The sequence below is a fragment of the Triticum aestivum genome, chromosome 4A (genome assembly GCF_018294505.1).
Source record: "Triticum aestivum cultivar Chinese Spring chromosome 4A, IWGSC CS RefSeq v2.1, whole genome shotgun sequence".
In the NCBI taxonomy this organism is placed as follows: domain Eukaryota; kingdom Viridiplantae; phylum Streptophyta; class Magnoliopsida; order Poales; family Poaceae; genus Triticum; species Triticum aestivum.
The window spans coordinates 668,657,437-668,729,525 of NC_057803.1; the positions used below are offsets into that span (position 1 = coordinate 668,657,437).

The window sequence follows — 72,089 nt, forward strand, 5'->3', positions numbered from 1 at the left end:
TTATGGGGTATGTAAAGTGTATATATTAATGCATTATTATTATTATGTTTGTTCTGATTTCTTAAGCACTGTTAGTGGCTCATGTCTCCACTTGATCAGTGACGAAGGTTGACGATTACTAAACGACCGAATCAGTTCACTGGCAGAATTAAAGATAGCTGAAGAACTATGCTGGGGATAGAAGAACTTGTTGTGCCAATTCTTTAGGACCTTCATCAACAACGATAGTCACTACTGCATGCTCACACTACAGTACGTAGTCAGTCATCACTACCTTATAATAGTTTAGATATACTTAACTGAAATGTTATGTGAACCATCGTTGGTTGTATATCTCTTCTATTCATCATTATTTCCAGCTTGGTTGTTATTTCTTGCAGTAATGGTAGAGATCAGATTGCCATGGCCTATTATATAAGTTATAGTTTTGATTGATTTCCTTTACCAATTCTAAATATAATAAAAATTGCATTTGTTTAATGCAGGATCTGTTATCAAAATCAAGAGTGAGTGGTTCTAGTTTATTAAATCATGTTAAGTGCGGTGTAACTTTGAAAGTGTCTACACCTTGAACATTTCATTTATTCTTGTTTTCTCTACCATTAATAGGTATTATTTATAATCTGCTTCCTCAATTCCGAAATAATTGAATTTGACCAAGTTTGTAAGAAGCTATATCAACATCTACACCATAGAATTAGTTTTATTAGATTCATTGTAAAATACATTTTTGTAAAAAAAAGGCCACTTGGCTGTTCTTGATACCATAGTATACCTATTAGGTCTATTCTCACACGTAGATAGGTGTATATGTTTACATAAGAAAAATGACACCAAGTTAGTTCATGATCATGGCTTAGAAAAAAAAGGTGTGCACTATGGTAAAAAGAAGTACAGTTTTGTTGCAAGTAGTTTTCCAGAAACAATAACTTACCTTGTTTCCCAATCCCTTTATTATTTGTCAACACCCGTCTGATCTTTGACATGATAAAAAAATTTCAAAGGTACCTACAGTTGCAAAACAAGGTGGAGCTCCTCGGCCCTTTGGCTTGGGTAAGATCCTATGCCCTCCAAAATAAATTGAACTATTTGGCACTAGGTTACTCTTGATTAGTCTTCGATGTTGTGTTGCTACAATGAAACAGTATTGTTGATTAATGAAATACAAGCAATCCTGGCTTAACTCTTAAGTATATAGGTCTCACGAGTGAGGTTCAAATCATGTGAAATAAACATGATGGTTCAGATGATAATAACTACTATTGTTGTTGTTGTAATCAACTTTCCATTTGTAACAGAAGCATATTGTTTGTTACAGGTTTACTTGGTGGTCAGAGCCACAAAGGAAGTTTGAGGCATAGAGCTGAAATTGATGATTAAGGGGGGCTGTACAATCTTGTATATTTGTTAATGTAATCTGGTGTAATTATTATTCATGTCATCTAAACTGATGTTGGATGTATTATTGGCCATGTTTTAAAAGGGATTTACTCGGTGAAATAATTGAATAAATATTGTGAAATGCTTCAAATCAAGGGCCTGTCAATGGAAATTAATTGTGTTGTGAAAGCTTTTTTGATTATGTGTAATGAGTCGCGCTGTAATAGGTTGGATGGAAATCATGGATGGACTAAAATAAATAGTCTAAACTACCACAATAAAAAATGTGGATGCCATGTCACATCCACGCTTGTGCCACGTAGATGCCACACCAGCCACATTTTTGTACAACGTCATCTCAATCCATGACGGAGTAGTTTGTCATAGAGGACCGGGCCTGGGCGGGCCTAGGGATTGATCGGTGACGGATAGGATCTGTCATGGTGGTGCAGTTGTCAAATTATGACGCGATATACATGACGGATTCTAAGTCCGTCACAGACTACCATCCTTGACGGTTTTGCACTATTCCATGACAGATTGTATCCATCATGGATTAACAAGATTCTTGTAGAAGAGCAAACTGAGAATTCAAACCATAAAATTCCTTAGACATATCATCAAGCTCTTTATTCATGTATTCCATAAAGCATTTTTGTTCCTTAAGCTCGTTTTTAAAGAAATTATTATGCTCAAATTATAAAGCCATAAAGCTTCTAATATTGATTTTGATTTCTTCCAACCTTCTAAGGTGAATATCGGCATTTTTAGGCAAGGACATAAGGGCAAATAGGCGCACAAGAGGCAAACAAAAAAGAGGGGAACGGAGAAGAGAGGGAGAATAAAACGGCAAGGGTGAAGTGGGGGAGACGAAAACGAGAGGCAAATGCCGAATAATGTAATGCAAGGGAGATAAGTTTTTGTGATGCCCGGATAATTACGCTACAGTAATCACGTGTTAATGATGAAACGTCACCTCGGTTACTGTTGTTGATCTCGCGATGGTTCAAAAACGATTCAAAGTCAAATTCAAAATATGTCAAATAACACCAGTTTTCAAACATTAAAACAAAAATGTTCGGAGTGGGCCAAATAATGTATAATTAGTAATGGTGGAGAAACCACATTGTTACAAAAGGTTCAAATGCAATTAGGTAATTAAAACAGTAGTTAAAACAATTAAATAAATACATATTGGATTTTATTATATATTAAACTATTTTGTTTTGGGTAAATAACTGTTGTGGCAGTAGTATGATTATAAATGCAGGTTTAGGTACTAGCGGTAATTTTTTTAAAACAGAAACTTAGAGGAAACTAAAAATAAAACAAAAAGGAAAATGAATAAAAAAGAAAAAAAATGAAAGGAAAACAAAACAAAAGTTAAACAACAGAACCCCCCCCCCCCCCCCCGCTCGCTGGGCCAAGTGGCCCAGCTGGCCTCCGCTGCGCGAACGGGCCGACCCAACCGCCCCACACCCCACTCCCTTAACCCCTGGACATGAAACCCTAACCTACCCTGCACCCCACTTCCCCCCACATCGCTCTCTCCTTCCCCCTCGATCCAGATCTGGATCGGGAAGGGGAATGACCCGCCCCGATCGCTCGACCTCGTCGCCACCACCATGACACCGTTCCCGGAGCTGCCCTGCCCCATCACCGGACCTCCTTCATGCCCATCCTATCCCTCACACGACGCCCGCCGAAAGCCGCGGCCTCGCCCCTGTCGCCGACCCCCTTGCCGCGATGGAGCTCCACCTCGCCGGCGTGCCCGCTGCCTGAGGTCTCCGCTGACGCCGCCATCGCCCTGCGTGCCTCGGCCTCCTCCTCGCCCCGTGCCGAGGCCGTCGTTCCTACGCTGCGTCCTCGACCCCGTCGCCCCGCCGCACTCATCGCCGGCAACCCGGACGCCGCCCCTTCCTCGTCCTCCTCCTCGAGCACGCCTCACACAATTACAGGGCTATGTGAGCCCCCATCCCTTCCCCTCTTCCTCCCTGGCAGACCCGCCGCCGTGCCCGTCCGAGCCTCGCTCTCATCGTGCTCACTGCACGCGCTGCACGCCCGCCGCCGCCGAACCTCGTCACCGGCCGTGTTTCTGGCCACCCCAGCACCGGCCACACACGCCTCTCAATGCGACGCTCTCCCAGCTGCTCGTAGCACCCGTCTACACGACAAACGGTCACCGGAGACGAGCGCACGGCCATCACTGGCGCGCTCTGCCATCGCCACCATATAGTGTCGACTTGGAAATCATTAGCCTCGTGCTAATTGGCCTCTATGCCACTGACATGTGGGGCCCACATTGCTAAATAACCTGTTCAATTAAAATGAGCTCTCTGAACTAATGACCCACTGACAGATTGGCCCCACTTACTAATTAACTTAATTAAAATCAATTTAATTTGCTGTTAACTCTAAGTCACTGACTGATGGGCCCTCGGGTCAGTTTGACCAGTCAACTGGTCCACAGCTGACTGCTGACACAGCAGTCAACCAGGTCCCACTGTCAGCCACTCCAACACTTGGCAGGGTACACTTTTGGGTGTATCTAGCAATTAACCTTATTATTTTCAGATTTAATTAAATCTCTTAAATTTAGAAAATGATTTAAACTTTAAAAAAATTAATATAAAATAAACTGTAACTCGGGTGAAAATGTTTTCTACATGAAAGTTGCTCAGAACGACGAGACGAATCCGGATATGCAGCCCGTTCATCCACCACACATCTCTAGCATAGCAAACTTGCAACTTTCCCCCTCCTGTCCATCTGTTCGAAAACATGAAACACCGGGGATACTTTCCCGGATGTTTCTTCCCTTCACCGTATCACCTACTACCGCGTTAGGGCACACCGAACACTGCGTATTGTCTTGTTACGCTTTGTGATGCTTTGATTCCTCTGTTATTTATTGTGTTCCCTCTCCGTTACTTCTTTCTGATAGACCCTGAGACTGCCGGCGACCCCAGTTCAACTACGGTGTTGGTGAGTCGTCCTTCTTGCCAGAGCAACCAGGCAAGCCCCCCCCCCCCTTGATCACCAAATATCGCCTATTCTTCTCTATACTGCTTACATTAGAGTAGTGTAGCATGTTACTGCTTTCCGTTAATCCTTTTCTGATGCATAGCCTGACATTGTTGCTACATCTGTTGATACCTTACCTGCAATCCTAAATACTTAGTATAGGATGCTAGTTTATCATCATTGGCCCTACATTCTTGTCAGTCTTGTTGGGGAACGTAGCAGAAATTCAAAATATTCCTACGTGTCACCAAGATCTATCTATGGAGAAACCAGCAACGAGGGGAAGGAGAGTGCATCTACATACCCTTGTAGATCACTAAGCGGAAGCGTTCAAGTGAACGGGGTTGATGGAGTCGTACTCGTCGTGATTCAAATCACCGATGATCCTAGTGCCGAACGGACGGCACCTCCGCGTTCAACACACGTACAGTCCGGTGACGTCTCCCACGCCTTGATCCAGCAAGGAGAGAGGGAGAGGTTGAGGAAGACTCCATCCAACAGCAGCACAACGGCGTGGTGGTGGTGGAGGAGCGTGGCAATCCAGCAGGGCTTCGCCAAGCACCATGGGAGAGGAGGAGTAGGGAGAGAGGTAGGGCTGCGCCAGAACTTCGTCTTCCGCTCCCATGCGTCTCCCCACTATATATAGGGGTGGAGGGGCTGGTTTCTTGCCCTCCAAGTCCATTGGGGCGTTGGCCAAGGTGGGAGGAAAGAAATCCCATCATTTCCTTCCCCACCGATTGTTATCCCCCCTTTTTAGGGATCTTGATCTTATCCCTTCGGGATATGATCTTATTCCTTCTAAAGGGGGATCTTGGTGCGCCTTGACCAGGGGTGTGGGGCCTTGCCCCCACTACCCACGTTCATGTGGGTCCCCCATGCAGGTGGGCCCCACTCCGGAACCTTCTAGAACCTTCCTGGTACAATACCGAAAAATCCCGAACATTTTCCGGTGGCCAAAATAGGACTTCCCATATATAAATCTTTACCTCCTGACCATTCCGGAACTCCTCGTGACGTCCGGGATCTCATCCGGGACTCCGAACAACATTCGGTAACCACATACAAACTTCCTTTATAACCCTAGCGTCATCGAACCTTAAGTGTGTAGACCCTACGGGTTCGGGAGACATGTAGACATGACCGAGACGTTCTCTGGTCAATAACCAACAGCGGGATCTGGATACCCATGATGGCTCCCACATGCTCCACGATGATCTCATCGGATGAACCACGATGTCAAGGACTTAATCAATCCCGTATTCAATTCCCTTTGTCTATCGGTATGTTACTTGCCCGAGATTCGATCGTCGGTATCCAATACCTTGTTCAATCTCGTTACCGGCAAGTCACTTTACTCGTTCCGTAACACATCATCCCGTGATCAACTCCTTGGTCACATTGCGCATATGATGATGTCCTACCGAGTGGGCCCAGAGATACCTCTCCGTTTACACGGAGTGACAAATCCCAGTCTCGATCCGCATAAAACAATAGATACTTTCGGAGATACCTGTAGTGCACCTTTATAGTCACCCAGTTACGTTGTGACGTTTGATACACCCAAAGCACTCCTACGGTATCCAGGAGTTACACGCTCTCATGGTCGAAGGAAGAGATACTTGACATTGGCAAAGCTCTAGCAAATGAACTACACGATCTTTTGTGCTAGTCTTAGGATTGGGTCTTGTCCATCACATCATTCTCCTAATGATGTGATCCCGTTATCAACGACATCCAATGTCCATAGCCAGGAAACCATGACTATCTGTTGATCACAACGAGCTAGTCAACTAGAGGCTCACTAGGGACATATTGTGGTCTATGTATTCACACGTGTATTACGATTTCCGGATAATACAGTTATAGCATGAATAAAAGACAATTATCATGAACAAGGAAATATAATAATAATACTTTTATTATTGCCTCTAGGGCATATTTCCAACAGTCTCCCACTTGCACTAGAGTCAATAATCTAGTTCACATCGCCATGTGATTAACACTCACAGGTCACATCGCCATGTGACTAACACCGAAGAGTTTACTAGAATCAGTAGTCTAGTTCACATAACTATGTGATTAATACTCAATGAGTTTTAGGTTTGATCATGTTGCTTGTGAGAGAGGTTTTAGTCAACGGGTCCGAACCTTTCAGATCCGTGTGTGTTTTACAAATCTCTATGTCATCTCCTAGATGTAGCTACCACGCTCTATTTGGAGCTAATCCAAATAACTGTTCTACTTGGAGCTATTCTAAATTGTTGCCCCATTGTACGTATCCGGTATCTCTACTTAGAGCTATCCGGATAGGTGTTAAGCTTGCATCGACGTAACCTTTACGACGAACTCTTTTACCACCTCCATAATCGAGAAAATTCCTTAGTCCACTAGTTACTAAGAATAACTTTGACCATTGTCCTATGATCCATTCATGGATCACTCTTGTACCCCTTGACTAACTCATGGCAAGGCACACTTTCGGTGCGGTACACAGTATAGCATACTGTAGAGCCTACGTCTAAAGCATAGGGGACGACCTTCGTCCTTTCTCTCTTTTCTGCCGTGGTCGAGCTTTAAGTCTTAACTTCGTCCCTTACAACTCATGCAAGAACTCCTTCTTTGACTGGTCCATCTTGAACACCTTCAAGATCATGTCAAGGTATGTGCTCATTTGAAAGTATTATTAAGCATTTTGATCTATCCTTATAGATCTTGATGCTCAATGCTCAAGTAGCTTAATCCAGGCTTTCCATTGAAAAACACTTTCAAAATAACCCTATATGCTTTCCAGAAATTCTACGTCATTTCTGATCAACAATATGTCAACAACATATACTCATCAGAAATTCTATAGTGCTCCCACTCACTTCTTTGGAAATACAAGTTTCTCATAAACTTTGTACAAACCCAAAATCTTTGATCATCATCAAAGCATACATTCCAACTCCGAGATGCTCACTCCAGTCCTTAGAAGGATTGCTGGAGCTTTGCATACTTATTAGCATCTTTTGGGATTGACAAAACCTTCCGGTTGTATCACATACAACCTTTCCTCAAGTATAACGTCGAGGAAACAATGTTTTGACATCCTATCTGCAAGATTTCATAAATAATGCAGTAATCTCTAATATAATTCCAACAGACTCTTAGCATCGCTACGAGTGAGAAAATCTCATCGTAGTCAACTCCTTGAACTTGTCGGAAAACATCTTAACGACAAGTCGAGCTTTCTTAATGGTAATTCTTACCATCATTGTCTGTCTTCCTTTTAAAATCCATCCGTACTCATTTGCCTTACGACCATCGAGCCGTTCTGCCAAAGTCTTCACTTTGTTTTCATACATGGATCCTCTCTCGAATTTTATGGCCTCAAGCCATTTATCGGAATCCGGGCCCACCATCGCTTCTCCATAGCTCGTAGGCTCATTGTTGTCTAGCAACATGACTTCCAAGACAGGATCACCTTACCACTCCGAAGTAGTACGTGTCCTTGTCGTCCTACGAGGTTCGGTAGTGACTTGATCTGAAGCTTCATGATCACTATCATAAGCTTCCACTTCAATTGGTGTAGGTGCCACAGGAACAACTTCCTGTGCCCTGCTACACACTTGTTGAAGTGACGGTTCAATAACCTCATCAAGTCTCCACCATCTTCCCACTCAATTCTTTCGAGAGAAACCTTTCCTCGAGAAAGGACCCGATTCAAGAAGCAATCCATATTGCTTTCGGATCTGAATTAGGAGGTATACCCAACTGTTTTTGGGTGTCCTATGAAGATGCATTTTATCCGCTTTGGGTTCGAGCTTGTCAACCTGAAACTTTTTCACATAAGCGTCGCAGCCCCAAACTTTCAAGAAACGACAACTTAGGTTTCTCTAAACCATAATTCATACGGTGTCATCTCAACGGAATTACGTGGTGCCCTATTTAAAGTGAATGTGGTTGTCTCTAATGCCTAACCCATGAACAATAGTGGTAATTCGATAAGAGACATCATGGTATGCATCATATCCAATAGGGTGCAGTTATAATGTTCGGACACACCATCACACTATGGTGTTCCAGGCGGTATTAATTGCGAAACAATTTCCACAATGTCTTAATTGTGTGCCAAAACTCGTAACTCAGATACTCATCTCTATGATCTTATCATAGACATTTTATCCTCTTGTCACGATGATCTTCAACTTTACTCTGAAATTACTTGAACCATTCAATAATTCAGACTTGTGTTTCATCAAGTAAATATATTCAACATCTACTCGAATCATCTGTGAAGTAAGAACATAATGATATTTACTGCATGCCTCAGCACTCATTGGACTACACACATCAAAATGTGTTACTTCCAACAAGTTGCTATCTTGTTCCATCTTACTGAAACCGAGGCTTTTCAGTCATCTTGCCCATGTGGTATGATTTGCATATCTCAAGTGATTCAAAATCAAGTGAGTTCAAACGGTCCATTTGCATGGAGTTTCTTCATGCATATATACCAATAGACATGGTTCGCATGTCTCAAACTTGTCAAAAATGAGTGAGTCCAAAGATCCATCAACATGGAGCTTCTTCATGCATTTTATACCGATATGACTTACGTGGCAGTGCCACAAATAGGTGGTACTATCATTACTATCTTTTGGCATGAACATGTGTATCACTACGATCGAGATTTCAATGAACCATTCATTTTAGGTGCAAGACCATTGAAGGTATTATTCAAATAAATAGAGTAACCATTATTCTCTTTAAATGAATAACCGTATTGCGATAGACATAATCCAATCATGTCTATGCTCAACGCAAACACCAAATCTCGATGGTAGAGGGAGCGTGCGATGCTTGATCATATCAACATTGGAAACACTTCCAACACATATCGTCAGCTCACCTTTAGCTAGTCTCCGTTTATGCCGTAGCTTTTATTTCGAGTTACTAACACTTAGCAACCGAACCGGTATCTTATACCCTGGTGCTACTAGGAGTACTAGTAAAGTACACATTAACATAATGTATATCCAATATACTTCTATCGACCTTGCCAGCCTTCTCATCTACCAAGTATCTAGGGTAATTCTGCTCTAGTGACTGTTCCCCTTATTACAGAAGCACTTAGTCTCGGGTTTGGGTTCAACCTTGGGTTTCTTCACTGGAGCAGCAGCTGCATTGCCATTTCATGAAGTATCCCTTTGTTCCCTTGCCCTTCTTGAAACTAGTGGTTTCACCAACCATCAACAATTGATGCTCCTTCTTGATTTCTACTTTTGCGATGTCAAACAACGCGAATACCTCAAGGATCATCATCTCTATCCTTGATATGTTATAGTTCATCATGAAGCTCTAGCAGCTTGGTGGCAATGACTTTGGAGAAACATCACTATCTCATCTGGAAGATCAACTCCCACTCGATTCAAGTGATTGTTGCACTCAGACAATCTGAGCACAAGCTCAACGATTGAGCTTTTCTCCCTTAGTTTGTAGGTTAAGAAAATCGTCGGAGGTCTTATACCTCTTGACGTGGGCACGAGCCTGAAATCCCAATTTCAGCCCTCGAAACATCTCATATGTTCCGCGATGTTTCGAAAACGTCTTTGGTGCCTCAACTCTAAACCGTTTAACTGAACTATCACGTACTTATCAAAATGTGTATGTCCAATGTTCGCAACATCCACAAACGACGTTTGGGGTTCAGCACACTAAGCGGTGCATTAAGGACATAAGCTATCTACTGTCTGCATAATCGCTACTTTCAACTTTCAACTATATTTTCTCTAGGAACATATCTAAAACAGTAAAACCAAAGCGCGAGCTACGACATAATTTGCAAAAACCTTTTGACTATGTTCAGGATAATTAAGTTCATCTTATGAACTCCCACTTAGATAGACATCCCTCTGGTCATCTAAGTGATCACATGATCCGAGTCAACTAGGCCGTGTCCGATCATCACGTGAGACGGACTAGTCATCATCGGTGAACATCTTCATGTTGATCGTATCTACTATACGACTCATGCTCGACCTTTCGGTCTCCGTGTTCCGAGGCCATGTCTGTACATGCTAGGCTCGTCAAGTTAACCCTAAGTGTTTTCGCTGTGTAAAACTGTCTTACACTCGTTGTATGTGAACGTAAGAATCCATCACACCCGATCATCACGTGGTGCTTAGAAGCGACGAACTGTAGCAACGGTGCACAGTTAGGGGAGAACACTTCTTGAAATTTTGTAAGGGATCATCTTATTTACTACCGTCGTCCTAAGTAAACAAGATGCATAATCATAATAAACATCACATGCAATTATATAGTTGTGACATGATATGGCCAATATCATATAGCTCCATTGATCTCCATCTTCGGGGCTCCATGATCATCTTGTCACCGGCTTGACACCATGATCTCCATCATCGTGTCTTCATGAAGTTGTCACGCCAACGACTACTTCTACTTCTATGGCTAACGCGTTTAGCAATAAAGTAAAGTAAGTTACATGGCGTTCTTCAATGACACGCAGGTCATACAATAAATAAAGACAACTCCTATGGCTCTTGCCGGTTGTCATACTCATCGACATGCAAGTCGTGATTCCTATTACAAGAACATGATCAATCTCATACATCACATATCATTCATCACATTCTTCTGGCCATATCACATCACATAGCATACCCTGCAAAAACAAGTTAGACGTCCTCTAATTGTTGTTTGCATGTTTTACGTGGCTGCTATGGGTTCTAGCAAGAACGTTTCTTACCTACGCAAGACCACAACGTGATATGCCAATTGCTATTTACCCTTGATAAGGACCCTTTTCATCGAATCCGTTCCGATTAAAGTGGGAGAGACTGGCACCCGCTAGCCACCTTATGCACCAAGTGCATGTCAATCGATGGAACCTGTCTCACGTAAGAGTACGTGTAAGGTCGGTCCGGGCCGCTTCATCCCACAATACCGTCGAAACAGGATTGGACTAGTAACGGTAAGCATATTGAACAACATCAACGCCCACAACTACTTTGTGTTCTACTCGTGCAAAGAATCTACGCAATAGACCTAGCTCTGATACCACTGTTGGGGAACGTAGCAGAAATTCAAAATATTCCTACGTGTCACCAAGATCTATCTATGGAGAAACCAGCAACGAGGGGAAGGAGAGTGCATCTACATACCCTTTTAGATCACTAAGCGGAAGCGTTCAAGTGAACGGGGTTGATGGAGTCGTACTCGTCGTGATTCAAATCACTGATGATCCTAGTGCCGAACGGACGGCACCTCCGCGTTCAACACACGTACAGCCCGGTGACGTCTCCCACGCCTTGATCCAGCAAGGAGAGAGGGAGAGGTTGAGGAAGACTCCATCCAACAGCAGCACAACAGCGTGGTGGTGGTGGAGGAGCGTGGCAATCCAGCAGGGCTTCGCCAAGCACCATGGGAGAGGAGGAGTAGGGAGAGAGGTAGGGCTGCGCCAGAACTTCGTCTTCCGCTCCCATGCGTCTCCCCACTATATATAGGGGTGGAGGGGCTGGTTTCTTGCCCTCCAAGTCCATTGGGGTGTTGGCCAAGGTGGGAGGAAAGAAATCCCATCATTTCCTTCCCCACCGATTGTTATCCCCCCTTTTTAGGGATCTTGATCTTATCCCTTCGGGATATGATCTTATTCCTTCTAAGGGGGGATCTTGGTGCGCCTTGACCAGGGGTGTGGGGCCTTGCCCCCACTACCCACGTTCATGTGGGTCCCCCATGCAGGTGGGCCCCACTCCGGAACCTTCTAGAACCTTCCCGGTACAATACCAAAAAATCCCGAACATTTTCCGGTGGCCAAAATAGGACTTCCCATATATAAATCTTTACCTCCTGACCATTCTGGAACTCCTCGTGACGTCCGGGATCTCATCCGGGACTCCGAACAACATTCGGTAACCACATACAAACTTCCTTTATAACCCTAGCGTCATCGAACCTTAAGTGTGTAGACCCTACGGGTTCGGGAGACATGTAGACATGACCGAGACGTTCTCTGGTCAATAACCAACAGCGGGATCTGGATACCCATGATGGCTCCCACATGCTCCACGATGATCTCATCGGATGAACCACGATGTCAAGGACTTAATCAATCCCGTATGGTGAGGGTGGGTGCGGGAGGATAAGGGAGAGAGAGAGAGTGGTGGGGGCGCGTGGGGCATGGGGTGAGGCGTTGTAGGGAGCCGGGAATGAGTGGAGTGGATCACGCCATGTTATCGATCCATGTGATCAATCCGCGTCTTGTGTTACTTGTTTGCCGTTTGGAAAAAAACACAAACGGAAAAGAGTCAAGTTTGCCGTCTGCTAATAAAAATGCAGACGGCAAAGATTCTTTGTCGTCTGTGAAAACAAAGGCAAAGATTCTTTGCCGTGTGTGATTTGTTTTGCAGATGGCAAAGTCCTCTCTTTATCGTCTGTGTTTTTTTACGCAGACGGCAAAGTATATTTTGCCGTCAGTTTTTCTTTGCCATCTGGTGATGACTGCAAATCTTTCTTTGCCGTTTTGCCCGACGAAAAGCTGGTGGCAAAGACGTCTCCTGACGGCAAATTAGCTGTTTCCCATAGTGTTTGGCAAAGTGTCATCCCCATTCAGATGTTCACTAGTATACAATCAGCAATGTCGTCCTCATTCAGTTAACACTCCGGTCACACAATGGCTGGGCGAGGATGATAAGCACGACTAACAATCACAGCCTATGCTACAAACACTCGTCGCAAACACACATATTTTGTTTCCTAATTATTAAAACGAGATTGGTTTCGGTCGACAGCGGCAGCAGCTCGTCAGACCAAGGGCGCGCGGCACGCACGAGCGACGGAGAAGTGAGGGGCGCGGGGGAGGGGAGGCAGGGGGCTTACTAGGGAGGAAGAGGCCGCCGTCCGTCGCCCCCTTGGCCGGGGGAGGCCGCCGCGGCTGCGTCGACTGCCTTCGCGCGGAGTCGCCGCCTAGGGTTAGGGTTTGCTCTGGCTTCCGTCGGTCGCAGCTGCGGCAGATCGGACGGTGGAGGCTTGTGATGGCTGTGAACCACGCGGATCGGGGTCAGGGTTGGGGTTGGGATTGGGCCGGGATTCTCTCCGCGAGCCAGATACCGGCCGTCACCGCGAGCCAGATAGTCGTGTATAGTGCAAATTATATATATACTAATGGCGCACTGTGACACGATGCGCCATTAGTAGTTTTGCACAAAAAAGAATAAAAAAAATACAGTACTGGCGCACTCCTTGTCCGGTGCGCCATTACTAGTTAGAACTAGTAATGACGCATTTCGGTAGGATGCGCCGTTAGTATATATGTAAAAATGAAAAAAAAATTATCACTAGTGGCGCACCTTTTGTCTGGTGCGCCATTAGTGTCTTCCACACTAATGGCGCATCACCAACTAGTGCGTCATTAGTATATAGTAGTGGCGCACTACATCCCTGGTGCGCCATTAGTGTCAATCCTATCTATAGCCCTTTTCCTAGTAGTGGATACACCATTCTCTACCTTCCATTGCAACAATTCCAGTTTGGTGCCCAGCTTTTTCTTGTCAGCTTCGCAATTCGGGCACAACAATTTCTTGTGATCCTCTAACGTGCGCTGCAACTTCTTCTTCTCCTTTTCACTTTCACAGTTTCTCGTTGCATCGGTAATGGCCTGACCTAGATCATCAGTGGGCTCAACTGATGCCTCTTCTCCAGTTTCTTCCCACATTGCCGGCTCAGCTTCTTCGCCCATTATTGTACCATCATATTCAGGGAACCCATGGCCAGGATAGTTGTCGTCGTCCTCTTCTTCTTTATTGTCTTCTATCATAACCCCTCTTTCTCTGTGCTTGGTCCAAACATTATAGCGGGGCATGAAACCAGACTCAAACAAGTGGACGTGAATGGTTCTTAACTTAGAGTAATTCGGATCATTCTTATAGTTAGCACATGGACAAGGCATAAAACCATCCGCCCGCTTTTTTGCCTCAGCCGCAAGCAGAAAAGTATGCACACCATTAATGAACTGGAGAGAGCATCGGTCATTGTACATCCATTGCCGGCTCATCTTCATTTACACAGCACCGAAAAGATCAAATTAGTACAAGTACATACATAAAGTTCGTACATAAAGTTCATACAACACTTATTCTCATAAAACAACATACAAATAATTCTCTAGCATAAGCATTTAAGTGCAACAACAAATGCGATCAAGATCGCAACTAAGATAACAATTGATCCAACAGCATAATGATACCAAGCCTCACTATCGATGGCATATTTTCTAATCTTTCTAATCTTCAAGCACATTTTCTCCATCTTGATCTTGTGATCATCGACGACATCGGCAACATGCAACTCCAATTCCATCTTCTCCCCCTCAGTTCTTTTCAATTTTTCTTTCAAATACTCGTTTTCTTTTTTAACTAAATTTAACCTCCCGACAATAGGGTCGGTTGGAATTTCTGGTTCACATACCTCCTAGATAAAAATATCTATGTCAACTTGATGAGCTTAATTTGTCATAAACACAAAATGCAACAAATAGTTATAAAAGAGAATATACCACATCCGAATCATAACCCGGACGAGGGCCGACGGGGACGGATATCAAAACCAGGGCACTATGTATAACAAAAAACATACGGGTAAGATAATTATAAAAGTAACTATATATCTAAATAGCACAAACATGATTTATTTTTCTTATATTAAAAAGATAAGAACAAGAGGCTCACCACAAGGTGGTGCCGGCGACGGGATGGTGCGGGCGATCGACGGTGGTTAGGACGGAGACGGGAAGGCACTAAGTAAAACACACCTACATTTGCAAACTAAGAGTTATTTTGACCTGAAATTGCATATAAATCAAATAAACTACAACATATAATTCCTCCCAAGTTAAAAACCCACAAATCACTATACTTATAGAGCACTGCAAGAGCTAATGTAGCAATGAGAGATGAAAGGACGGAGTTGCTAACCTTTGGGATCACTTGGATGGATGGGTGCCTTCAAATGTTGGGAAATTTGGCAAAAATGGAGGTGGGAGCTCGAGCAAGAGGGGAAGAAAACAGAGAGGAGGGGAAAAACAGAGGGCTTCGGCTCGGGCTGGAAGAAGCACTATATATATAGTGATATCTGTAGTCCTGGTTGGTTACACGAACAAGGACTAAAAGTGAATCCCGGTTCGTGGTATGAACATGTACTATAGGTCATGGTGTGGCCGCAGCCACTACTACAAAAAGGGCTGCTAGTGGCACACTTGTTTTCGCTACTAATGGCGCACTACAGGTGCGCTATTAGAAAAAAAAAATCACTAATGGCGCACCCGCTGGATTTTTTTTTCGTTTTTTTCTTAATCTCAGTTCACTATGGCTTAATCTCGAGTCAATATGCTTAATCTCAGGTCAAATCGCACTCACTCTAGCCCAAGCACGCTTAACTTCAGAGTTCTATCCAACCCCAGCAACAGCTCACTTCACACGCACTTGTTGATATATCTAGCATATCAATCCTATTATACCTTGTTGATGTCTAGGACTTTGTTCATGTTCATGACTATGATGAAATTTTGAAAAATATTTCAAACTTTCCGGTCATATAACGTATCATTTTTTCAAAAAAATTCAAAAAAAAATTTCAGAACCAATTTTTTTTTCTGTTACCAGTGGCGCACCACATCCACGGTGTGCCACTAGTAAGTTTGAAATTTTTTGAATTGTTTTGCCTCTAGATCTTGAAAGCCCCGTAACTTTTTTTCTGTTAGGTTTTTGGGGATTTTAAAAATGTTTAACGGGTTCCCCCATTAAATTTGGATGTAACTTTTCGAGTAGATGCTTTTTCATATAAAAAACTTTTTCATCCGAGTTCGTATGCAAAAGTTATGCCCATTTTACAAATTTCCAGAGAGATTTTGCAAATAAAGTCGAAATTCATATTTGTAAATTTTCCCAACAACTAGACTACATATCACATGGGAAACTTATTTTCTTTTATTTTTTTGACATTTCCATCATTTTCTTTTATTTTTTTAAAAACTAAAAAGGCGATCCAGGGGGGTGCATTCGAAAACTTTTGGGCCATTTTAGTAATGGGGCACCGCGGGGTGGTGCGCCATTGATAGTTAAATTACTAATGGCGCACCACACCCACTGTCCACAAGTGCGCCATTACTAACAAAAAAAATTATTTTTTTATTTTTTTCAAAACTACTAATAGCGCACGGTGGGTGTGGTGCGCCATTACTATGTCAACATAGTAACATAGTAATGGCGCACCACACCCGCCGTGCGCCATTAGTAAAGAGTAGTTTTGAAAAAATTAATTTTTTACTAATGGCGCACCGTGGGGTGTGGTGCGCCATTAGTATTTGCACACTAATGGCGCACCAACACATGGTGCGCCATTAGTATTTAGTAATAGCGCACCACATGTACAGTGCGTCATTAGTATCCATCCCATCTATAGCCCTTTTCCTAGTAGTGAGCCTGACACAAGCCTGCCACCACCTCTTTAGTACCGGTTCATGGCACCAACCGGTATTAAAGGTTCGCCACGAACCGATACTAATGAGAGCCGCCCACCTAGCCATTGGAACCGGCACTAATGGTCACATTAGTGTCGGTTCTATTACAAACCGGGACTAAAGAGTTGAACATAAGGCCCTTTTTCTACTAGTGGGCGTACGAAAAAGGATAAACTTCTATCGATAACGCCTTTTTCTAGCAATGCGATTGGAGCAAAACCATAATACAGGTTAACCAAGTGGGATATAATATGTAGAGCCAATGGACCAAGGGGGTCTAGGGATTGAGAACTTAGAGGTAAATAACATATGCCTGCTTAGTAAATGGTTGTATAAGCTATCTGTTGAGGATGAAGGAATGTGGGTCGTCTAGCTATTGCAAAATAAGTACTTGCAATCCAAGACCTTGGCTCGGGTTACCGCGTGACCGAATGATTCACCATTCTAGATGGGATTAATGGGGACGAAAGTAGCCTTCTTCAATAGGACATAATTCTTCGTTCAGAATGATAACATGACTAGATTCTTGGAAGATACATAGTTAGGGAAGACCCCACTTGCCACATATCCTTCCCTATACAATATTGTATAATGTAAGGACGCTTACATTTGTATAATATTAGGGTCCATCCCTCTAAATACCCAGCTCAGGAGATCCCTAGTGGGAGACTGGTGGGATAGTTGGCTGCATACTGTGTGGAGGTTTATGGAGATTAATCTCTTTGATGTGCCCGATACACTTCACTGGAAACTCTTCGTGTCTGTGGTTTTCTCTGTGAAGTTTTTGTATTTACATTTAATAGACTCTGGCTCAATCCTGAAATCGCATCATATTTCAAAGATTAAAGTACCTTTAAGAATAAAGAAATTTATGTGGTTTGCGCACAAGGAAGTGATTCTGACTAAGGATAACTTGGCAAAGCGTAGATGGAAGCGTAGTATACGATGTTGCCACTGTGATCAAGATGAAACTACAAAACACCTTTTTTTTTCAAATGCACACTCGCCAAGCCATTATGGTGTACGGTACATGTGGCCTTCAATGTCACTCCTCCAAATAGTATAAACACGTTATCTGAGACGTGGCTAAATGGAGTGGAGCCCGAAATTACGGCATATATTCAAATCGGAATATGCGCATTACTTTGGGCTATGTGGCACTGCTGAAATGATGTGATATTTGACAAATAAATTCTTGCAATTTTAATGCAGGTCATATACAGAGCAACTGCTTGGATGCGGAAGCTAAATAGCATATGACTATTGGGTGCAATCATTGGAAGACGGTAGCACGAGATACGTACAACCGGTTTGGATGGCGATCCAATAATAGGCTAGCTAGGTATTTAGTCATCTTGTCCTATTTTTCCTGGTTGTGGCACCTTCTATATTTATTGCTTTTCAGCTCGTCATGCGAGCTTGTACGGAACTACATTATGTTTGCTAAGTAATATGGCAGCATGCATCTTATTGATGGAGAGGTCAGGGGTAATTCTCCTTTTCCAAATGTTTTCCTCCATCGATCCTCTCATCTTATCAAATATTTCCTCCATTCCGGTTTATAGGGCTCAGTTCAAAAATCACCAACTAGGGTAGACGACGAGATGTGGTATATTTTTTATAGTTTGCAAAAGTACTCAATTAATAGGCTTACTTTTTAAAAATTATGTCTATCAATGTATTAATTGCATTGCATGCATGCATGACCAACAAATAACAAAAAACATTTTACATGCATTGGTGAGTTTGTCTTAATCTTTGCATGCAACGATCTAATGCACGTTAAAATCTGAACATGTTAATGAGGGAAAGATAATTGAGACTTATAAAATAGAAATATATTTTTTTTGAGATAAGACCTATAAACCGGAAGGAAGGGAGTACAAGAAATTTCGGTGCACCTTTCATTATAGATTTGGATCCTTTTCAAACAAAAAAAGCAAGTCAAATTGTTAATTCAGTTAAAATTTTCAGTTCTGCCATGTTGTTTTGATTCGTTTGAAGGGACCCCATTTGATGAGCCAGGAAGAATTTATTATACGGTTTTTGTTAATCTATGATTGACCAATGGTCTAGAGGAGGATGACTGCATTTAGAAAGAGTCAGGCAACCGTTGGGAAGCATGTATGCATGCGCCCCGCTTGGTGCATTCACAACATTTCCATATGCGTACATCAGCACGCTCGCTCACCAACCACCGGAAATCCCTTTTGGAGGCCTAGCTTTAATGAGGCTGGTTTTTGAAAATTTCAAAATTCATCAAAATTTATATTTTACATTTCAAAAATTCTAAAAAATATATAGATACACGTGGAGGCATAATGCACAAGTGTGTAAATTTTCAGGACGAAATATATTGAAATGAGGGGTGTGCAAAATAGACAAATATGGGATTTTTTAACACATGATACTATTCATCCTCTCAAGCCATGCATATGTCTTTTTTTGTACAGATCACATTTTAAGGTATTTCAACCTGAAATTTTACACACATGCGCAAAACATTCTTTTTTACGTGTACACTTTCTTTCAGATTTTTTCGAAACTGAAAAGTATGAATTTTGAACTTTTCAAAAAAACGGCCTCCATGGAGGCCCAGAGCCAAAATGCCTCACTCACCATCCACGCCATATTAAAGCCAGTTTACCCCTAGAAATCTTCTGCAGGCGACAGCTACAATGGAGCAACTAATTGCTCTCCGAAAATGAAAGCTTGTGTTTCCATGAAATTACTGGATTCTATTTGACGCGTGGGCACGTCTGAACGAGAAACCTCGTGGATAACGGGGGGTTTGACATATTCCTAGAATTGTGCCTGTGCTTCCAGAATCTGGGTCTGAACAAAAAACACTCGCTGTAAGTTGGAGGATCGGTTCTCAAAGATGTTACGCGATCGATGATGAAAAATGGCATGGATCCAACAAAATAGCGTTCCAATTTGGCACATCGTCCGTCCAGTTTTGTTTTGTTTACATTGAAACGAAGGGAGAAAATGACCGGCCGTGCCGCTTCCCACCAAACCCCGACTTTTTGAGAGCGAGCGTCCCTATCCCACACGGTCCGGCCGGACCATACATGATCCCTTTTCGTTCAACGGAATTGGACGAGACAACGCCGGCGAAGTTTACTTTCGTTGTGTTGTGTGCATCAGTACTGTACCGTAAGCCGTAGCAATTTGACAAAGGTTTGAAACGTTCCAACCTAACTAACGCGGCCAGACCCGTGTCATTCGCTCTTCTTCTCCACTATATATGACCCACATGTCCAACTCAATCCTTAATTCCACATATAGAGAGACTTGTCCAACACTTCATTACTCCGTTTCAAGATGGTTAGCATATTCCTAACAATCTCAGTGTTGCTCCAACTTTTTCCTAACTAGCACAATGGCAGTGCGCTGTATGAGGAGTTAGGTCACTGGCTTAGGAAATCGTCAAAATATGGCCTGTCCTCATGGTTCACTGTTAAAAAGAACAAAAATACAACAAAATATCACGCCTTAGGCATTGGAGAGTCTTAATTTGAATGTTGAAACATATGAGAAAAGACATTGGTACGTTGACCGCGCAATGCCGTGGATCTAGTAGGAGGACAAGGTCTATCGTCTTTTTGGAATTACAATTTTTTCACTCTCTTGTTATGTGATATAAAACCGAAATAACTTGATTGAAAAAAATTGAAAAACAAGAGCATTATATTGAGTTGGAGTCGCATTTATGCATTTGTTTGGTGTCACATATGGGTACAAATAGATTTGTTTATTTATGTTCATAGAAGGTTGCAATTCTCAAAGCGGGTAGAGGTGAATTTTTATTTGTAAAGTTGTTGGTCCCACGTGTGAACTCACCACCAACTCCAATCTTTATAAGTAGGATAGAATCCGGGTAGAAACCAAGTTGCTAGTTTGTTTATTGCCATCAAAATATCTGAATATACATGACATTTATTCTCTATCATATAGGTATGAATATTTGATTAGTTCTTTGAACAAATTTGAGTGTGTGATAATTCTTATACTCAGTAGTGGTAGTGGTGCCTTAGAGTATAAGAGCAACTCCAACGGGGCCACCCATTTCGTCGGCCGCCGTCCGTTTGGGTCGGTGTGGACACAAAAGGCGGCCCAACGCGCCGACCCAAACGGACGCAAGTCCGCTTTTCGTCCTCGGGCGACCCATTCCTGGCCCAATTTTGAGCCGGATTTGCGTCGGCGCGGACACGCGACGGACGCACGCGCGCGCCTACTCCTCTCCCCGGGCCCGCCGGTCGGTGGCAGCAAGCACCATTTCACCTCATTTTCCCCAAAACCCTCCCGCCCGCGCGCACTCCCGCCCCGCACCCACCATGGACGACGACCTCGACCTCGATGCCGCCGCTGGCCTTGCCTCCTTCGCCTCGTCCGGCATGAAGACCGCCCCCTCCGGCAAAGGCAAGCCCCGTGCCCCGCGCAAAACCACCGCCGCGCCCAAGCCAAAGAAGGCGCTGACGCCCGGACAGCGGGCGGCGGAGTCGGCCAAGAGGAAGAGCCGGAGGCACGTCATGGACGCGAGGGGTGAAGCAGTCGCGGCTGCTGCCGTTGCCGCCGCCGGGCAGCAGGAGGTCACCAACACCCGCATCGCGGCGACAACGAGGGAGGCGCTCTACATGCTAGGATTAAACCCTATCTAGAATGACCTCGTCAACGCCGCTGTGGCCGCCGCGACCAGCACCGGCTCGTCCGCGTTCCCTTGGATGGTGCTGCCCGACTCACCCCGCGCGTCGGCATGCACCCCGATACCCGGCTTCCACGTGTATCCATAGGCCTCGCGCCTCTTCGGGGAGTGCTCGCCCGACGTGAGCGTGGTGGTGCCTTCCACGGCCGCACCCGCGCCCATCGGCCTCAACACCACACCGGTAGCCGGTGGCTCGTCATTCGGAGGCGCAAGGAAACGCACGTGGCAGATGTCGGTCGACGTGCTACCTGACGCCCGCAACCTGTTCGACGAAATTCCGGCCATCGGCGACGAGGCCTACATGCAGAACCTCATCTTCGACGGCGGTGCGCCGGCCGCTGGCTATGGCCCCAATGAGACACAAAGCCAGGACGGTCGCGGGGTGTTCATGTCGGATGCTGGCTATCATCAGTCGGACTTCATGCGTGATCAGGTCGGCATGGACCTGAACAGCTTCCCACTTGACCACGAGTTTCCGGATGACTACGGGCAAGAGGAAGAAGACGACTGCAACAGCCTTTGTTTGAGGACGAGCTCGCCAACCAAGCCACCTGGCCAAAGCCGAAGCGCAAGAGCAAGCGCACGAAGGAATACACGGCTGCCGAGGACAAGCTTCTTTGCGAGTGTTGGAGGGACATTGGACAAGACCCCAAGACCGGCGCCAAACAAAAGCATTCAACTTTTTGGATTTGTGTCCACCGGGAGTTTCATGAGCGCAAGAAGTTTCCTCCTTATCAAATTGTGAGCACGTGTGGGTGGGTGTCCATTTTGAAGCGATAGAGAGTGATCCAACAAGAGTGCAACAAGTTTTGTGCCACTCTTGAGAGCGTCATGGCCCGCCCCGTGAGCGGCATCGGCATGCAAGACATGGTATGGTAGCAAGCCGCCCTCTTTTGTGTCATCAAGTTCATGCTTGCGTGTTCATTTGCATCCCATTTGTGCCAACATGGTTGCATGAAAACATTTGTAGGCATTTCAAGCTTTGGAGGCATTCAAGGTCCAACACAATGGCAAGTGCTTCAACCTCTCCCATTGCTTTAGGGTCATCAAAGATGAGGAGAATTTCAAGGCGCAATATGCCGCCCTCAAGTCGCGCGGGGGAAAGGAAGCCGTGAAGGAGGTTGGGGACGGCGAGCCGGCTCGGCCGCGGGGGAAGACCAACTCCAAGAAGGAGGACAAGCGGGATGCGACATCGATCGCCTTGATCGCAATCGTGGAGGACATGATAACCAAGAAGAACTCAAGGGAGGAGAAGAGCCGGCAAGAAAGGGAAGAGCAAATGAATGCCTTCATGCAAATCCAAAGGAGGAGGCTTGACATGGAGGCGGAGAAGCAAGCACGGATGCTTGAGATGGAGGCGGAGAAGCAAGCGAAGATGCTCGAGATTGAGGTCGCCAACGCCAAGACCAAGGCCAAAGAAGTGACTCTCACAAGCATGATGACCGGGGTGGACATCATGACGGTGGATCTCAACACCGTGTCGCCAGGGAAGAGGCCGTGGTTCGAGAAGATGCAGGTCGACATGCTCAAGTTCGACGACGAGTGATCTATGGCGGCGAGTGCCATCTTTTTTGTATGCCAGCAGGTGTGCTGGCATGACCACGGGGCCGCGATGGAGTGGTCGAACTCAAATCCCCCCCCCCCTCCCTTTTTTGTGTGTGCTGGCATGTGTGCCGGCCGACTGGCGATTGCGCCAGCATGAACTGTGATGATATTTTCTCAAGCCGGCATTTGTATGCCGGCGCTAGCATGCTGCCGGCATGAGACATGGCCGCTGGCATGATCAGCCGCGGGCCTTTTTTTTAAAGTTGAGTGCGGACATGAAATGAGTCGGCGCGTTGAGCGCACTGCCGACCCATATGCAAAATTGGGCGGACGCCGGACGGGCGGCCGACCCAAACGGACAAAAGGCGGACAAATGCGCCGTCCGTTTGGATCGACCCGTTGGAGTTGCTCTAATGACACTAGACACGTGATCGGGTAGAGCTAGTGCACCAATGAGATCATACATAGTGGTAGCTTTGCTCATAATTAAATCTATTGCTACATGCGTGTAATTAATTATCTTATTGGACATAACTATGAAATTGATAGTATCAGTTCGCCTTTCTAATGAAAGATGTCATTTCTACTTAATAGATTACCTATCCATGTGGAAATTGTTGTAAGAGTGTGAAAAGGTTCTCTGCACAAACTTAATTTGTTTTCATTGTCTAACTAGTTAACTGCAGACAGACTAGGTAGTTAGTAGTGCACTCGCAATAATTAATTAAACACAATCCTCATCTATAACCAAGTCAGTTATGAACTCAGAGAGAGAGAGAGAGAGAGAGAGAGAGAGAGAGAGAGAGAGAGAGAGAGAGAGAGAGAGAGAGAGAGAGAGAGAGAGAGAGAGAAACCCTAGCGATCAGTGTGTTTGTAGATGTCTATCAGCTGAAATTGACGGATAAATGTCCACTTTCATGGCATCTTTCTTTCCTCTACATACACTAGGTACCCCATCTTCCCTTTGAGTCAGTAGCATACAAACTCAGAAATTTCTCCTTCATTCAAACAATTATGTAGGTTGTATAGAGTACTTAGTAAACTAGATAACACCCCGCGCGTTGCTACGGGAATTTGTCGTACTGCATAGAAGAAGGATTTAGTCTAAGAAATAATAACCACATAACATTTTTTCAACCTTGGATTGAACAATATGAAAAGTCAGGAAACATTGTTTAGAGCATCTCCCTATTTTCTTAATTAGAAATTCAGAATGCATCGCTGAGACGAAAAGGAATGGATGTATAGTTTGCTGAGATTTATCATCCAAAGGTGTAAACATGGCATGATTCCTGAGTAGAACATATATACTCCATTTTATTATATCTTAATTAATAGGGTGCCAGGTTACATCTACAATTAAACCAAAGGATAATCAGATGGGGTCATAGTTGACTCTCAGCGAGGATAGACTTTTTAGGCTAGAATTGTCATCAACACCAGAGCAATCATCTAGTGATTCTCTAACCATAGAAAATTATATTTTCTTATTACATTTGTCAAGTTAAACCATAGGTTTGAAGAGATAATATCCAAGTGCTTAGCCATAGAGAAGATTGTTTCATTGTAGTTACACATGTGTGCATGAAAACTTAACATCGGTTACTATTGTAGCATTTATCTCCAAACAAGAAACACATCATATAAATAAAAATAATGATAACATCTATGTCCAAACCACGAAACACAATAGCACCCTTATTGGCCCTTATTTGTCATCAAACTTGTACAACCTGCCCAAGGAAGTGTATTATATTCTTCACTATAATAAAACATGAATGTAAACCTGAAGGTGTGGTCAGGCCAAATTATGGGAAGAAAAAACGTACCTTTTAGAAGCAGGAAATGCATTATTTGATGATGGGCTATACTATTACATATATGAAGGGAAAATTTAGGAGGAGCAAATAGACATGTTAAGGACATGACTGGGAGTATGAAACCATGTGGCATTTCAAATTATATCTCAACATGGATGAATTGCATAAAACATGGGACCTCTAGAATGCCTAGCAACCGAAAACAAAACCTTGAATTTTGAACCTTGGAGTAGATGAGCGACAATGCCAGTCACACAATGGTATCACTCGGATATTAGACCGATCTCATGTTATTCACAGTGGAATAATACTGCTAGACAACAACAAACCTGAAAATGAAAAACACTATGTCATATGTTTCTTCTACAGAACAATCCAAGGGAAGCAATAAAAATACAAATAAAATTCATACTAAAATAACATGTGTTTGTGCAAGAGAGAGGCGATTGTGCTGCATGTAGTAAATAGTAAGTTACATATGTCTATTCCTTCAAGAAAAATAAAAAAACTAATGAAAAGAATTTTTCACCATCTAGTAACTCCAATCAAAACTTCCCTGCAAAAAAAAAAGTAACTCCAATCAAAACTTACCAGGTCATAGAGATGAGCATAATCTATCTTATCTCTTTACACGCTTACCCAATTGTTCTTCAAATCAGAAAGGTTTGTTGGTGAGAGAAATTGGCTGGACTTTCTGCCGGAGAGAAGGTGCTTGGAGACCGAGCGGAGCTGCTAAAAAGAGGCTTCCTACCACACCCAAATCAGAGAATCAATCTAAAGCTAAATCACAAAAATTGCTCAGATCCATGCAAAGAAAAAGAAAAGAAAAATTGCTCAGATCTGAAAAGACAGAGGAAGGAGAGCCCCCACCTTTCCTGCAGGTGTTGTTCGACGATGGCGCCGACGATGGCGTATGTGGATCATGGTTAGCACTGTGCACGGGCTCGGGCCACCGGAACCCACACACTCTATTGATGGGCAACGGGGCTCAGTTTAACCGGTGATCATAGGAGCCCGGGTCGGCAGATGCGTGCAGGTCTGTGGTGGTGTGGCACCATCAGCAGTTCAACATCACCATCGCTACTGAAGGAGAGGAATTTTTTCGATCTGGTAGTTGTGCAACAGCTGATCCGATGGCTAGCTATATACTGCTATTGAATTGGATGCAATAATAAGACAGAGAGATGATTCGTTTGCGTGAGTAAAACTGTACGGGGGAGATGAAGGGAAAGGAAAAATAAAGAGGAGGTAAAACGCCTTTTTAGGGGAAGGAGGAGATGAAGATGAGACGCCGACGGAAGTGAGATATGATGCATCTAGACTTCGGTCAGGCTGCTTGTGATTGGAAGAGGAAACGGCGGCCGCTCGCTTCAGGGAGAATTTTTCTTCCTGAGTGGAAGAGCGCGGTACGTGAAAGACCGAGAGTGGTTGGTCACACAAAAGAGATCTCTTTTTTTTTTGCGGGGAGGTCACAGAAAAGAGATCAATTGAGTGTTGTTTGGAAACTGAAGGGTGACGTGGCACCATGGTGCCGTGGACAGCTTGCATGTTGAGATAAATCATGTAGTGAGGGTGAACTTCTTAAGTATATAGGATAGGTTGCATTTAGTGATGTCGTTGACAACAGATATGACAGGAGATACCCGAAAGAAGCAAATGTTTGCCTTGCATGAAGAAAAATAGTGCAGGACACTCACCTATGGCTGCAAACTTATTATTGGAAATACTCCTTAACATATTGGAGCAGTATCCTGAACATAGCACTAATTGAACGTGACCTGTGCTTGTGAACATTTGCAGCGTTACCACACACATGTCAACAATCTCAACCATTGAGATGTGCTCCCTTTGGATTGATATAATCCCTACAGTTATTTCTCTCTTGAAGATTGAAGTGTTATAAGAAGCAATACCATGGTAATAAAGCTAGTAAATGTCCCACCCACCTGAGGATGCGTGGAGACAATTATTTCCCTTTTGAGGCCCCTTCCCTTGCTGAATATGTACCATGTACTCCCATCTTTCCTTCCAGTCAGCAACATGCAAAGTCTATCATTTCTCCTTCATCCAAATAGTTCTACATCACAATTCTCTGAATTGAATTGTTTATTCTAACAAATAGGTCGCATATGACACAAACTGAAGAGATGATTGCCAGGAAAGCAAACTATAGTAGAGAATATATATGAACAGGAGACTTTGGGAAATCTACATTGCAACTTAGTGCTACCTGGTTGATGCTGCCATGGCTCATGGGTACCGCAGGATACTGGAAGTCAGGCCCATCAGTCCAGCCCAGGACCCCCAAGCCGGTGTACGACCATGGTCTCTAGCTCGGCCTTTGGACTTTTTGGAAAGGGAAACGTTTGGAGACGGTGCGCCGGCTGAAGCTTCGGCCGGTCGCCCACTACCTCGTGCTCCTGTGTCGATGGGACCTGCATCCGCACACCCATCTGCTGCAGCCCAATCTCGCAGGCGAGGCCGCCGTCCACCCCCGCATCGCGTCCCTACCCCGCTGCAGCCCAATCTCACTGGCAAGGCCGCCGTCTACCCCCCGCATCGACCCTCTACCTGCGGCAGCCCAATCTCCCCGGCGAGGCCGCCGTCCACTGCACGGCCAGCGATTTCCCCACGCGCACGACACGTCCACCCCCTACCTACAGTATTCACACGCGCGCATCCCCTCCCCCCTCCTCCTGGGCTGTGTTTGGGCCACCATAAGCTCCATCGCCGGCGGCCAAGCGCTCCCTCGCCGACCGCCATGGCTGCCTGCAGCCATGCCCGGATCCTCCCACGTATACAAGTGTTGCAACCGTCACCTAGAAAAGCTTCAACAGCCGTTGAAAAAAGCTTCAACCATAGACATAGAAAGCTTCAATGGCACTGCACAACAAGGGAAAGTTGCAATCGTTGTTGGATTTTGCTACTACGGGCAAAGCTTTTTGCTACATCCATCAGGCAGAGCTGCGACCTCGCGAGGACGACAATGATTTTTTTGCTGCAACGTAGCAGGATTTTGCTACTACCGTTGGAGGTTTTTGCTACATCCATGTAAGGCGGAGCTGCGACCTCGCGAAGGTGGCGACGGCGTTTTTGCTGCACCCGTAGTTTGATTTTGCTACTACCGGTGAAATTTTTTGCTACATCCATTCAAATGGTGTTGATACTCACGGCCTCCGTCGACGTATTTTTCCTGCAGCGAGCATCAATGGCGAGGGCGGCGGAGCTACAACCTTCATCGTCAAGAGCTGCAACCGTAGGTGGAGCTGGTGCATTGGTCGAGGCGAGAACGAGGCCGGGAGGGTGGGGGACCATTGACGAGGACGGTCGGCGAGGGCGGGATCCGGTGGGCGACGAGGATGTCCGGCGAGGGTGAGGACTGACGACGGGGACGACCACCGGAGGGGACAGGAGGCGCGGTGTCGTGCTCCCCGAGCGGGAGATGCGGATCCAGGCCGCCTGCGCGAGGAAGAAGAAGCTGGGGGTGATCTGTTTTTTTTTTTTGCCTGGATCCAACGGCCGCCTGGCTCACATCTGATGGCCTGGGCTGGACCGGCCGAAAGTTTCGGCCGGTGCGTCGGAGCCTATAAGCGCCCTTTTGGAAAGGAGCCACCATCCTTGTCGTGCAAGACAAGGAGGCCGGATCATCGTGGAATCCTCCACACTGGCCTTTGTATAAAACTAGGATCCAAGCATCCTTTATAAGCCAGGGTCCGGGCTTGTTGATAGGCATCCTAACCTTGACACTTCGCTATACTTACAATCCTAGAGACCACACCTTTAGGCCTCGTTTGACAGGAAGGGATTGTGGAGGTTTTGGGAGGAGGGGATTTCAGGGGATTTGGTGAATCCCCCTCTTTCACCCAATCCCCTTGAAATCTCAAATCCCCCTCCAGCCACACATCCCCTCCATATGGAACAATGTTTGACAGGAAGGGATTGCCATATTGAATTAAAATGGTGTAGAACAGTTAAAAATATAATCTTGCGACAATTATTCACACCAACATCATAATTTGCTTGACTTGGAATCAATATATCATCACATAATTGTGCAGTCACACACAGCATCATAATCCGTCACAGCGGCATGACTTGGAACCAATAATATCTCATAGGTATTCGGCATTCACAAGTCTCAAGAGCGACATAATTAAGTTGCATATGCCACTTCTGATTTATCCAAGAACACTCTGGTTGCAACACACGAATTCCAGCACAAATCTTACAGTAGGACAACATGGTCAGAGCACACGCCATCATCTAACTACAGAGCACCATCGAAGCCAAGTCTGAAGCTACTACTACAGCCGCTCCATGGTACACCTAATATACATAGCAGGCATGAAAGGTTCCTTCGGTTTGACAAGCGAAGCGATAAAAGGAGAGCTAACTCACATTTCATTTTTCTTGAAAACAACTCACATTTGTCATTTTCAGAGCAACACCAAGCTGTTGCCATATGAAAGCAGACATGGCAGAGATCAATTCAATCACCAAGTAAAAAAATCAAATCACTAGTACATGAATGCATCACTATTTCTAAATCTCTGTTTGCACAACAGGATACAATGATTCACAGTAAATTCAGTAAAAAATCTAGAACATGCAGGAGGTCTGCAAATAACTAGAGTTCAACAACTAAAATATGAATGGCCATACATTGATGTGTTCAGAACAGCGGAAAGCCAACACTACTGCAGTATTACCATATAGATAGATCAACACTACTGCAGTATTACCATATCGATAGATCGATCAGTTTGCCAAAAGTAGCAACAGATTACAGTTCTTACAAACAACAAACCAACAAAGCGTTGGCAAACACCCAGCACACGTACTACTACCACTACTTGCAGACAGGTAGGCAGAGTCAAGAGTACAGATACAAAAACCAACAACACGCCATCAGTCTAGGAGGAGGTGAACTTGGTGAGGGCTCTGGTGCCCTCGGAGACGTCGTGCTTGGCCAGCTCGCCGGAGAAGACGAGGCGGCAGCCATGGCCGGGCGGATGGAAGAAACCTAGACGACTAGGGGAAAGAGGAGGAGACGAGGCGAGGTCTTACCACCGGGGAGAAGCCTAGTATGGCGGAGGAAGTACGCCGGCGTCGAGGGAGTTGGCCTACGGCGCGTTGAAGAGGAGTTGGGCGGCGGCACTGTGAGCAGGCGGCGGCGCGGTTTCCTTTCCTCCTCAAATCCACGCGTCCCCCCTCGAGGGCTCTGAACCGCGTGGAAAGGAGGTATAGGAGGGGGTCGGAGGGGGTTGGGCCGCCGAAACCCCGTGTACCAAACGGGCCCTCGAGGTTTTGCGGGGTTTCTGGGCCACGCGAGGAAATTCCCTTCAAAACCCTCTCGACCCTCTTCTACCAAACGAGGCCTTATTGTGTACATCCTATCGAATTAATAAAATAAGAGGGTTTTACCTCGAGAGCGAGGGTCTGAACCTGGGTACTGTATTTCCTATTTCCCATCTGGCTTTATCTGGCTAGTCTCGATACCCTACCAAAGGGTCTGCCGGAATCCAAACTGACAACGGCGCACCATGCACGGGTCGTTCTTCCCAGAACCGAGATCCATATGGGATTTGACATCAACTGTGTTGCCTTTCCTCTATGTCAGATTTTTGCTTTCGGGAGATCCCCATAGGGCAGATCGAGTTGTCAACACCTATGAGTCAGGCAAGGATCTCTTGTTTGGAATCCACCGAATTCACCGGGACCTTCCCCTATTTTGTGTCACTTTGTGGGATTTCGAACGTCCAGACCAGTCCAACACATGTACCGGTTTGCGAATGAATAGGTGATCAACGTTGGAGTTCCCCTAAATCATACCTAGGGATTTTTGCCGACGTGATAGGACCAATGATGTAGGAAAGGTGCCTTCATTTGGAAAGAGTCAAGTAACCGCGGCGAAGCACGCATGGATGCAGGATCCAGCTTGCCTGCTCCCACCCCATGCTCCCATCCGTGCTCCCACTTCATCCTACGGCTGTTTTTTTCCTTTTTCCTCCTCACCCCCCCCCCCCCCTCCCCCTCCGGCGGAATTTGACGGGATGGGCCCAGGCCTTATTTTGTTCCGATCAAATCAAACCACGTACGCGGGAGAACAGATAGGCGCACACCCGGGGCGCAAGCAAGTCTTCGTCCATGGATGCATGCACCGGGGGTGGTGGAGCTGCCGGCCGACTGGACGGACTTGATTGTTTATCAACCAAGTGGTACATGTTGGTATTCACAGCATTTTTTTTATGCATACATCAGCACACTCGCTAGACCAAGTGCGCTATATGCTATATTTTTAACGTGCCCTCTTGTGCCACATTAAATAAAACACCTAAAAACATTGTGCAGCTACAGTGAGAGGTATATCTCGCAGTTTCTATGAAATTGCTGGGTCTTGTTCAAAGCACTGGACGGCGCGTGGGCAGGTCTGGACGATGAACCTCGTGGGTAACACGAAGGGGTGTGAAACGTTTGTACCAAATTTCTTTGTTCTTCCAGAAGCACGATCGTGGGAGCAGATCTGAACAAAAAACACTCACAGTACTACAACGTAGGAGAGGATCGGTGATATGCGACCGATGATGCAAAATGGTGTTGGGTATCCAGCAACAGAACAGCTTTCCAATTTGCTTTGCCAGACGTGAGAGATGATGACAAGCGGTGCGGCTTCTCACCAAACCCAGACTTTTTGATCGTGAGCGTCCCTATCCCACACGGTCCGGGCCGTTCATGCATGCTCCCTTTCCGTGGAACGGAATGGGACGCCGGCGATGTTTACTTTGCTTGTGCTGTGTTCGAAAGTACCCTACCGTAACTCCGTAAGCGGTAGCAAGTTGACAGAAAGGTTTGAAACGTTCCAACCTATTCAAGGCGGCCGTGGCAGACGGCCAGACCCATGTCATTCTCTCTTGCTCTCCACTATATATAGTGCACCAGCTCTGTCTCCGGTCCAACACACACAAGGGGAACTCACCAGCTCCACGACCAGAGGAGCCGACACCCAACCCAGTACCAACGCGCTCCGAGCACACCAAGACAACATGCGTCCATCTCAGGACCTCCGGCTGGCCGTGCTCCTCCTTTTGTCAGCCTCCGTCCTCCTCCCCACAGCCAGAGCCCAGCAGGAAACCGAGGAGGAGGAGGAGTTCAGCTACTCGCTGGACGCAGAGAATGGGCCGGCGCACTGGGGCGACATCAAGGAGGAGTGGTCCGCGTGCGGCAAGGGCAACATGCAGTCGCCCATCGACCTCGCCAGCCCGCGCGTCTCCCTCGTGCGCGGCCTCGGCTACCTCAACCACTCCTACGCCCCAGCCAACGCCACCATCGTCAACCGCGGCCACGACATCATGCTCAAGTTCGAGGGCGACGCCGGGAGCGTCTCCATCGGTGGCACGCCCTACTTCCTCCGGCAGTTGCACTGGCACTCCCCCACGGAGCACAGTGTCAACGGCCGCCGGTACGACATGGAGCTACACATGTTCCATGAGAGCACCGAGGGCAAGGCCGCCGTCATCGGCATCTTCTACGAAATCGGTGCCCACGACGCCTTCCTGCACAAGGTGCCTCTCTTTTCTTTCTTGCTTCTTTTCTTTAGTTAACCAACCAGGATTAATTAAGCTTGATTAACTAAAGCAAACACGGCAGCATGGGACTTAACTTAATTATAAGTAAGCTTAACTAACAACAACATGGCAACATGGGACTAATTCTAATCTTGTACTACGAACGCAGCTGGAGCCATACCTGGAAATGATAGCGGATCGGAAGGACAGGGAGGAGAAGATGGGGATGATGGACCCGAGGGGCGCCCGGGGCAAGGCCAGCGTCTACTACCGCTACCTGGGCTCCCTCACCACCCCGCCCTGCTCAGAAGGGGTCATCTGGACCATAGTCAAGAGGGTACGTCCCGTTTCATTCATTCACCGTCACACATCACCTTGCATCATACACAACTACCAACTAACAACTATCAGTAAAATATTTCATTTCTGTCCATCACATGACACACTACTTGCAACTGTCAAACAAAAGAATTCGTTTCTGGAACTTAGCAGTTGGCACGGAGCTACCGGTTCGATCTATCTACAGATCCTTTGATTCGTTATTCACAAAGAATCTTCCCACCGGTTTCGTCATTCCCTCACTTCGGATTGATTGGAATTTAGATCAGTGGAACGCACACGCCAGCTAGCTAGATGTGTGCACACGTCCTATTGTACGCCATGCATTGCTTGGTTGGTGAATAAGGATGGAATTGATATATATTTCATGTTACTGAAACTTTTCTTTTCCTATGACTGGTTGAATTTGCAGGTGCGCACTGTGTCGAGGCACCAGCTGGAGCTTCTTAGGGAGGCTGTTCATGATGTAAGTTTTTTTCCCTTCTGTTTCTCTAATCCTTTTCATGAAAGAGAAGTCTTGCTATTCTCCTCGTGCATTCAACTCTTGTCTTTCAGCACTTTACATCGGATGGTAGACCTTAACCGTGGACCGCTAGAAATTCCACAGCGGCATGAAAGCCGCCTTTAATTTCGTCTATCTCCACCCATGGACTCGAAATTTTTTGGACTGATTTTCCTTCAACCCTACATGCAGGACATGGAGAAGAACGCGAGGCCCCGTCAGGAGGTGAACAGCAGAGATATCAGCATGTTCCGGCCTTTTGAGCAAAATAGACATTGATTACTAGTGTTGGTCCTTTGGCTAATTAGTCTGGTGCTTCAGCTATTTTTTATGTATATGGTTATATCATTTTTGTACGTAGTAGTTATTTCCATCCACTTTCAAACTTTCTATACGGCTACTGAATAATAAATGAACACGACCAGTTCATGTCCATGCATATCTTGATGTTTTTTTTTTTGCGGGAATGCATATCTTGATGCTGACATCTTGGGATCTACCAGATCATCTATACGATTGTTGTTGGGATTTGATTATGGTTTTGTACCTCCAAATGAAATAAAGCCATCCATGGCTAATTCTTGTGTTACCCATATTCATCGTGGCCAAAATACCGTGAGTCACTTTATGGCCAATTTTGGCAGAACACAGCATAGTCTTGTTTGGCCTGGCTCCGGTCCGAAGAACGTCTAGACTTTTTTTTTAACAAACATCTCCCACTTTATACTCATGACTGTAATCCCTTAATTTTGAGTAACACAAATTATTTCGCCGAAAAAAAAAGATCCAACCATCTGGTGGTAGCCTGGTGGTGTCCCCTTGAAGAATCATGAAAGGACTAGTGTAGGCCTGAGAGGATTATCCTGTTGCAACCGTTGCTAGAGCTCAAGAAAGGCTAAGGAGCTGTTCGGGAAGCCTCCAGCTCCGCCAGATTCAAAGATCCACAGAGTACCTATTTCCTAGCTCCGTAAATTTAAACTGTGGCTCCGGCTGCTCCAGGAGCGGAGTTATGGAGTGGGAGGGACTCCGAACAGGCCCTAAGTTTGAATATTCCTGAATATTGTCAACATAATATTGATTCCTGGATCCATTTGGCTATTTGTTTTTGTAATGATCAGGTACTCAAGTTGACTATGGCTCTTAATATAAACGGAGTACTCAACTAAACAAGAGGGGTGTCGACCTCACCTGTTGTTGTCTCTGGTACGATGATGATGAGAGATAAGAGCATCTCCAGCCGTTCGGCCCCCCAAGGCGCCGAAAAACTGCGACCTGGGGGCGAGCCGGCGCTAGTTCGGCCCCTGGGGGCGGCCTAGCTCCCAGCGACACCCCCAGGCGCCGCCCCCCAGCCACGACAAATTCAAACGTAGTTCATTCCCGCGCCCAAAATAGACGCCACAATCCGGCGATCAAGCGCCCAGTAGATCGGCGATCGGATGAAAAATTCGGCGTACAAAAAGCAGAAAGGATGGATGGCAAAGCATCAGGCGGCGAGGTCGGCCTCCGGCGTCGGCGGAGTCGGTGTGCGCGGGCTTGACGGGGTCTCTGTGCTTGGCGGCGTGGCTTTTGTGCTGCGGGCAGTCACTACACCACACACTAGAATTCCCTACCGATGTCTGTTGGGAAAAATTCACTATTGCCGACTCACAGTTGGCCAAAAAAACTTCTAACAGACTATGGGTCAGGGAATGTATATACAGTGACCCGAAGTCGGTCGGGAATGCTACATAATACGCCTTCCACCAGTCGGTCGGGAATTCTCCCACGGCCCACAGACCATCGGTCGGGAAATAACCCCGACCAACACTCGGACGCTAAAGGGCCTCGCGCGCGAATTGCTAAATCTTTAGCGCCAAAAGGCCCAACAACCCGCGAATTTTTTTCCCGCAAAGCAGCTCCTTTCATTTGTCTAAAAAAAACTCCTTTCGTTCCCCACGAGAAGAGTCAGCCAAATCCCTAGCACCACGCTTCCAAATCCCGGAGGCCTGCCGTCGTTCTCCACGTCGTCCCACTGCCGCCCCACGCCGCCCAACTACCGCCCCAGAGCCGCCGCCGTCTCGTTCCCATCTCCCAACTCCGGTACGCTCCTGCTTACCATCTCGACCTCTGCTCTTTCGGCGGGTTGCTGCTTCTGATTTCTGCCATTTGATTCGTGCAGCTCGTCCGACCGCGCTGGTCGCGGATGCTGGGGCTTCTCGGCTCCCCGTCGTGGCCGCATCTGCCGCGGGACACCAGCGGCTGATTGGGTCACTGACCAACACCGAGGGGCTCAGGTTCGGCGTGGTGAGTGATTGGATTGTTCCTGTGTAGCAACCTCTTGGCTAGCAAGCGACTTTACTTAATAAGAGACATGCCCGAGTCCAGTTTGAACAAATATGCCTATGTGCGCTAAGAAGCATATTAACATGCGAACATACCTCACTTTGTAATATGGCCTCCTTTGACTTAATTTCTTCCAGTGTCAAGTTTGACTGTAGACCTTTTATCTCTGCGACATGATTTGTACTCAGCTACTAATGGTTGGTTACAACATTTGTGAAGGACCAGAGACCATGGCACCATATAGAACTTGCCAGATTCGGCCTCACTAGTAATGTTATTTTGTTCTGCAAGTTCTTCCTGTAGCTTGCTATTTGCTTTCTTCATTTCCTCAAGTTCTTCCCCATTTTGGAATGTCAACCTGATCTTGCCGAGCAAGATAGATTTTCTGCTTGCCATACTCCTTGAAGGGTATTTGACCACTGTCAGCCAATGCATCCAGCCATTATTGATTTATACACTGTTTCTCATGATTTTGTTGTCATATTTAGAAATGCAGCATTATGCATTGTGTCATCATTACTGCCTTTTTCACGAACTTGGATAGAGCTACACTTGTACATGCGACCTGACTTGCATTTCTCTCCTTTTTTCTGCAGGTAGCACAGAGGACAACTGTTGGTAGCATTGAGCTGACGAAGAGAAGTGGCAGATTTTTTGCTACGACACCTTAGTGCATAAGGTGTGTGGAGTGTTGTATATTTTTGCTTTTAGTATATGATTTCTTGATGTGGTGCCTTTGAGTCTGGCTGTTATCTTAGTGTATTACTAGCATATCTCCCAGCCAATATAGCGTGTGACCAAGAATTGAAGTTTGCCACTGATTCTTATATTGTCTAATTTGGTTGGTTATTAGGAATTTAGGATTCTTGCTCCATGTACTGCTATACGTGTGAGTTTTGCAGGTGGATGCATTGGTTCTGCTAGGACAAATATAGATGGACTAGTTCTTAAAGCAAGTGATATTGAAAAAAGTAAGTGTTCTGTATGATTCTTTAATGTTTTGTATTTTCAGAGATGTAGTCATATAGTGTCTTTTGCAGGAGGAACTCCTAGCTCACAATATGGTTCCAATTCTCGACAAGTAATGAACTATTTCCACATCTTTTCATTGCATCATCAATCCATCTTGCATGCAATAACTCTATTTCAATGTTATTGTCTAATAGAACTCAAGAGATGAAGCTGAGGAAGATAAAGATGGTGATGAAGATGATGAAGAGCTCTTTGTTCATAGAAGAGTCATTGCAAAGCCCCCTGCAAGAAGCTCATCAGCCCATGAAGATGAAAGCCTTGTAATCTACTCATCCTTACATATATATTTAAATTCTATTTTGTATTCATGTTTCTAAAACAATCATTGATTCAGATTGGTATGGATGTGCTTCTATATGCATGGACTGGTCCTGAAACTCCTGTTGCTAAGGCAACAATTATCTCACTTGACCCAGACACTATTGTGGGCGGAGAGCCTCTTGGACCAGCAACTTATGAGGTTCTTGTCGATGTTGCGATTAGAAGGGATGCTACGGTGCCTTATGAATATGACGGTTTACAAATAATCGCTGATGCTGTCAGAAGGTCCATTGCATGGCCATCTAGCAAGGTAATCACCAACAATGTATGTTTTGTCCACTTGCCTCGAATTGTTTGACGTGTGATACTGACTCGCGATCACTTTGCTAGATGAAGCCCTACAAGCCAGGGGCATCTTCCTCATCCCGCCATTAAGGTACTGTACAAGAGATGCTTCTTGGTGCTTCCTTGCTCCAAATACACAAGTAGGAGATGTGCAAGTGTACGGTAGATTCAGTCTTTATGTATCTTATACCAACTGAACACAAGTAGGAGATGTGCACAAGTGTACGGTAGATTCAATCTTTATGTATCTCAAAATACACAAGTAGGATATGTGCAAGTGAATGGTCAGGTGCAACCTAAGTCTTGGATCCTAAAGTAGTCATGCAATTTTTTTAGTTCTGCCACTAGCAATAAATTAGATTCATGTCCATATAGTACATTGTATCCTGTTTCCGAGTCCTGATTCATGTCCATAAAGTAGTCGTACACAATTGATCAGTAAGTATCAGAAAAAACCTAGTATTTATAATATGCACGTACATACAGATTAATAAGTAGTGTACATATCTTTAGTAATTGTGCAGATGCCAGTTAAGCCTTTATATATTGCAAAAGAAATGTGTAACCTGCTTCTATGTTTGAGCTATTAATTCTAAATCTCTGACATATTTTTCCTTGTATGGCCTGAACAGTAAAGCAAATATTGGTCATTAGCACAACTCATCTTTATTTCTCTTATGCATAACCTGTTGGTTTCATAGGTTTTGGCTCTTACCTATGAAGATTTGTAATGTGCAGTACATATGCTTCTCTGAAAGTAATGGCTTAATTCTATACCTATACTAATTCTAGACTTCCAAGAAATTACCACGTTAATTAGAAATTAGGAGTCGTTAATCTGGTGGAACCAAGTTATTACGGTCTAGATCAATCCTCGAAATCAATCAATGAGTGTTTTTTTACAAGCCTCCAGATTAATCCATAAAACATTGCACGTAATGCTAAAGGTATGTGCTATACCATTTAAAAAAAGGTATGTGCTATACGGGCAACAAGTTCAATATGGTTTTTAGAAAAGGAAAGTCCAATCTGGTTTTTAGAAAAGGCAAGTCCAATCTGGTTTTTAGAAAAGACAAGTTCAATATAGTACTTATTCACAATGAAAACATATTTACCCTTTTTTACAGTAAGCTATGTTACATTACTATTTCACAAAGAATAAGTTTCGGCTCTAGGAGACTCAGTTTGTAAATATACAAAAGGAGAGCAATATTGACATGTTTATTTTTTCCCAATTTTATAGTAACATGCTTTCATGTATACTATGTTTCCTTTCATTAACATTGTCACGTGGAATATAAAAACACAATTATGTCATGTACATACTCTACAGGTGTGTATTCCTTCCAAATATGTTAATTCAAATATTAAATGAAGCTTCACACTTTGCAGTAGCATAAACAAGGTCACCTAACCTTACAAAATGTTTTCATGTCTGCTATAGGTTGTAGTTGGCAGTGGATCATTCATCATTGTTCATGACTCCATTGTAGGCGTAGTTCGTCACCCTGATATTTACATATAAGATTATATACTCTATACTTTATGAATTACGATGAGCCGTAATTTATTTTGCAGAGTAATTTTGAAAATTATATTTACATGTTCTCTGTTATCCCCTCTTCATGGAGAAGTAGCTAATTTCTAATGAATATTGCATGCAGCAACATGTTAATAGAAGTTCAAGGAACATACATCTACCTAAAATAGGCTAGCCCGTGCACATGCACGGGTTGACGACTAGTTAATCTAATTTGTGGCACTGAAGTCATATGTAGTTCTCTTATGCTTTTCTAAATATAATAGTTAGGCACACTGCAGTCTTTTCCACCCCAGAGAAAAAAAAACTGGTGGTCTTCTCTAGAAAAATAACTATCTGAGTCTGTACCTAGATGTGTTGCTTCCAGTAATTGGGTGTATGCTAAACTGCGCATATTGCTCCTATTTCTTGAAATATATTCCATGGTCATCTGGCATTGATGCTTTATTATGTCCAACACAACAGTACAGATTTTAATTAGAACATGTTTTTGCATTATTTAGGACTTGCCCTATTTTTTATAATACTAAAACACCACTGCCATTGATGCTTTATACAATTATTATTTTCACCATTCTCTATGAATACATGAATTCACCGGTGACTTTTTATCCTTTAGGAAAGACGTACAAACGGACCAGGAAGGAACCATGAAGATGGCAGTTCGTGTTCGCCAGGCATTTTGTGTGTAATGGAGCAAATACATTGTCTATATCATTTTGTGAACCTATATGGCGTCTTGTCATCTGTGTATTCTGTGTAATGGAGAAAACAATGAATTGGTCTGACATGCATCTATCATTTTGTAACATATTGGGTGTTTCGGTGACTCGAGCATATAAATGTTGGATGGCTTATGAGAATGAATTGCTTTTTTTATCCTTCTTTGCTCATGATTTAATTCTTTTGTGAGTACATGCAAGTTAGTTAACTTGATTGATATTGTGTTGTAAATGAGATATGCAACTTGATTGACAATGTACAAGGCAGATGGGAAATATATAGGTATTTGATATTATTGCTCAGCTAAACAAAATGTCGATGAACAGTTGGTTGGGAAAAGAAAAATAGCGTCCCATTGTCGGTCGGCAAAGGTTCATACTAGGCCAACGACAAGTCGGTTGGCAAAAATGACACCATCGAACTGTTGGTCGGGAAAGATTCATAGCAAGCCTAGCAGAATGTCGGTCGGCAAAGATGTCACTGTCAAACAGTCGGTTGGGAAAAGTTCTACGGCAGTACCAATGAAAAATCGGTCGGGAAAGGTACACGGTAGTGCCAATAGAAAGTCGGTCGGCAATGCCCTTTATCGCCATCGAACTGTCAGTCAGCAAAGATATGTCGGTCGGCAAAAGGCTTTCCCGTCTGGACTTTCCCCAACAAGCACCGTCGGTCGGCAATTATTATTCCCGACCGACTGTCTGTCGGCGAATCCCGTTTTTTCGACCAACTTATCTGTCAGTGATGTAGTGCTGTGGTGTAGTGAGTATCGGCGGCAACATCGGTCGGGCTTGCCGGCAGCGTCGACGTGTGCGTGGGCGTGGGCGTCGTCGTCGAAAGAAGCTGGTCTAGGATGAGGCCAACATGCGCTCTGTACCACGCCTTGACCGCCTCGTCGGTGCTCTAGAGCATGTCTGCCCCGCCCAGCAGGAACACCAGGTCGGTGTTCCTCTTCTTCGCGGCGACGTTGGTCCGGAGTAGGACGCGTACGCGGGCGGTGAGTAGTTGTATGGAGGGTACTGCACGCCGGTGAAGGCGGGCGAGGGCGTGCACTGGGCCGGGTGTCCATGGGGGAAAGTGACCTTTGTGTTGAACCCACCGTACACCGCCCCCGTCGGCATAGCCCGGCGATCCCCATGGCTGCGGCGACGGAGACCCGACACCTTGATGGCCCCTGGGCGCGTACTGCACGTGGTTGCCGGGGGGGGGGGGGGGGGGGTTCATCATCCCTGCGCGAGCCGCCTCGGCCTCGGCCTGGTCCGCCGAAGCGGCAGCCGCAGCCGCGCATGCCGCGTTGTCGCGGGCCTTCTTGGCGAGGGCCCTGTTCCGCCGGTCGGCGGTGACAGCCTCCCGCCGCTGCACTTCTACCCTCCAATCGGCGTTCGTCATGCCCGGCGGCTTGGACGGCGGCGCCCTCGGCTTCCTCTGCTTCGTCTGGGCGACGGAGGCGGTCGCGGTTGCCGCGGCGCGGGGGACGGCGTACTTCTTCGGTGCCATGGCGGGCGGCTGGGAGGCGAGCGGGAGGCAGATTGGCGGGAGGAAAGGAGGAAATGGGAGGGAAGTGGGGAAAAACGGGAAGAAACGGCGGGAAGAGGCGCTCGACTCGCCGACAAGGCGGACCCACGCGCCCTTTTCGCTTGTGCCGGCGCCACAGGCGCCCCCCAGGGCGCCGGGTTCTGCCTGGGTCCGCCGGCACCAGTTTCGGCCCGAGCCGGTGAAAAACGGGCTTCTGGGGGGCGACTGGGCCGTTTTTTCGGTGCCGGCGCGGCAAAAACGCCTGGGGAGGGCCTGTTGGGGCCGCGGCTGAAGATGCTCTAAGACTTGTGCGCCATGTGCCATGGCCGCCGGCGTGAATTAATTCAACTTTCTCAACAGTTCAATCTCGTAGAAAATAACACAGAAGAATTGAGCATCCAATGCAATTATTGATAGCCCTTTGCAGATCAGCAGTTGGTACTTTCGGGTTTTGAATGACAAACACAAGGTCCTGAACTTTCTCATTCTGGGGGTTGGTGATTGACAGATTGAAAGTCCTGCCTAGGGTAATCAGTGACGCAGAATAACGTTTAATCAGCCAACGCGCGTCAAATTATTCGTCATGGGCGTTCACATGATTGATAGGTACAAAAAGGTTGGGTGAAACCGAATGCATTGCCGGAAGTGTGTTAAAATGAGAGTGTGAACGGACCAACGTAAGATATTTGAAAGTTACTAAATTTTCTGGTCTCCGGGCACCATTAACAGTGTTGTCTTGTCTAACCCATATATGCTTGGCTTCCCCGTTCACTGAATTTTTCTTTTGAAAAGAAGGATCACCCCTGCCTTTACATCAAAACGATATATGCAACCATCTTTATTAATTATTCAATAGAGCCTGACAAAATGAATACAAAGATCAACGCAGAACCCCTATCTAGGCGAAGAAAGTCCCTGCACCTACAAGTATAAAGATGTGTCGGGTCCGCATCAACAGACATCATCTAATCCAGTGGCCTCAAAAGGCCGATGGCGTGGGAAGCTAGGAGTACCAGCCAGTCTAGGCGTCCCACAACTCGCACCGCATGCACATGCTAGCTCTAGGATCCGCCATAGCTATCTTTCGTCATCATGTCTTTAGGAGGAATCATTGCATAGATCTTGCGAGTCACATTTGCTGTTGACGTCACCATGACGCCAAACAGCGCCACCAGCCTGCGCTCGTCCATCGAACCGCGTCAAGCGTTGATACTCCACTGCTCCACGCCGCGAAATCCACTGTCTTCAATGTGGCCGATGCAACACCCCTGTCTAGAGAATACTAGAGCAGAAGACAGAGGTTCAAATAGATGCATATTTCATTTCAACATAGATGGATAAGAAAATGCATCAAAAGCTCTTTTTTTAGCATTCATTGTATGTGCTTATATGGTGTGTTAAAACGTATATGGCACGGTTAAGTTATTGCAGAAAGAACATCACGGCTGTAAACACAAAACATTGTAGATGAACTATCTAAATGGTTCAAAAAATACAAAGAAAATTATCGTCAGACATGGATAGATCATTGTCGTCGGTGGTGGACTGATCATGTGATGTCCAGTCTCGGCGGTTTGAGGTGTGGATGGCGGCCTTCGACGGCCGCAACAAGAAGATTATGGTACGCAATGATGCGTCTGCAAGCGCGACCTGTATCCATAGGCACGACGCCCGTGGGTGCATGTGGCGCTATGGGTGCTCGCCGGCGGCACAAAGGGGTTCGTCCAGTAAAAGGGCGCTGGCCATCGCACGAGGAGGTTTGTCGCACCTGCAAACGCGTCTGAAGCTATGGAGTTCGGGGCAAACCGGCGGTTCCCCGTTGGCATTTACTACAGAGGAAGTGGCTCTCACGATTTGCTGGATGCTGCAGTGTAACTCGCGTCAATGTGGAGTGGTGGTGGCTAGATCTGCGCCGAGACACCGAAGGCCCCTTGACATCCATGGTGGAGGTCTAAGGTGGGAAGACGTCTCACCGATCTGCTAGTGCCTTGTTGGCCTGACGTGGAGTAAGGCAAAGGCGATTTCCAAAGGTGGGAAGACGTCTCACCAAGATGCTGATTGGAACACTGCTTCATGTCCGGAGCGAAAACTCTTGTCCTGACCTTTATTGATCGGGCTTGGCAGCGACAAACTCGCGTCATTATCATGTTGAAAGCATTGTCTACTTGGTATTGTGCTGGTCTTCATCGGCTAGTCTTGGAACCATGATGAAAATCGTTGTCAACACCACATGGGGCGACGATGGTGCGAGGACCTTTATCCCTTCATAAAGGCGTTGCTGTGGAAGAAGTCAACTTTGTCCTAGGTGTTCATTACATATCTGGTATTGGTTTAGACTAGGTAACTTTGTTATGTGCTTCGTGCAATAATTAACGAAAAAGGTATGTTGCAAAGGCTAGTGGTTTAACCTCCTTTTCAATAAAATAATGATATTCTAGATATGGACAGAATCCCCAAAACAAATTTCAGCACAGATTTTTTCTAACATTGCTAAAAATTCTTTAATACTTTTGGCACAAATTATTTATATTAATTTATAGCTGGTTTCGCTGAATTGTTTATTTAGGCATATAGTAATATAACTTAAACTGCAAGCTTTCCAGCGTGAAGTGTTAGAATAAATCCGAGGCATATCGCCGATCATCCGAGGACCAAGCAATCACACAAGCACAACACCGAGATTTGTTAACGAGGTTCACCGACATGGCTACATCCCCGGGGCCTGACTATGGGCGCTCCTCCCCATGATACCGCTACAATACCGCACCCGGTCGCCCTGGACACCGGCACATGCCGCCGGCTTCCCCTGCGTTCCGATGCTATTATGTTGGCATAGGTTACATCGTGTGTCTACCCCCGTATATAAGAGAGGCCTAGGATATAAGTGTCCTACTAGGACACGACTCCACATCCTATGTAAACACGATACAACTACAAGTCCAACTATAACCTACTCCCTCCATCCGTGAATAAGTGTACTTCTAGCTTTTGTCTTAAGTCAAAGTTTTGAAATTTTGACCAACTATATACAAAAGAGTGATAACATATATGACATCAAATTGATATATTATGAAAGTACATTTCAAAATAGATCTAGTGATATTAAGTTAGTGTCATAAATGCTAGTACTTTTCCCTATAAAGTTGGTCAAACAAAAGCTAGAAGTACACTTATTCGTGGACGGAGGGAGTACCTTGTACACTATATTCGACACAACTCTAACAAACTCCACCTTGGCGAATATACTCCACCACCCTGGATTTGTCCATGCGTCAAACTTCCATGTACATTGGACTTGAGCTTATCCCATGAGTACCTCTGCTACTCCAAAGACTCCATGCGACTCCACCTGCAACTTGTAGTCTCTTCTTTTCTTGACCATAGTCAACACTCGAGCAAAATTAAGTTCCTTGTTACTCTAGCTTGTGCTCCCAACTTCCAGAGTATCAGTCCAACGCCATCACACTGATCGCTGACCTGCGTGAAAGTGAACAACTCACATATTGGGTGTCAGACATAAGAGTTACCTGAACTCAACATCACCGCTCCTTTCTTGACCGTCTGTCTGAAACTTGAAGGAAATTCACCATTGCTTCTAGTCATCCCGAGTCAAATTCACAGTTGTCTCACCACATGTATGACCACCAGAGCCCTGGCCCGTCTCCATGTCCCGTGCGTACCGCACGCCTCGCCGCTATTACCGCGTTGAGCCTCCACTGTCCCGGTCGAGTCTCAAGGGTCGCAAAACCACACCACTCAACCCCCACTGCAGAGTACCACCGAACATCACCGACCGATGACGAGTTTCACGCTTTCATCAGACCACTGGGCTCTAGTCCGAACTGCATGTCACTCGCTTTTTCCCGCCGCTGAATAGGCTTCGATTCTCTGGATCCAAACACTGTAGCCCCTCAATCCAGCACTGAGTGAAGTCTTCCAGACTCCAGCTCCATCTTCAACATGACTCCATGGTGGATGATCAGTCCACCCCGCGCTCCGTCGACTTCAAGCTCACATATGCACCGTCTTGAATCAACCCCGCGCCATAGTCTTGTCGAAGCCACACAAGCCCTCGGGGCCTGCGCCACGTGTTTCCACGCCCAGAAGTCGGTCACTATCAGCATCACGCTCCTATGTCGCTGTCGCCGATCCCACCACCGCCTTCTGTACCAACCGACTCACGTCGATCTGTCAGACTACCTAGTCCAACCCAGCCGAACATATCCGACTGCATGACACACTCCAGACTCCTCAAGCCGTCATCGTGACATTCGCCATCCATACACAAATGTGTACCATCAAAGAAAACCAAAGCAAAATCCACATAGCATTCCCATGTGAACATACCAAATCAGATCAACAAAGCTAACTAGCTCAAGCACCTGATTCATCACACGTCTGTAGCTAACCTTTTCTTTTCTTTTCTTTTTCCATGACATCATCACGATCTGACTAAGCCCTTGTGCCAATCTTTTTTTTTCACGAAACAAATCTCCCGTATTTGCATCAGCATGTACCGATGTACGCGCAGCATCATGGCTCATGCATCACGCGCTAGCAGCCTCCCGAGCCGGCCATGGCATTTCCTATTTAGCGCCACAGGCACCGGTTTTAGTTGTTTCCGCAAACCGGCGCCTGTGGCACTCCGCGATGGGCCGGCCCAATTTCTTCTCTGTGTTTTAATTCTGCAAAAAGAAAGAGAGCTCTGGTGGTGATTCGTACCAGCGCGCCACTGACAAAGTTTTGCTGGAGTAACCACTGCCCCACCCCAGCAGGATGAGAACTTTCTCTTTTATTTGTTATATATTCTCCTGTTTACCCAGTTTTCGCCCTTTTTCTTTTTTATTTTTGTTTCATTTTTCGTTTTCCTTTTTTGTTCTTTTCTGTTTTCTGTTTTCTTTTTCATCCTGGTTCATTGAATTGTTTGCAAATACGTGAACTTTTTATTTTTAAAATTCGATGAACTTTTTCAAATGTGTGAACTTTTTCCCAAATCTATGAACTTTTTTTCAAATTTGGTGAACTTTTTTTAAAATTCGGTGAACTTCTTTTTAAAATTCGGTGAAATTTTGTTCAAATTCGGTGAATTTTTTAGAAAATTCGGTGAACTTTTCTGAAAACCGATGAACTTTTTTTAAATCAAATGAACTTTTTTTCAATTTCGATGAACTTTTTTTCAAAATCATTGACTTTTTTCAAATTAGATGAACTAGTTTTCAAATTCAATGAACTTTTTTCAAAATTAATGAACTATTTTTCAAAGAACCAAAAGTTTACGTTTAAATTCAATGAACTTTTTCGATTTTTTTGTGAACTATTTTTCATTATTGATGAAATTTTTTAGAATCATTGAACTTCTATTGAATAGAGCAAAGTATTTTTGCATGTTGTGAAACTTTTTTCGAAATCTGTGATGTTTCAGTTTTTTTAAAGGAAATCATGTAACAGCGGCGGTAATAGCCTTTAAAAGTTTCGTGCTGTACTTAATCACTTCTAACCACACGTCCGATTGATTAGCCGAATAGAGTATGCTGTGTGGGTCGAGAGTTTGATTCCCCGCAGTGGCACTACTTTCTGGATAGTTTTTGCACTTTTTTTGTGCGGTACCCCTTCGTGGGCCGGCCCACACCGCGCTGTAGCGAGCGCCGCATCTCCTAATCGGCGCCTGCAGCACCGATTAGGAGCTCCCGCCGGCCATTGTGCCCAGCCATCAGCCAGCAAGCGTCCACCTGTGGGCCTCTGCCCGCAAAAGCCCTTCGCAGAGCTCGTGGACCGTAGCCGCTGCCAGTCTGCCACCCGTACGCGCATCGGACTGGGCCGACTAGTCCACGTTCCTTCACCGCATCGATCTCGTCGAGACCGAGTCGATCGATACCTCGATACGTCGCCAGCTCCATCCGACCTCGCCGGGATTTATGTATGCTCGTCCGATTGATGCACCTGATCAATCGCCGCGTCTCGCCTGATGCTTTCGCCGTCTGCCTATCGATCCGATCGTCCACACGCACACGCGTCTCCGACCACTTCCTCCAGATCAACAAACCAGGAACCTCTTCGTTACCTTGCTCATGATATCACTTGTTAGAATAAATCTGAGGCATATCACCGATCATCCGAGGACCAAGCAATCACACGAGCACAACACCGAGATTTGTTAACGAGGTTCACCGACATGGCTACATCCCCGGGGCCTGACTATGGGCGCTCCTCCCCATGATACCGCTAAAATACCGCACCTGGTCGCCCTGGACACCGGCACATGCCGCCGGCTTCCCCTGCGTTCCGATGCTATTATGTTGGCATAGGTTACATCGTGTGTCTACCCCCGTATATAAGAGAGGCCTAGGATATAAGTGTCCTACTAGGACATGACTCCACATCCTATGTAAACACGATACAACTACAAGTCCAACTATAACCTACTCCCTCCATCCGCGAATAAGTGTACTTCTAGCTTTTGTCTTAAGTCAAAGTTTTGAAATTTTGACCAACTATATACAAAAGAGTGATAACATATATGACATCAAATTGATATATTATGAAAGTACATTTCAAAATAGATCTAGTGATATTAAGTTAGTGTCATAAATGCTAGTACTTTTCCCTATAAAGTTGGTCAAAGTTTTAAAACTTTGGCCTAGGACAAAAGCTAGAAGTACACTTATTCGTGGACGGAGGGAGTACCTTGTACACTATATTCGACACAACTCTAACAAACTCCACCTTGGCGAATATACTCCACCACCCTGGATTTGTCCATGCGTCAAACTTCCATGTACATTGGACTTGAGCTTATCCATGAGTACCTCTGCTACTCCAAAGACTCCATGCGACTCCACCTGCAACTTGTAGTTTCTTCTTTTCTTGACCATAGTCAACACTCGAGCAAAATTAAGTTCCTTGTTACTCTAGCTTGTGCTCCCAACTTCCAGAGTATCAGTCCAACGCCATCACACACTGATCGCTGACCTGCGTGAAAGTGAACAACTCACATATTGGGTGTCACACATAAGAGTTACCTGAACTCAACATAACCGCTCCTTTCTTGACCGTCTGTCTGAAACTTGAAGGAAATTCACCATTGCTTCTAGTCATCCCGAGTCAAATTCGCAGTTGTCTCACCACATGTATGACCACCAGAGCCCTGGCCCGTCTCCAGGTCCCGTGCGTACCGCACGCCTCGCCGCTATTACCGCGTCGAGCCTCCACTGTCCCGGTCGAGTCTCAAGGGTCGCAAAACCACACCACTCAACCCCCACTGCAGAGTACCACCGAACATCACCGACCGATGACGAGTTTCACGCTTTCATTAGACCACTGGGCTCCAGTCCGAACTGCATGTCACTCGCTTTTTCCCGCCGCTGAATAGGCTTCGATTCTCTGGATCCAAACACTGTAGCCCCTCAATCCAGCACTGAGTGAAGTCTTCCAGACTCCAGCTCCATCTTCAACATGACTCCATGGTGGATGATCAGTCCACCCCGCGCTCCGTCGACTTCAAGCTCACATATGCACCGTCTTGAATCAACCCCGCGCCATAGTCTTGTCGAAGCCACACAAGCCCTCGGGGCCTGCGCCACGTGTTTCCACGCCCAAAAGTCGGTCACTATCAGCATCACGCTCCTATGTCGCTGTCGCCGATCCCACCACCGCCTTCTGTACCAACCGACTCACGTCGATCTGTCAGACTACCTAGTCCAACCCAGCCGAACATATCCGACTGCATGACACACTCCAGACTCCTCAAGCCGTCATCGTGACAATCGCCATCCATACACAAATGTGTACCATCAAAGAAAACCAAAGCAAAATCCACATAGCATTCCCATGTGAACATACCAAATCAGATCAACAAAGCTAACTAGCTCAAGCACCTGATTCATCAAACGTCTGTAGCTAACCTTTTCTTTTCTTTTCTTTTTCCATGACATCATCACGATCTGACTAAGCCCTTGTGCCAATCTTTTTTTTTCACGAAACAAATCTCCCGTATTTGCATCAGCATGTACCGATGTACGCGCAGCATCATGGCTCATGCATCACGCGCTAGCAGCCTCCCAAGCCGGCCATGGCATTTCCTATTTAGCGCCACAAGCGCCGGTTTTAGTTGTTTCCGCAAACCGGCGCCTGTGGCACTCCGCGATGGGCCGGCCCAATTTCTTCTCTGTGTTTTAATTCCGCAAAAAGAAAGAGAGCTCTGGTGGTGATTCGTACCAGCGCGCCACTGACAAAGTGTTGCTGGAGTAACCACTGCCCCACCTCAGCAGGATGAGAACTTTCTCTTTTATTTGTTATATATTCTCCTGTTTACCCAGTTTCCGCCCTTTTTGTTTTTTATTTTTGTTTCATTTTTCGTTTTCCTTTTTTGTCCTTTTCTGTTTTCTGTTTTCTTTTTCATCCTGGTTCATTGAATTGTTTGCAAATACGTGAACTTTTTATTTTTAAAATTCGATGAACTTTTTCAAATTTGTGAACTTTTTCCCAAATCTATGAACTTTTTTTCAAATTCGGTGAACTTTGTTTTAAAATTCGGTGAAATTTTGTTCAAATTCGGTGAACTTTTTAGAAAATTCGGTGAACTTTTTTGAAAACCGATGAACTCTTTTAAATCAAATGAACTTTTTTTCAATTTCGATGAACTTTTTTTCAAAATCATTGACTTTTTTCAAATTAGATGAACTAGTTTTCAAATTCAATGAATTTTTTTCAAAAGTAATGAACTATTTTTCAAAGAACCAAAAGTTTACGTTTAAATTCAATGAACTTTTTCGATTTTTTTGTGAACTATTTTTCATTATTGATGAAATTTTTTAGAATCATTGAACTTCTATTGAATAGGGCAAAGTATTTTTGCATGTTGTGAAACTTTTTTCGAAATCTGTGATGTTTCAGTTTTTTTAAAGGAAATCATGTAACTGCGGCGCTAATAGCTTTTAAAAGTTTCAGGCTATACTTAATTACTTCTAACCACACGTCCGATTGGTTAGCCGAATAGAGTATGCTGTGTGGGTCGTGAGTTCGATTCCCCGCAGTGGCACTACTTTCTGGATAGTTTTTGCACTTTTTTTGTGCGGTACCCCTTCGTGGGCCGGCACACCCCACGCTGTAGCGAGCGCCGCATCTCCTAATCGGCGCCTGCAGCACCGATTAGGAGCTCCCGCCGGCCATTGTGCCCAGCCATCGGCCAGCAAGCGTCCACCTATGGGCCTCTGCCCGCAAAAGCCCTTCGCAGAGCTCGTGGACCGTAGTCGCTGCCAGTCTGCCACCCGTACGCGCATCGGACTGGGCCGACTTGTCCACGTTCCTTCACCGCATCGATCTCGTCGAGACCGAGTCGATCAATACCTCGATACGTCGCCAGCTCCATCCGACGTCGCCGGGATTTATGTATGCTCGTCCGATTGATGCACCTGATCAATCGCCGCGTCTCGCCTGATGCTTTCGCCGTCTGCCTATCGATCCGATCGTCCACACGCACACGCGTCTCCGACCACTTCCTCCAGATCAACAAACCAGGAACCTCTTCGTTACCTTGCTCATGATATCACTTGTTAGAATAAATCTGAGGCATATCGCCGATCATCCGAGGACCAAGCAATCACACGAGCACAACACCGAGATTTGTTAACGAGGTTCACCGACATGGCTACATCCCCGGGGCCTGACTATGGGCGCTCCTCCCCATGATACCGCTACAATACCGCACCCGGTCGCCCTGGACACCGGCACATGCCGCCGGCTTCCCCTGCGTTCCGATGCTATTATGTTGGCATAGGTTACATCGTGTGTCTACCCCCGTATATAAGAGAGGCCTAGGATATAAGTGTCCTACTAGGACACGATTCCATATCCTATGTAAACACGATACAACTACAAGTCCAACTATAACCTACTCCCTCCATCCGCGAATAAGTGTACTTCTAGCTTTTGTCTTAAGTCAAAGTTTTGAAATTTTGACCAACTATATACAAAGGAGTGATAACATATACGACATCAAATTGATATATTATGAAAGTACATTTCAAAATAGATCTAGTGATATTAAGTTAGTGTCATAAATGCTAGTACTTTTCCCTGTAAAGTTGGTCAAAGTTTTAAAACTTTGACCTAGGACAAAAGCTAGAAGTACACTTATTCGTGGACGGAGGGAGTACCTTGTACACTATATTCGACACAACTCTAACAAACTCCACCTTGGCGAATATACTCCACCACCCTGGATTTGTCCATGCGTCAAACTTCCATGTACATTGGACTTGAGCTTATCCCATGAGTACCTCTGCTACTCCAAAGACTCCATGCGACTCCACCTGCAACTTGTAGTCTCTTCTTTTCTTGACCATAGTCAACACTCGAGCAAAATTAAGTTCCTTGTTACTCTAGCTTGTGCGCCCAACTTCCAGAGTATCAGTCCAACGCCATCACACACTGATCGCTGACCTGCGTGAAAGTAAACAACTCACATATTGGGTGTCACACATAAGAGTTACCTGAACTCAACATCACCGCTCCTTTCTTGACCGTCTGTCTGAAACTTGAAGGAAATTCACCATTGCTTCTAGTCATCCCGAGTCAAATTCGCAGTTGTCTCACCACATGTATGACCACCAGAGCCCTGGCCCGTCTCCATGTCCCGTGCGTACCGCACGCCTCGCCGCTATTACCGCGTCGAGCCTCCACTGTCCCGGTCGAGTCTCAAGGGTCGCAAAACCACACCACTCGACCCCCACTGCAGAGTACCACCGAACATCACCGATCGATGACGAGTTTCACGCTTTCATCAGACCACTAGGCTCCAGTCCAAACTGTATGTCACTCGCTTTTTCCCGCCGCTGAATAGGCTTCGATTCTCTGGATCCAAACACTGTAGCCCCTCAATCCAGCACTGAGTGAAGTCTTCCAGACTCCAGCTCCATCTTCAACATGACTCCATGGTGGATGATCAGTCCACCCCGCGCTCCGTCGACTTCAAGCTCACATATGCACCGTCTTGAATCAACCCCGCGCCATAGTCTTGTCGAAGCCACACAAGCCCTCGGGGCCTGCGCCACGTGTTTCCACGCCCAGAAGTCGGTCACTATCAGCATCATGCTCCTATGTCGCTGTCGCCGATCCCACCACCGCCTTCTATACCAACCGACTCATGTCGATCTGTCAGACTACCTAGTCCAACCCAGCCGAACATATCCGACTGCATGACACACTCCAGACTCCTCAAGTCGTCATCGTGACAATCGCCATCCATACACAAATGTGTACCATCAAACAAAACCAAAGCAAAATCCACATAGCATTCCCATGTGAACATACCAAATCAGATCAGCAAAGCTAACTAGCTCAAGCACCTGATTCATCACACGTCTGTAGCTAACCTTTTCTTTTCTTTTCTTTTTCCATGACATCATCACGATCTGACTAAGCCCTTGTGCCAATCTTTTTTTTTTCACGAAACAAATCTCCCGTATTTGCATCAGCATGTACCGATGTACGCGTAGCATCATGGCTCATGCATCACGCGCTAGCAGGCTCCCGAGCCGGCCATGGCATTTCCTATTTAGCGCCACAGGCGCCGGTTTTAGTTGTTTCCGCAAACCGGCGCCTGTGGCACTCCGCGATGGGCCGGCCCAATTTCTTCTCTGTGTTTTAATTCTGCAAAAAGAAAGAGAGCTCTGGTGGTGATTCGTACCAGCGCGCCACTGACAAAGTTTTGCTGGAGTAACCACTGCCCCACCCCAGCAGGATGAGAACTTTCTCTTTTATTTGTTATATATTCTCCTGTTTACCCAGTTTCCGCCCTTTTTCTTTTTTATTTTTGTTTCATTTTTTGTTTTCCTTTTTTGTCCTTTTCTGTTTTCTGTTTTCTTTTTCATCCTGGTTCATTGAATTGTTTGCAAATACGTGAACTTTTTATTTTTAAAATTCGATGAACTTTTTCAAATTTGTGAACTTTTTCCCAAATCTATGAACTTTTTTTCAAATTTGGTGAACTTTTTTTAAAATTCGGTGAACTTTTTTTTAAAATTCGGTGAAATTTTGTTCAAATTCGGTGAATTTTTTAGAAAATTCGGTGAACTTTTTTGAAAACCGATGAACTTTTTTTAAATCAAATGAACTTTTTTTCAATTTCGATGAACTTTTTTTCAAAATCATTGACTTTTTTCAAATTAAATGAACTAGTTTTCAAATTCAATGAACTTTTTTCAAAATTAATGAACTATTTTTCAAAGAACCAAAAGTTTACGTTTAAATTCAATGAACTTTTTCGATTTTTTTGTGAACTATTTTTCATTATTGATGAAATTTTTTAGAATCATTGAACTTTTATTGAATAGGGCAAAGTATTTTTGCATGTTGTGAAACCTTTTTCGAAATCTGTGATGTTTCAGTTTTTTTAAAGGAAATCATGTAACAGCGGCGCTAATAGCTTTTAAAAGTTTCGTGCTGTACTTAATCACTTCTAACCACACGTCTGATTGGTTAGCCGAATAGAGTATGTTGTGTGGGTCGTGAGTTCGATTCCCCGCAGTGGCACTACTTTCTGGATAGTTTTTGCACTTTTTTTATGCGGTACCCCTTCATGGGCCGGCCCACCCCATGCTGTAGCGAGCGCCGCATCTCCTAATCGGCGCCTGCAGCACCGATTAGGAGCTCCCGCCGGCCATTGTGCCCAGCCATCGGCCAGCAAGCGTCCACCTGTGGGCCTCTGCCCGCAAAATCCCTTCGCAGAGCTCGTGGACCGTAGCCGCTGCCAGTCTGCCACCCGTACGCGCATCGGACTGGGCCGACATGTCCATGTTCCCTCACCGCATCGATCTCGTCGAGACCGAGTCGATCGATACCTCGATACGTCGCCAGCTCCGTCCGACGTAGCCGGGATTTATGTATGCTCGTCCGATTGATACACCTGATCAATCGCCGCATCTCGCCTGATGCTTTCGCCGTCTGCCTATCGATCCGATCATCCACACGCACACGCGTCTCCGACCACTTCCTCCAGATCAACAAACCAGGAACCTCTTCGTTACCTTGCTCATGATATCACTTGTTAGAATAAATCTGAGGCATATCGCCGATCATCCGAGGACCAAGCAATCACACAAGCACAACACCGAGATTTGTTAACGAGGTTCACCGACATGGCTACATCCCCGGGGCCTGACTATGGGCGCTCCTCCCCATGATACCGCTACAATACCGCACCCGGTCGCCCTGGACACCGGCACATGCCGCCGGCTTCCCCTGCGTTCCGATGCTATTATGTTGGCATAGGTTACATCGTGTGTCTACCCCCGTATATAAGAGAGGCCTAGGATATAAGTGTCCTACTAGGACACGACTCCACATCCTATGTAAACACGATACAACTACAAGTCCAACTATAACCTACTCCCTCCGTCCGCGAATAAGTGCACTTCTAGCTTTTGTCTTAAGTCAAAGTTTTGAAATTTTGACCAACTATATACAAAAGAGTGATAACATATATGACATCAAATTGATATATTATGAAAGTACATTTCAAAATAGATCTAGTGATATTAAGTTAGTGTCATAAATGCTAGTACTTTTCCCTATAAAGTTGGTCAAAGTTTTAAAACTTTGACCTAGGAAAAAAGCTAGAAGTACACTTATTCATGGACGGAGGGAGTACCTTGTACACTATATTCGCCACAACTCTAACAAACTCCACCTTGGCGAATATACTCCACCACCCTGGATTTGTCCATGCGTCAAACTTCCATGTACATTGGACTTGAGCTTATCCCATGAGTACCTCTGCTACTCCAAAGACTCCATACGACTCCACCTGCAACTTGTAGTCTCTTCTTTTCTTGACCATAGTCAACACTCGAGCAAAATTAAGTTCCTTGTTACTCTAGCTTGTGCTCCCAACTTTCAGAGTATCAGTCCAACGCCATCACACACTGATCGCTGACCTGCGTGAAAGTGAACAACTCACATATTGGGTGTCACACATAAGAGTTACCTGAACTCAACATCACCGCTCCTTTCTTGACCGTCTGTCTGAAACTTGAAGGAAATTCACCATTGCTTCTAGTCATCCCGAGTCAAATTCGCAGTTGTCTCACCACATGTATGACCACCAGAGCCCTGGCCCGTCTCCATGTCCCGTGCGTACCGCACGCCTCACCGCTATTACCGCGTCGAGCCTCCACCGTCCCGGTCGAGTCTCAAGGGTCGCAAAACCACACCACTCAATCCCCACTGCAGAGTACCACCGAACATCACCGACCGATGACGAGTTTCACGCTTTCATCAGACCACTGGGCTCCAGTCCGAACTGCATGTCACTCGCTTTTTCCCGCCGCTGAATAGGCTTCGATTCTCTGGATCCAAACACTGTAGCCCCTCAATCCAGCACTGAGTGAAGTCTTCCAGACTCCAGCTCCATCTTCAACATGACTCCATGGTGGATGATCAGTCCACCCCGCGCTCCGTCGACTTCAAGCTCACATATGCACCATCTTGAATCAACCCCGCGCCATAGTCTTGTCGAAGCCACACAAGCCCTCGGGGCCTGCGCCACGTGTTTCCACGCCCAGAAGTCGGTCACTATCAGCATCATGCTCCTATGTCGCTGTCGCCGATCCCACCACCGCCTTCTATACCAACCGACTCACGTCGATCTGTCAGACTACCTAGTCCAACCCAGCCGAACATATCCGACTGCATGACACACTCCAGACTCCTCAAGCCGTCGTCGTGACAATCGCCATCCATACACAAATGTGTACCATCAAAGAAAACCAAAGCAAAATCCACATAGCATTCCCATGTGAACATACCAAATCAGATCAACAAAGCTAACTATCTCAAGCACCTGATTCATCACACATCTGTAGCTAACCTTTTCTTTTCTTTTCTTTTTCCATGACATCATCACGATCTGACTAAGCCCTTGTGCCAATCTTTTTTTTTCACGAAACAAATCTCCCGTATTTGCATCAGCATGTACCGATGTACGCGCAGCATCATGGCTCATGCATCACGCGCTAGCAGCCTCCCGAGCCGGCCATGGCATTTCCTATTTAGCGCCACAGGCGCCGGTTTTAGTTGTTTCCGCAAACCGGCGCCTGTGGCACTCCGCGATGGGCCGGCCCAATTTCTTCTCTTTGTTTTAATTCTGCAAAAAGAAAGAGAGCTCTGGTGGTGATTCGTACCAGCGCGCCACTGACAAAGTTTTGCTGGAGTAACCACTGCCCCACCCCAGCAGGATGAGAACTTTCTCTTTTATTTGTTATATATTCTCCTGTTTACCCAGTTTCCGCCCTTTTTCTTTTTTATTTTTGTTTCATTTTTCGTTTTACTTTTTTGTCCTTTTCTGTTTTCTGTTTTCTTTTTCATCCTGGTTCATTGAATTGTTTGCAAATACGTGAACTTTTTATTTTTAAAATTCGATGAACTTTTTCAAATTTGTGAACTTTTTCCCAAATCTATGAACTTTTTTTCAAATTTGGTGAACTTTTTTTAAAATTCGGTGAACTTTTTTTTAAAATTCGGTGAAATTTTGTTCAAATTCGGTGAATTTTTTAGAAAAATCGGTGAACTTTTTTGAAAACCGATGAACTTTTTTTAAATCAAATGAACTTTTTTTCAATTTCGATGAACTTTTTTTCAAAATCATTGACTTTTTTCAAATTAGATGAACTAGTTTTCAAATTCAATGAACTTTTTTCAAAATTAATGAACTATTTTTCAAAGAACCAAAAGTTTACGTTTAAATTCAATGAACTTTTTCGATTTTTTTGTGAACTATTTTTCATTATTGATGAAATTTTTTAGAATCATTGAACTTCTATTGAATAGGGCAAAGTATTTTTGCATGTTGTGAAACTTTTTTCGAAATCTGTGATGTTTCAGTTTTTTTAAAGGAAATCATGTAACAGCGGCGCTAATAGCTTTTAAAAGTTTCGTGCTGTACTTAATCACTTCTAACCACACGTCTGATTGGTTAGCCGAATAGAGTATGCTGTGTGGGTCATGAGTTCGATTCCCCGCAGTGGCACTACTTTCTGGATAGTTTTTGCACTTTTTTTGTGCGGTACCCCTTCATGGGCCGGCCCACCCCGCGCTGTAGCGAGCGCCGCATCTCCTAATCGGCGCCTGCAGCACCGATTAGGAGCTCCCGCCGGCCATTGTGCCCAGCCATCGGCCAGCAAGCGTCCACCTGTGGGCCTCTGCCCGCAAAAGCCCTTCGTAGAGCTCGTGGACCGTAGCCGCTGCCAGTCTGCCACCCGTACGCGCATCGGACTGGGCCGACTTGTCCACGTTCCTTCACCGCATCGATCTCGTCGAGACCGAGTCGATCGATACCTCGATACGTCGCCAGCTCCATCCGACCTCGCCGGGATTTATGTATGCTCGTCCGATTGATGCACCTGATCAATCGCCGCGTCTCGCCTGATGCTTTCGTCGTCTGCCTATCGATCCGATCGTCCACACGCACACGCGTCTCCGACCACTTCCTCCAGATCAACAAACCAGGAACCTCTTCGTTACCTTGCTCATGATATCACTTGTTAGAATAAATCTGAGGCATATCGCCGATCATCCGAGGACCAAGCAATCACACGAGCACAACACCGAGATTTGTTAACGAGGTTCACCGACATGGCTACATCCCCGGGGCCTGACTATGGGCGCTCCTCCCCATGATACCGCTACAATACCGCACCCGGTCGCCCTGGACACCGGCACATGCCGCCGGCTTCCCCTGCGTTCCGATGCTATTATGTTGGCATAGGTTACATCGTGTGTCTACCCCCGTATATAAGAGAGGCCTAGGATATAAGTGTCCTACTAGGACACGACTCCACATCCTATGTAAACACGATACAACTACAAGTCCAACTATAACCTACTCCCTCCGTCCGCGAATAAGTGTACTTCTAGCTTTTGTCTTAACTCAAAGTTTTGAAATTTTGACCAACTATATACAAAAGAGTGATAACATATATGACATCAAATTGATATATTATGAAAGTACATTTCAAGATAGATCTAGTGATATTAAGTTAGTGTCATAAATGCTAGTACTTTTCCCTATAAAGTTGGTCAAAGTTTTAAAACTTTGACCTAGGAAAAAAGCTAGAAGTACACTTATTCGTGGACGGAGGGAGTACCTTGTACACTATATTCGCCACAACTCTAACAAACTCCACCTTGGCGAATATACTCCACCACCCTGGATTTGTCCATGCGTCAAACTTCCATGTACATTGGACTTGAGCTTATCCCATGAGTACCTCTGCTAATCCAAAGACTCCATGCGACTCCACCTGCAACTTGTAGTCTCTTCTTTTCTTGACCATAGTCAACACTCGAGCAAAATTAAGTTCCTTGTTACTCTAGCTTGTGCTCCCAACTTCCAGAGTATCAGTCCAACGCCATCACACACTGATCGCTGACCTGCGTGAAAGTGAACAACTCACATATTGGGTGTCACACATAAGAGTTACCTGAACTCAACATCACCGCTCCTTTCTTGACCGTCTGTCTGAAACTTGAAGGAAATTCACCATTGCTTCTAGTCATCCCGAGTCAAATTCGCAGTTGTCTCACCACATGTATGACCACCAGAGCCCTGGCCCGTCTCCATGTCCCGTGCGTACCGCACGCCTCGCCGCTATTACCGCGTCGAGCCTCCACTGTCACGGTCGAGTCTCAAGGGTCGCAAAACCACACCACTCAACCCCCACTGCAGAGTACCACCGAACATCACCGACCGATGACGAGTTTGACGCTTTCATCAGACCACTGGGCTCCAGTCCGAACTGCATGTCACTCGCTTTTTCCAGCCACTGAATAGGCTTCGATTCTCTGGATCCAAACACTGTAGCCCCTCAATCCAGCACTGAGTGAAGTCTTCCAGACTCCAGCTCCATCTTCAACATGACTCCATGGTGGATGATCAGTCCACCCCGCGCTCCGTCGACTTCAAGCTCACATATGCACCGTCTTGAATCAACCCTGCGCCATAGTCTTGTCGAAGCCACACAAGCCCTCGGGGCCTGCGCCACGTGTTTCCACGCCCAGAAGTCGGTCACTATCAGCATCACGCTCCTATGTCGCTGTCGCCGATCCCACCACCGCCTTCTGTACCAACCGACTCACGTCGATCTGTCAGACTACCTAGTCCAACCCAGCCGAACATATCCGACTGCATGACACACTCCAGACTCCTCAAGCCGTCATCGTGACAATCGCCATCCATACACAAATGTGTACCATCAAAGAAAACCAAAGCAAAATCCACATAGCATTCCCATGTGAACATACCAAATCAGATCAACAAAGCTAACTAGCTCAAGCACCTGATTCATCACACGTCTGTAGCTAACCTTTTCTTTTCTTTTCTTTTTCCATGACATCATCACGATCTGACTAAGCCCTTGTGCCAATCTTTTTTTTTCACAAAACAAATCTCCCGTATTTGCATCAGCATGTACCGATGTACGCGCAGCATCATGGCTCATGCATCACGCGCTAGCAGCCTCCCGAGCCGGCCATGGCATTTCCTATTTAGCGCCACAGGCGCCGGTTTTAGTTGTTTCCGCAAACCGGCGCCTGTGGCACTCCGCGATGGGCCGGCCCAATTTCTTCTCTGTGTTTTAATTCTGCAAAAAGAAAGAGAGCTCTGGTGGTGATTCGTACCAGCGTGCCACTGACAAAGTTTTGCTGGAGTAACCACTGCCCCACCCCAGCAGGATGAGAACTTTCTCTTTTATTTGTTATATATTCTCCTGTTTACCCAGTTTCCGCCCTTTTTCTTTTTTATTTTTGTTTCATTTTTCGTTTTCCTTTTTTGTCCTTTTCTGTTTTCTGTTTTCTTTTTCATCCTGGTTCATTGAATTGTTTGCAAATACGTGAACTTTCTATTTTTAAAATTCGATGAACTTTTTCAAATTTGTGAACTTTTTCCCAAATCTATGAACTTTTTTTCAAATTTGGTGGACTTTTTTTAAAATTCGGTGAACTTTTTTTTAAAATTCGGTGAAATTTTGTTCAAATTCGGTGAATTTTTTAGAAAATTCGGTGAACTTTTTTGAAAACCAATGAACTTTTTTTAAACAAATGAACTTTTTTTCAATTTCGATGAACTTTTTTTCAAAATCATTGACTTTTTTCAAATTAGATGAACTAGTTTTCAAATTCAATGAACTTTTTTCAAAATTAATGAACTATTTTTCAAAGAACCAAAAGTTTACGTTTAAATTCAATGAACTTTTATGATTTTTTTGTGAACTATTTTTCATTATTGATGAAATTTTTTAGAATCATTGAACTTCTATTGAATAGGGCAAAGTATTTTTGCATGTTGTGAAACTTTTTTCGAAATCTGTGATGTTTCAGTTTTTTTAAAGGAAATCATGTAACAGCGGCGCTAATAGCTTTTAAAAGTTTCGTGCTGTACTTAATCACTTCTAACCACACATCTGATTGGTTAGCCGAATAGAGTATGCTGTGTGGGTCGTGAGTTCGATTCCCCGCAGTGGCACTACTTTCTGGATAGTTTTTGCACTTTTTTTGTGCGGTACCCCTTCGTGGGCCGGCCCACCCCGCGCTGTAGCAAGCGCCGCATCTCCTAATCGGTGCCTGCAGCACCGATTAGGAGCTCCCGCCGGCAATTGTGCCCAGCCATCGGCCAGCAAGCGTCCACCTGTGGGCTTCTGCCCGCAAAAGCCCTTCGTAGAGCTCGTGGACCGTAGCCGCTGCCAGTCTGCCACCCGTACGCGCATCGGACTGGGCCGACTTGTCCACGTTCCTTCACCGCATCGATCTCGTCGAGACCGAGTCGATCGATACCTCGATACGTCGCCAGCTCCATCCGACCTCGCCGGGATTTATGTATGCTCGTCCGATTGATGCACCTGATCAATCGCCGCGTCTCGCCTGATGCTTTCGCCGTCTGCCTATCGATCCGATCATCCACACGCACACGCGTCTCCGACCACTTCCTCCAGATCAACAAACCAGGAACCTCTTCGTTACCTTGCTCATGATATCACTTGTTAGAATAAATCTGAGGCATATCGCCGATCATCCGAGGACCAAGCAATCACACAAGCACAACACCGAGATTTGTTAACGAGGTTCACCGACATGGCTACATCCCCGGGGCCTGACTATGGGCGCTCCTCCCCATGATACCGCTACAATACCGCACCCGGTCGCCCTGGACACCGGCACATGCCGCCGGCTTCCCCTGCGTTCCGATGCTATTATGTTGGCATAGGTTACATCGTGTGTCTACCCCCGTATATAAGAGAGGCCTAGGATATAAGTGTCCTACTAGGACATGACTCCACATTCTATGTAAACACGATACAACTACAAGTCCAACTATAACCTACTCCCTCCGTCCGCGAATAAGTGTACTTCTAACTTTTGTCTTAAGTCAAAGTTTTGAAATTTTGACCAACTATATACAAAAGAGTGATAACATATATGACATCAAATTAATATATTATGAAAGTACATTTCAAAATAGATCTAGTGATATTAAGTTAGTGTCATAAATGCTAGTACTTTTCCCTATAAAGTTGGTCAAAGTTTTAAAACTTTGACCTAGGACAAAAGCTAGAAGTACACTTATTCGTGGACGGAGGGAGTACCTTGTACACTATATTCGACACAACTCTAACTAACTCCACTTTGGCGAATATACTCCACCACCTTGGATTTGTCCATGCGTCAAACTTCCATGTACATTGGACTTGAGATTATCCCATGAGTACCTCTGCTACTCCAAAGACTCCATGCGACTCCACCTGCAACTTGTAGTCTCTTCTTTTCTTGACCATAGTCAACACTCGAGCAAAATTAAGTTCCTTGTTACTCTAGCTTGTGCTCCCAACTTCCAGAGTATCAGTCCAACGCCATCACACACTGATCGCTGACCTGCGTGAAAGTGAACAACTTACATATTGGGTGTCACACATAAGAGTTACCTGAACTCAACATCACCGCTCCTTTGTTGACCGTCTGTCTGAAACTTGAAGGAAATTCACCATTGCTTCTAGTCATCCCGAGTCAAATTCGCAGTTGTCTCACCACATGTATGACCACCAGAGCCCTGGCCCGTCTCCATGTCCCGTGCGTACCGCACGCCTCGCCGCTATTACCGCATCGAGCCTCCACTGTCCCGGTCAAGTCTCAAGGGTCGCAAAACCACACCACTCAACTCCCACTGCAGAGTACCACCGAACATCACCGACCGATGACGAGTTTCACGCTTTCATCAGACCACTGGGCTCCAGTCCGAACTGCATGTCACTCGCTTTTTCCCGCCGCTGAATAGGCTTCGATTCTCTGGATCCAAACACTGTAGCCCCTCAATCCAGCACTGAGTGAAGTCTTCCAGACTCCAGCTCCATCTTCAACATGACTCCATGGTGGATGATCAGTCCACCCCGCGCTCCGTCGACTTCAAGCTCACATATGCACCGTCTTGAATCAACCCCGCGCCATAGTCTTGTCGAAGCCACACAAGCCCACGGGGCCTGCGCCACGTGTTTCCACGCCCAGAAGTCGGTCACTATCAGCATCACGCTCCTATGTCGCTGTCGCCGATCCCACCACCGCCTTCTGTACCAACCGACTCACGTCGATCTGTCAGACTACCTAGTCCAACCCAGCCGAACATATCCGACTGCATGACACACTCCAGACTCCTCAAGCCGTCATCGTGACAATCGCCATCCATACACAAATGTGTACCATCAAAGAAAACCAAAGCAAAATCCACATAGCATTCCCATGTGAACATACCAAATCAGATCAACAAAGCTAACTAGCTCAAGCACCTGATTCATCACACGTCTGTAGCTAACCTTTTCTTTTCTTTTCTTTTTCCATGACATCATCACGATCTGACTAAGCCCTTGTGCCAATCTTTTTTTTTCACGAAACAAATCTCCCGTATTTGCATCAGCATGTACCGATGTACGCGCAGCATCATGGCTCATGCATCACGCGCTAGCAGCCTCCCGAGCCGGCCATGGCATTTCCTATTTAGCGCCACATGCGCCGGTTTTAGTTGTTTCCGCAAACCGGCGCCTGTGGCACTCCGCGATGGGCCGGCCCAATTTCTTCTCTGTGTTTTAATTCTGCAAAAAGAAAGAGAGCTTTGGTGGTGATTCGTACCAGCGCGCCACTGACAAAGTTTTGCTGGAGTAACCACTGCCCCACCCCAGCAGGATGAGAACTTTCTCTTTTATTTGTTATATATTCTCCTGTTTACCCAGTTTCCGCCCTTTTCCTTTTTTATTTTTGTTTCATTTTTCGTTTTCCTTTTTTGTCCTTTTCTGTTTTCTGTTTTCTTTTTCATCCTGGTTCATTGAATTGTTTGCAAATACGTGAACTTTTTATTTTTAAAATTCGATGAACTTTTTCAAATTTGTGAACTTTTTCCCAAATCTATGAACATTTTTTCAAATTTGGTGAACTTTTTTTAAAATTCGGTGAACTTTTTTTTAAAATTCGGTGAAATTTTGTTCAAATTCGGTGAATTTTTTAGAAAATTCGGTGAACTTTTTTGAAAACCGATGAACTTTTTTTAAATCAAATGAACTTTTTTTCAATTTCGATGAACTTTTTTTCAAAATCATTGACTTTTTTCAAATTAGATGAACTAGTTTTCAAATTCAATGAACTTTTTTCAAAATTAATGAACTATTTTTCAAAGAACCAAAAGTTTACGTTTAAATTCAATGAACTTTTTCGATTTTTTTGTGAACTATTTTTCATTATTGATGAAATTTTTTAGAATCATTGAACTTCTATTGAATAGGGCAAAGTATTTTTGCATGTTGTGAAACTTTTTTCGAAATCTGTGATGTTTCAGTTTTTTTAAAGGAAATCATGTAACAGCGGCGCTAATAGCTTTTAAAAGTTTCGTGCTGTACTTAATCACTTCTAACCACACGTCTGATTGGTTAGCCGAATAGAGTATGCTGTGTGGGTCGTGAGTTCGATTCCCCGCAGTGGCACTACTTTCTGGATAGTTTTTGCACTTTATTTGTGCGGTACCCCTTCGTGGGCCGGCCCACCCCGCGCTGTAGCGAGCGCCGCATCTCCTAATCGGCGCCTGCAGCACCGATTATGAGCTCCCGCCGGCCATTGTGCCCAGCCATCGGCCAGCAAGCGTCCACCTGTGGGCCTCTGCCCGCAAAAGCCCTTCGTAGAGCTCGTGGACCGTAGCCGCTGCCAGTCTGCCACCCGTACGCGCATCGGACTGGGCCGACTTGTCCATGTTCCTTCACCGCATCGATCTCGTCGAGACCGAGTCGATCGATACCTCGATACGTCGCCAGCTCCATCCGACCTCGCCGGGATTTATGTATGCTCGTCCGATTGATGCACCTGATCAATCGCCGCGTCTCGCCTGATGCTTTCGCCGTCTGCCTATCGATCCGATCGTCCACACACACACGCGTCTCCGACCACTTCCTCCAGATCAACAAACCAGGAACCTCTTCGTTACCTTGCTCATGATATCACTTGTTAGAATAAATCTGAGGCATATTGCCGATCATCCGAGGACCAAGCAATCATACGAGCACAACACCGAGATTTGTTAACGAGGTTCACCGACATGGCTACATCCCCGGGGCCTGACTATGGGGGCTCCTCCCCATGATACCGCTACAATACCGCACCCGGTCGCCCTGGACACCGGCACATGCCGCCGGCTTCCCCTGCGTTCCGATGCTATTATGTTGGCATAGGTTACATCGTGTGTCTACCCCCGTATATAAGAGAGGCCTAGGATATAAGTGTCCTACTAGGACACGACTCCACATCCTATGTAAACACGATACAACTACAAGTCCAACTATAACCTACTCCCTTCGTCCGCGAATAAGTGTACTTCTAACTTTTGTCTTAAGTCAAAGTTTTGAAATTTTGACCAACTATATACAAAAGAGTGATAACATATATGACATCAAATTGATATATTATGAAAGTACATTTCAAAATAGATCTAGTGATATTAAGTTAGTGTCATAAATGCTAGTACTTTTCCCTATAAAGTTGGTCAAAGTTTTAAAACTTTGACCTAGGACAAAAGCTAGAAGTACACTTATTCGTGGACGGAGGGAGTACCTTGTACACTATATTCGACACAACTCTAACAAACTCCACTTTGGCGAATATACTCCACCACCCTGGATTTGTCCATGCGTCAAACTTCCATGTACATTGGACTTGAGATTATCCCATGAGTACCTCTGCTACTCCAAAGACTCCATGCGACTCCACCTGCAACTTGTAGTCTCTTCTTTTCTTGACCATAGTCAACACTCGAGCAAAATTAAGTTCCTTGTTACTCTAGCTTGTGCTCCCAACTTCCAGAGTATCAGTCCAACGCCATCACACACTGATCGCTGACCTGCGTGAAAGTGAACAACTCACATATTGGGTGTCACACATAAGAGTTACCTGAACTCAACATCACCGCTCCTTTCTTGACCGTCTGTCTGAAACTTGAAGGAAATTCACCATTGCTTCTAGTCATCCCGAGTCAAATTCGCAGTTGTCTCACCACATGTATGACCACCAGAGCCCTGGCCCGTCTCCATGTCCCGTGCGTACCGCACGCCTCGCCGCTATTACCGCGTCGAGCCTCCACTGTCCCGGTCGAGTCTCAAGGGTCGCAAAACCACACCACTCAACCCCCACTGCAGAGTACCACCGAACATCACCGACCGATGACGAGCTTTTATCAGACCACTGGGCTCCAGTCCGAACTGCATGTCACTCGCTTTTTCCCGCCGCTGAATAGGCTTCGATTCTCTAGATCCAAACACTGTAGCCCCTCAATCCAGCACTGAGTGAAGTCTTCCAGACTCCAGCTCCATCTTCAACATGACTCCATGGTGGATGATCAGTCCACCCCGCGCTCCGTCGACTTCAAGCTCACATATGCACCGTCTTGAATCAACCCCGCGCCATAGTCTTGTCGAAGCCACACAAGCCCTCGGGGCCTGCGCCACGTGTTTCCACGCCCAGAAGTCGGTCACTATCAGCATCACGCTCCTATGTCGCTGTCGCCGATCCCACCACCGCCTTCTATACCAACCGACTCACGTCGATCTGTCAGACTACCTAGTCCAACCCAGCCGAACATATCCGACTGCATGACACACTCCAGACTCCTCAAGCCGTCATCGTGACAATCGCCATCCATACACAAATGTGTACCATCAAAGAAAACCAAAGCAAAATCCACATAGCATTCCCATGTGAACATACCAAATCAGATCAACAAAGCTAACTAGCTCAAGCACCTGATTCATCACACGTCTGTAGCTAACCTTTTCTTTTCTTTTCTTTTTCCATGACATCATCACGATCTGACTAAGCCCTTGTGCCAATCTTTTTTTTTCACGAAACAAATCTCCCGTATTTGCATCAGCATGTACCGATGTACGCGCAGCATCATGGCTCATGCATCATGCGCTAGCAGCCTCCCGAGCCGGCCATGGCATTTCCTATTTAGCGCCACATGCGCCGGTTTTAGTTGTTTCCGCAAACCGGCGCCTGTGGCACTCCGCGATGGGCCGGCCCAATTTCTTCTCTATGTTTTAATTCTGCAAAAAGAAAGAGAGCTTTGGTGGTGATTCGTACCAGCGCGCCACTGACAAAGTTTTGCTGGAGTAACCACTGCCCCACCCCAGCAGGATGAGAACTTTCTCTTTTATTTGTTATATATTCTCCTGTTTACCCAGTTTCCGCCCTTTTCCTTTTTTATTTTTGTTTCATTTTTCGTTTTCCTTTTTTGTCCTTTTCTGTTTTCTGTTTTCTTTTTCATCCTGGTTCATTGAATTGTTTGCAAATACGTGAACTTTTTATTTTTAAAATTCGATGAACTTTTTCAAATTTGTGAACTTTTTCCCAAATCTATGAACTTTTTTTCAAATTTGGTGAACTTTTTTTAAAATTCGGTGAACTTTTTTTTAAAATTCGGTGAAATTTTGTTCAAATTCGGTGAATTTTTTAGAAAATTCGGTGAACTTTTTTGAAAACCGATGAACTTTTTTTAAATCAAATGAACTTTTTTTCAATTTCGATGAACTTTTTTTCAAAATCATTGACTTTTTTCAAATTAGATGAACTAGTTTTCAAATTCAATGAACTTTTTTCAAATTAATGAACTATTTTTCAAAGAACCAAAAGTTTACGTTTAAATTCAATGAACTTTTTCGATTTTTTTGTGAACTATTTTTCATTATTGATGAAATTTTTTAGAATCATTGAACTTCTATTGAATAGGGCAAAGTATTTTTGCATGTTGTGAAACTTTTTTCGAAATCTGTGATGTTTCAGTTTTTTTAAAGGAAATCACGTAACAGCGGCGCTAATAGCTTTTAAAAGTTTCGTGCTGTACTTAATCACTTCTAACCACACGTCCGATTGGTTAGCCGAATAGAGTATGCTGTGTGGGTCGTGAGTTCGATTCCCCGCAGTGGCACTACTTTCTGGATAGTTTTTGCACTTTTTTTGTGCGGTACCCCTTCGTGGGCCGGCCCACCCCACGCTGTAGCGAGCGCCGCATCTCCTAATCGGCGCCTGCAGCACCGATTAGGAGCTCCCGCCGGCCATTGAGCCCAGCCATCGGCCAGCAAGCGTCCACCTGTGGGCCTCTGCCCGCAAAAGCCCTTCGCAGAGCTCGTGGACCGTAGCCGCTGCCAGTCTGCCACCCGTACGCGCATCGGACTGGGCCGACTTGTCCACGTTCCTTCACCGCATCGATCTCGTCGAGACTGAGTCGATCGATACCTCGATACGTCGCCAGCTCCATCCGACCTCGCCGGGATTTATGTAGGCTCGTCCGATTGATGCACCTGATCAATCGCCGCGTCTCGCCTGATGCTTTCGCCGTCTGCCTATCGATCCGATCGTCCACACGCACACGCGTCTCCGACCACTTCCTCCAGATCAACAAACCAGGAACCTCTTCGTTACCTTGCTCATGATATCACTTGTTAGAATAAATCTGAGGCATATCGCCGATCATCCGAGGACCAAGCAATCACACGAGCACAACACCGAGATTTGTTAACGAGGTTCACCGACATGGCTACATCCCCAGGGCCTGACTATGGGCGCTCCTCCCCATGATACCGCTACAATACCGCACCAGGTCGCCCTGGACACCAGCACATGCCGCCGGCTTCCCCTGCGTTCCGATGCTATTATGTTGGCATAGGTTACATCGTGTGTCTACCCCCGCTATGGATACAAGTGTCCTACTAGGACACGACTCCACATCCTATGTAAACACGATACAACTACAAGTCCAACTGTAACCTACCTTGTATACTATATTCGACACAACTCTAACATGAAGCAGTCGTTTTTCCTAGGGCTTGAGACTAGGAGATGACTAGGAGGTGGCCTCACATTTTTCTGCGACAAAACTGTCGCCGTGATTCCAATCTAGATTTGGAACGGGACCAAAATGTTTTCAGTTCATGAGCTTGAGAGGCATCGGAAACTAAATTACCACTTGGTGGCCTCTCTAGGAAATGTAGTACTAATTTGTTGATGGTACAACATTGTACTCTACAAGGATGGCCATGCATGATTTGACTAGTCGACCCTATTTCTGTCCAGGTGCAGAAATGGATCGACCAGGTCATGCAGATGTAGTGTGTAGTGATGAAGTGACTATCAAGGTTAGTCGGTCCATGTTATCTACCTGTAAATGACTTCAATATGATCCGGTCATTCGGCAGACATCCTCTTAGAAGTCAAGGAGGACACCTTTGAGGTTGACGGTGTGGATTGGGGTGAGTTCTTCATGAGCATGTCCCTCAACCATATACGATCATCTATGGTCCTGCGGACCATCAGTGATCTAGGGCATTCCTTGCTGAGGTGTAGGCCATGGTTGAGTAGTGCCCAATCCTGGTTGTGATGGGTGGGGTCTTCAATCTGATCGGGTCACAGGAAGACAAGAGCTCAGCCATTCACTAGTACGAAAAGGCCTAGTACCGGCGCTCGAAAAAATGTCATTACCAGCGCAGAGCCAAGACGCCAGTGGTAAACTTATACTGCCGGCATCGAGCACCGACGCCACTCATATATGTATCATCCGTGCGGTTGGATGTCCACGCCATTGAACTAAAACTAAACAGCAACGCACCCAAGTTCACACACGCTGGTAGTAGTCACACTAGTACAAAACGGAGCTTTAAAACCGGTTCGTAAGGGCCTTTAGTGCCGATTTTGCAACCGGCACTAAAGAGTGGAGACTAAAGACCCTCCCCCCTTTAGTACCGGTTTGGCACGAACCGGCACTAAATGCCCACCACGTGGTGTGAGGTATGGGGGACCTTTAGTACCGGTTGGTGTGGTGTTACCAACCGGTACTAAAGATTATTTTTTTAAATTTGTTTTTGAAAATTTTGGAATTTTTTTTTGATATTTTTATTTTTAATTTTTCTGAATTATTTGATGATTTAGTCTCTAATCACCTCTCTTAACTACTCAAGTGTGGATCACTCATTCCAAATCGCCTAACTTCCCGGCCGGTCACCCATCCCTCTCACTACTCCAGTCTGAGCATGCTTAACTTTCGGGTTCTATTCTCCCTCGTTTCCATGTCTGCACTTGTTGTTTTCCTGACAATAGTAAGATGTGAATGCTATTAACCCTCAGGAGTTTAGCTTGAGCATGAAGTCACACGTTTCACTGTTCGAGTTTGAAACTATTATTCTAAAAAACAATAATTATGTAGTAACACTAATATTTCTTGAATAAGTAGTTTGACCATAGTTTGACCACAGTTTGACCAGATTTGACCAAAATTCAAAAAAACCTGAGATACTTATTTAGTAATACTAATATTATTGCGTAACTATTTAGTAACACTCTATATTTCTTGAATCAGTTGTTTGACCGGTTTGACAAGATTTAAGCAAAATTCAAAAAAACATAAATTAGAGCATATCTTTTTTCCTTTTACAATTTTGTCATTTCAAAAATTGTCCTAAACCCTAAACCCGGGACTTAAAGCATCGGAAACTCTATGCTAAACAGTAAAAACTAAGGGTTTAAACCATAAAACCGAACCCTAAACTCTGAAATCTAAACCCTAGCACTAAACGCTAAAAATGTCTAAAAACGTCCAAAAACTCTATTTTCCCTTTGGAATTTTGTGATTTTTAAAAATTGTCGAAACGGAAAACTTGTGGCTTCAGCGGATCAATCTTTTTGTTCTGCAAATTTTGATATATTATATGTATTTTTCTGAATTAGGATGATTTAGTTATGATTTTTTCAAGTCAGAAAATTGCCCTATAGTCCCGGTTTGTGTCTCCAACCGGGACTATAGGTTAGACCCCTTTAGTGCCGGTTCGTGGCACGAACCGGTACTAAAGGTTGGCCCTTTAGTACCGGTTTGTGCCATAAATCGGGACTAAAGGGGCTCGTGGGGCCCCGGCCTGACGCCAGCCTGCCACCACCCCTTTAGTTCTGGTTCGTGGCACGAACCGGTACTAAAGGTTCAACACGAACCGACACTAATGCATAGCCGTTCAAACCGGTACTAATGATACCATTAGTATCGGGCCAAAATCGAACCGGGACTAATGTGTCTCACATAAGGTCCTTTTTCTACTAGTGGATGAAATGCCCGAGCCACACTTAAGCTTTCTCCTCTCGAAGCTCCTTGTCCAAGCTCTATTTTCCTCAAGATTTGTCTAGGTTAGGCTGTCCGTCATGTCCCGTCCCCGTCCTCATCGCCGTCGATCGCCCGCGCCGATCTCGTCGCCGGCACCACCGTGGTGAGCCTCTTGTTTTTGTCTTCTTTCTAAAAGAAAAGAAGTTCTTACTTGTATGATTTAGATAGATACTTGTGTAGTTTTCTTACTTATTATTATTTTGTTATTATATAGTGCGATGGTTTTGGTATCTGCCTCCGTCGGCCCTCGTCCTGTCTATGATTAAGATGTGGTATATATGTTTTCTTTTATAACTATTAGTTTCATTTAGTGTTTATTACAATTATGTCGAGCAACGTGACATAGATTTTTTTTATCTAGGAGGTATGTGAACCGGAAATTCCAACCGACCCTATTGTCGAGAGGTCAAATTTAGTTCAAGAAGAAAACAATTACTTGAAGGAAAAATTGAAAAAAATTGAGCAGGAGGAGATGATATTGGAGTTGCATGTTGCGGATGTCGTCGATCATCACAAGATCAAGATGGATGCAATGCGCTTGAAGATTAGAACGATTAGAAAATATGCCATTCATACTGAGGCTTGGTATCATTATGCAGTTGGATCAATTGTTACCTTAGTTGCAATTATGATCGCCTTTGTTGTTGCATTGAAATGTTTTAGAAAATTTCAATGTATGATTTAATTAGATGCTCTAGACAGCTATATGTTGTTCAATGAGAACTATGTATGCACTTTGTTTTTAATGTGATGATGAACTTCTATTGATTTGGTCACTTCTGTATTCATGATGTTCTGTAATGGTTTTTGACAGACTTAATTATATATAATGCACGCAGATGAATCAGCAGTGGATTTATGGTGACAGACGTACCTCTGAGTACATTAAGGGCGTGCATAATTTTCTCGAAGTGGTTGAGGCAAACAAGCAGAATGGTTTTATCTGTTGTCCATGCCCTATGTGGGAATACGAAGTCTTACTCTGACCGGAAAATCCTTCACAGCCACCTGCTTTATAAGGGTTTCATGCCACACTATAATGTTTGGACCAAGCACGAAGAAACATGAGTTATGATGGACGACAGCGAAGAAGAAGAGGATGATGACAACTATGTTCCCGCTGAATACGGTGATGCTGCAGCAGGGGAAGCTGAAGATTAAGAAGAACCAGACGATGTGCCCGATGATGATCTTCGCCGGGTCATTGTTGATGCAAAGGGACAGTGCAAAAGTGTAAAGGAGAA

General features: G+C 45.3%; 1 protein-coding gene and 1 long non-coding RNA gene across 4 annotated transcripts; both read left to right on the forward strand.

Moving 5' to 3' along the window:
- The first annotated feature begins 31,956 nt into the window (after positions 1 to 31,956).
- Positions 31,957 to 33,833, forward strand: LOC123082998 (alpha carbonic anhydrase 7). 2 transcript variants are annotated; one of them, XM_044505166.1, is made up of 4 exons: positions 31,957 to 32,556; positions 32,729 to 32,896; positions 33,311 to 33,364; positions 33,593 to 33,833. In XM_044505166.1, exons 1-4 carry the CDS (start codon positions 32,038 to 32,040, stop codon positions 33,677 to 33,679), a joined length of 828 nt encoding a protein of 275 aa, XP_044361101.1. In that variant the 5' UTR covers positions 31,957 to 32,037; the 3' UTR covers positions 33,680 to 33,833. The 2 variants fall into 2 exon arrangements, with proteins under 2 accessions (XP_044361101.1, XP_044361100.1); XM_044505165.1 differs by having other exon boundaries at positions 33,311 to 33,833.
- Positions 33,834 to 35,349: 1,516 nt separating this feature from the next.
- LOC123082999 (uncharacterized) lies at positions 35,350 to 39,742 on the forward strand. Of its 2 annotated transcripts, XR_006439181.1 has the most exons (9): positions 35,350 to 35,479; positions 35,559 to 35,683; positions 36,319 to 36,401; positions 36,576 to 36,693; positions 36,763 to 36,803; positions 36,889 to 37,014; positions 37,089 to 37,325; positions 37,406 to 37,451; positions 39,520 to 39,742. It is a non-coding gene; the product is annotated as an uncharacterized lncRNA (long non-coding RNA). The 2 variants fall into 2 exon arrangements; XR_006439180.1 differs by having other exon boundaries at positions 36,319 to 36,693.
- Positions 39,743 to 72,089: the final 32,347 nt, after the last annotated feature.

What these genes read in the sequence shown, in the direction of transcription:
- LOC123082998 (XM_044505165.1), top strand. Translation starts at nt 32,038, where the DNA reads ATGCGTCCATCTCAGGACCTCCGGCTGGCCGTGCTCCTCCTTTTGTCA. An exon ending in ACGACGCCTTCCTGCACAAG is followed by an intron (nt 32,557 to 32,728) that starts GTGCCTCTCTTT and finishes CTACGAACGCAG; the next exon opens with CTGGAGCCATACCTGGAAAT. An exon ending in TCTGGACCATAGTCAAGAGG is followed by an intron (nt 32,897 to 33,310) that starts GTACGTCCCGTT and finishes TTGAATTTGCAG; the next exon opens with GTGCGCACTGTGTCGAGGCA.